Source organism: Hevea brasiliensis, chromosome 14, assembly GCF_030052815.1.
Source record: "Hevea brasiliensis isolate MT/VB/25A 57/8 chromosome 14, ASM3005281v1, whole genome shotgun sequence".
Lineage (NCBI taxonomy): Eukaryota > Viridiplantae > Streptophyta > Magnoliopsida > Malpighiales > Euphorbiaceae > Hevea > Hevea brasiliensis.
Genome location: NC_079506.1, coordinates 86,404,042 through 86,460,096, shown reverse-complemented (window position 1 = coordinate 86,460,096; position 56,055 = coordinate 86,404,042). Strand labels below are relative to the sequence as shown.

At 30.3% G+C, this 56,055-nt stretch overlaps 3 protein-coding genes and 1 long non-coding RNA gene across 4 annotated transcripts; all 4 read right to left on the bottom strand.

Annotated features, from left to right (window-relative positions):
* Window positions 1-4,956: 4,956 nt before the first annotated feature.
* LOC110668590 (uncharacterized) lies at window positions 4,957-10,583 on the bottom strand. Its single transcript, XR_002497563.2, has 2 exons — window positions 9,846-10,583; window positions 4,957-5,182 (listed from the first exon to the last, which is right to left on the bottom strand). It is a non-coding gene; the product is annotated as an uncharacterized LOC110668590 (long non-coding RNA).
* A 13,818-nt stretch (window positions 10,584-24,401) lies between these two features.
* LOC131173056 (receptor-like protein 43) lies at window positions 24,402-27,452 on the bottom strand. The gene has a single exon (XM_058134708.1). It carries the CDS (start codon window positions 27,450-27,452, stop codon window positions 24,402-24,404), a length of 3,051 nt encoding a protein of 1,016 aa, XP_057990691.1.
* A 19,654-nt stretch (window positions 27,453-47,106) lies between these two features.
* LOC110661307 (receptor-like protein 43) lies at window positions 47,107-48,469 on the bottom strand. The gene is made up of 2 exons (XM_058134707.1): window positions 47,845-48,469; window positions 47,107-47,741 (listed from the first exon to the last, which is right to left on the bottom strand). The coding sequence occupies exons 1-2, from the start codon at window positions 48,467-48,469 to the stop codon at window positions 47,107-47,109; spliced, it is 1,260 nt and encodes a 419-aa protein (XP_057990690.1).
* Window positions 48,470-51,096: 2,627 nt separating this feature from the next.
* Window positions 51,097-53,911, bottom strand: LOC131173055 (receptor-like protein Cf-9). The gene is made up of 3 exons (XM_058134706.1): window positions 53,848-53,911; window positions 51,206-53,709; window positions 51,097-51,114 (listed from the first exon to the last, which is right to left on the bottom strand). The coding sequence occupies exons 1-3, from the start codon at window positions 53,909-53,911 to the stop codon at window positions 51,097-51,099; spliced, it is 2,586 nt and encodes an 861-aa protein (XP_057990689.1).
* Between the last annotated feature and the right edge of the window lie 2,144 nt (window positions 53,912-56,055).

The window sequence follows — 56,055 nt, the reverse complement described above, 5'->3', positions numbered from 1 at the left end:
CTAGTATGCTTTCCTAGTGCACATGCTCTACATTGAAATTCATTTTCATAATTAATCTTAGGAAGACCATTAACAAGTTCCTTCTTAGACAATTTTGAGAGTGTATGCATGCTTGCATGACCTAGTCTTCTATGCCACAAATAACTAGAGTTATTAAGAGATACTAGACATGCACCATGATTAGTTTCAAAATTATTCATGTCAAGCAAGTAAACATTATTAGATCTATTTGCAATGAATAATGTGTCATTATCTAAGTTATTGATTGTACATAGAGAAGAAGTAAACTTTACCTCAAAACCTTTATCACACAGTTGGCTTACACTTGGCAAGTTGTATTGCAAACCTTCAACAAGCGATACATCTTCAATACAAGGTTTGGTTCCAATTGTGCTATTTCCAATTATTTTTCCTTTCCCTTTGTCTCCAAATTTTACATATCCTCCATCTTTCATTGCAATTTCTGAAAACTTGTCCTTTTCACCAGTCATGTGCTTTGAACAACCACTATCTATATACCATTTTTCACTTTCCTTCATCCCTTTGCAACAAACCTGAAATTTAATCATTAAGCTTTAGGTACCCAAGCAACTTTGGGTCCTTGGGGGTTAGTGACCTTAGGTAAGGTTCCCTTTGGTACCCATACCTTCTTTACCTTAAGATGACCTTTCCTAAGTGCACAAGAACTAATCATATGACCTCTTTTATTACAATAATAACATGTAACATTAGGCAAAAAGGATGTAGATGCTTTAGTGAAATAATTCTTGTACTTGTCATAGTTCATGAAACCATCAAAACCAATTCCATATTTCTCATTTGAAATTCTTTGGTTTCCAAGAAGTACATTTAGAGTCTCTTTTCCTTTTGTAAATTTAGCCAAATCATTAGTCAAGGACTCTACTTTAGCTTCAAGAACTTTATTTTTCTCAATGAGCATTTCACAAGTTTCTTTTGAGATTCTCAACTCTAAATCTAGTTCTTTAAACAAAGCAATTTGTCCTTTGTAGAATTCATTTTCTTTATGCACATTGAACATAGCAAGATTTTGAGATTTCAATGATTCAATTTCTAAATTCATTTTAGTGCACTTTCTCTTGTAATTTCTATACTCATCATATACTCTAGCAAATGCAAGCTCAAGTTCTTCTACATTTGGAGATTCATAAGAATTTACCTCATTGTCACTTTCTTCTTCCTTTTGTGAACTCTTAACTTTCTCTTCAAGTGCCATCATACAAAGAAGAGCAGCCTCTTTGTCACTTGATTCATCATTTGAAGATTCATCACTGTTGCTCCATACTACTTTCATAGCTTTCTTGCTCCTATCTTCTTTTCCTTTCTTCTTCTTGAGTAACGGACATTTGGGCTTGATATGTCCAGGTTTGTGACACTCATAATATACAATTTCTTCTTTTGACTCTTTGAAGTGTTTATCCTTGGGAGTATACTTTTTCAAGAATTTCTTGTATTTGCTTCCTCCCTTCTTGAAAGCTCTTTTAAATTTTCTTGCAAGCATAGCCATTTCATCATCATCTTCACTTGAAGCACTTGAGTTGTCACTAGAATCAGCTTTGAATGCAACTCCTTTCTTCTTATCTTCATCTATGTTTGACTTGAGAGCAATGCTTTTCTTCTTCTTTTGCTCATTTTCAACTTCACCTTTTTTATATACCATCTCATGTGCAATGAGAGAACCAATGAGTTCATCATAGGTGAATGTTTTAAAATCCTTGGTATCTTGGATAACTGTAGTCTTTGCTTCCCAAGACTTTGGAAGTGATCTAAGAATTTTCTTCACAAGTTCAGCTTCCTCAAATCTTTTACCAAGTACTTTGAGAAGATTTACAAGATCGGCAAATCTTGTACTCATATCAGCAATTGATTCTCCTGGCCTCATTTCAAACAGCTCATAATCTCGGATAAGAAGATTTGCTTTGGACTCTTTGACGACATCAGTTCCTTCATAAGTGACTTCAAGCTTATCCCAAATTTCCTTAGCAGATTGACATCCTGAAACACGATTGTATTCATTAAGGTCAAGTGAGCAATGCAGAATATTAATAGCTTTAGCATTTATAGAAATTTTCTTCCAATCATTGTCATTATATTCATCTTCAAGTTTTGGAACTTTTGTAGTTCCTGGACCATTCTTTTGAGGAACATGTGGACCATTTTTAATAATTCTCCATGCATCAATATCTACAGATTGTATGAAATTTCTCATTCTTACTTTCCAAAACGAATAATTAGTGCCATTGAAGAGTGGTGGTCTAGTGATTGAGTAGCCTTCAGCTAATGGTGCGGGTATACCGGCAGTATTACTAGATGAACTAGCCATTTTGGATCACTCTAAGGTTGTAATACCCTAAGCAAGAGAGTCAGGCTCTGATACCAATTTGTTGTCCCAAAAATAGTCCAAGAGGGGGGGTGAATTGGACTTTACCAATTTTTCGGCCCTTGCTTGTGGCCTAATGAAAAATTGTGGCTTTGTTCAACTAAGTGCTACTCTATATATAATGAAAATAATATGTGCTTCAACAATGTGTTCCTAAGTTGCAATTCAACCCTCAATCAATGTATATGGCAATATCTAACAAGGCATGTATCATACAATATACAATTAATTTCTTAGATCACTCAATATGTCCTCAAATTTATTAATTCAATCTCATTCAAACAACATTCAATATCATGTATAGCAAGTAAAATTTAAATTGCACAAAATTAAGGAGGTCAAGGTTAGAGAGATCAAACACAATGATTTTTATAGTGGTTCGGCTTAACTAGCCTACATCCACTCTCTCAAAGAACCCTCTTTGAGTTTTCTCTCCACTATTTGTTCTTTTGAAGGCAAGAGACCAAAAGCCCTTTACAATTTCTCAACACCAAGCTTTTACCAAGGTAGCTTGAAACCTTCACAAGTGCTATCACAAGCACTTTCTCTCTCAAGCTTCAATAGGTGCTTGTACAACCTCTCTTAAATGCAATTCAATATTTCAACACTCACTCTTACTCAATACAAATCAAACTATAAAGAAGAAATGAGTTGATTTGCCAATGGTAGCTCAAAATCTTTAAAGCTCTTGAATGAAAGCAATAAGTGAAAAATCAATGTTGGAGTTCAAATGTAAGCTTTCATCAAGTGTAAATGAAGTAAAGAAGGTGTATTTATAGTCCCAAATCATTTTAGACCGTTTGAAACCCTTTTGGAACGTTATACACACTGCCCAAGACAAAATGGCCGTTATTTTGTCCTTTTGTGCGAAGTTGAGCAGCTCTGATCAGTTAGCAAACTAATGAAATAATGGTAGCAGTCAGCAAACTGGTTAGTAAACTAATATTTTTGGCAAACACATTAGCAAACCGAAAATTTTAGCAAACCAGTTAGCAAACTAAGGCAACAGCTGCATGTCTCAACTTGCAATGTAAAATGATTTAGACCTTAAGAAAAATGTTTCAATAGTAGTGTCCAAGGTCATGATGAGAAAAAGTGATCAGAAAATAAAATTTTAATTTTGAGCTCCATATGACTAAATTCTCATCCATTCTTTTCACAAAAGACCTAAGACTCTAACACTATGCCTTTCATACCTTTTCTTTGAGTCTTGGCTTCCATAGTCTTTTTCTCATTTTGGATTTGTCTTGAAATGCCTTTGAGTATCTTTTCTTCTTAGATACAACTTGAAAGGTTCTTTATGCATAAGACAAAGAATCTACACAACACTTTAAAGTTAGGTTAGATAGATTCTCTTTGAGTTTTGTTATCATCAAAATCAATGCTCATTTTGAGCTACACGGGATCAACACACTCTGACGTGGTGAGTCAAAAAATGAAAATAAATTAATAAAAAGGTTATCTTATGCAGCAATAGATGCGTGCAAGAATACAAGAAGCATACATACAACCATCTCACATCTGGTCCTATACGTAAAGCATCATCAACCTTTGAATTAGGCCACAAGAATATTTGTCAAAAAGACATCAAAGAAAAATCAATTGGCACACCTTTTTTTTTTTAACAGAGGTAATAGGAATTGATATTCCAATTGGAATTTACATGCTACTCTCTCCAGGTGTTGATATAAAACCTGGTGATTCATTGAATTAGGAATTTGAGTTGAAGTAGCAAAAGACTATTGTGAGAAATTATTGCACTGTGACGGTAGGACAAGAAAACAGTGGTTATCAAGTAGTAAACGCTCCAGCACGCCAACCTAGTTTTTCGGCGTAACCGTGCTTCATAAATACAAACCCTGATAGAACCTGATCTTGAGTCTGAAAGGTCAACAAGAAGCTGGTACTCGAATGTTCATCTGCGGCAGCCTCCAGTCCACCCACCTCCATTATTTCATCATCCTTTCATCTAGGGACCCACAAGATCAAACCAATTGCAAATTTGGAGATAATCCAAAGCAATTCCAAATGCTCATTTTACCCTTAAACTTTCAGAAAATGTTAATTACAACATAATTCCAAATGCGGTCCCATACAAAAAATTGGCTAACCATCCTATTTTCCTTTCAGCATTCTCTTCGGTGGAAAGCAGGTTAATTACAAAAAGAATTACAGTATTCTTTATTTTCTTTACAACAATCATTACATTAGATAGAAGAGAGAAAATGAAGGTACCGTACAAAGTGCAGAGACTTTCGAGATATAATGCATAAGGCACCAAATGTATGTGCTGTGTTATCTTGTCTGTCAGTGATTTTGGGCCTGAAGTCCACAAACAGATGATGAAGACTCAACATTTTCATGCATTCTGTCATGACACCATTAAAATGTAGCTGACAACAAGATTTTGGGAGGCAGACCAGAGCATCATATTGTTGGGAAACAGAATAATACAAATGACCATGTAAACATGCACTGGCTCGTGAGAAGGAGAAGAAAGTGAACGTTTTAATAGATGATGACAAAAAAAAATCATAGGAGAAGAACAAAAGTAGGAATTAAAACATTGTTCGTATCAGCTAAAAATTTCAGAAACACAAAGTTTACAGTAACGGTCAAATATTATACATTTATCCTATACTACACGGAGCGATGGCTTCATTCCCTACTCCATGTCTCAATTATATCAAATCATAAATTCTGCAGACCTTAAAAGTAAGTAAATTTCATGTTCAATGTTCAGAGAGAAGATGATCTTCAACGGCATCACTACTGACTTTGAACCTAACAAAGATGAAACAAAAGAGTTATGATCTAAACCTTCAAGAATCTTTTTCCAGCAAAAACTATCAAAAGTCCAAACAATCTACACAACCAATATTTTTTATCACAAGCAACCAAATGTTACCAAAAAAAAAAAAATTAGAGCAGCAAATCCTATCTAGCAGCCATTTAGAACAGTAGACACCAACATATTTAAACACCCCAAGAAACCTTTCTAACGAAAAAATAGTACATAACGTTTCAACTGAAAACCTAATAAGATAATTTTTTTTTTTTTTTTTTAGATGCATTCTCAAGGAGGTATCCCAGGCCTTTACACATTTTGCTCAGCCCAGACTAATCCCCCTGCGCCAGCTTGTGGGTGCCTCGAAGGGCAGGATGGCTGGCCCCAGGTTTTAAAGCGCTCCATACACAACCCCTGGGTTCGAACCCGGGACGTTGCTTAAGGGAGGACGAGCCCCTACCGCTCGACCACACCCCTGGGGTTACCTAATAAGATAATTAATTCTTATGGTCATTATCAAAAAAAAAAATTTAGAACATAATATTTAACATTTGATAAATTAATCATTTAGAGTGGAGAAAGCGAATCCATATAGCTGACTCCAAATTTTTTGGATAAAGGCTTAGTTGAGTTGAATTGAATTTATAACATTTGATAGATTATCATTCAGCATCCTACAAAGACAAAGAATGTATGCAACAGACAAACAAAATGTCTTAAAAGGCACATTTCATTTAGCTTCTAATCAAATTGCCACTACCCCCACCCATCAACACAATGTAAAATAAGATAAACTTTGGGGGGGTGGAAGAGAGACAGGCTCAAGCCCCCTCCACACCCTGCCCCATATTTAGAGAATCTAGCTCTGCCACTACAGAAAATGAACTACCTATATTCACAAGGGAAGATGCTGCAAATATTTTTTTGGTTAATATTTACCCCATCGGGAGCTGGATGATATAGATGGCAACTAGCTTGTAGTTTATTTGCTCCATCAGAAATACAAGCCATGGCAGCAGGGGCTGATTACTTAAAAGTAAGGGCTTTTTACCATACAAGGGTAAGTTAAAAATAAAAATTACAAAAAATGGGTGCGGTATGAAAAATTTACGAGATCAGGGTGGGAAAAGTCAAGAGTCCTAAAAACGCTAGTGTCAGTAGCGTTTTAATGCTCAAAACGCTATCATTGATAGCGTTTTGTGCAAATTAAAAAAAAAAATAAAAAAAAAGCTGGACGCTACTATAAGTAGCGTCCAGCTTTGTTTTAATTTTTTTAATATTTTAAATAAAATATAAATATTATTTTAATAAATAATATTATAATAATTAATATTATATATTATAATATTTTTATTATAAAAAATTATTTTTTAATTTAAAATTAAATTAAATTTTAATTAAATAAAAAATATAAAATATTATTATAATAAAAAAAATTAAAAAAATTAAATGAAAACCTGGACGCTATTGTCAGTTTCTTATTTAATTTTTAATTATTTTATTTTTACATTTTAAATAAAAATATAAATATTATTTTAATAAATAATAGTATAATAATTAAAATCATATATTATAATTTTTTATTATAAAAAATTATTTTTCAATTTAAAATTAAATTAAAAAAATATAAAAAATTTGTAATGTAATTTAATTTTAATTTTTAATTTAATTTAATTTTTAATTGAAAAATAATTTTAATTTTTTATTTAATTAAAAATATTATTTTAATAAATAAAATCATAATATTTAATATTATACGTTATAATATTTTTATTATTATAAAATATTATTTTTTAATTTAAAATTAAATTAAAATTTAATAAAATAAATAATAAATAAAAAATAAATAAAAAGTTTAAGAAAAATTAGACGCTACTGTAAGTAGCGTCCAATTTTTCTTTTAATTTTTAATTATTTTATTTTATATTTTAAATAAAATATAAATATTATTTTAATAAATAAAATTATAATATTTAATAATATATATTATAATATTTTTATTATAAATATTATTTTTTAATTTAAAATTAAATTAAAATTTAATAAAATAAAAAATAAAAAAATAAATAAAAAATTTAAGAAAAATTGGACGGTACTATAGGTAGCGTCCAATTTTTCTTTTAATTTTTAATTATTTTATTTTATATTTTAAATAAAATATAAATATTATTTTAATAAATAAAATTATAATATTTAATAATATATATTATAATATTTTTATTATAAATATTATTTTTTAATTTAAAATTAAATTAAAATTTAATAAAATAAAATAATAAAATAATTAAAAATTAAAAGAAAAATTAGACGCTGCTTATAGTAGCGTCCGATTTTTCTTAAATTTTTTAATTATTTTTTTATTATTATAAAATATTTATTTTTTATTTATTTTTTTTTAATTTTTTATTTATTTTTTATTTTATTAAATTTTAATTTAATTTTAAATTAAAAAATAATATTTTATAATAATAAAAATATTATAACGTATAATATTAAATATTATGATTTTATTTATTAAAATAATATTTTTAATTAAATAAAAAATTAAAATTATTTTTCAATTAAAAATTAAATTAAATTAAAAATTAAAATTAAATTACATTACAAATTTTTTATATTTTTTTAATTTAATTTTAAATTAAAAAATAATTTTTTATAATAAAAAATTATAATATATGATTTTAATTATTATACTATTATTTATTAAAATAATATTTATATTTTTATTTAAAATGTAAAAATAAAATAATTAAAAATTAAATAAGAAACTGGACGCTACTTACAGTAGCGTCCAGGTTTTCATTTAATTTTTTTAAATTTTTTTATTATAATAATATTTTTATATTTTTTATTTAATTAAAATTTAATTTTAAATTAAAAAATAATTTTTTATAATAAAAATATTATAATATATAATATTTAATTATTATAATATTATTTATTAAAATAATATTTATATTTTATTTAAAATATTAAAAAAATTAAAACAAAGCTGGACGCTACTTATAGTAGCGTCCAGCGTTTTTTTTTTATTTTTTTTTTTAATTTGCACAAAACGCTATCAATGATAGCGTTTTGAGCATTAAAACGCTACTAACACTAGCGTTTTTAAGATTCTTGACTTTTTCCACCCTGATATCGTAAATTTTTCATATCGCACCCATTTTTTGTAATTTTTATTTTTAACTTACCCTTGTACGGTAAAAAGCCCTAAAAGTAAGCAGAATGATATAGGGTGTCACTACTCACTAGCAAAGAATCCATTTCATCAAAAGTTTGTCAAAAAAGTAAGATATTAATACAAGTTTTCTAAACAAGAAGTGCGCATTCTGTTCATGAAATCTTCAGGAAAACCTCTCAGTGAGCAATGAGCACATCAAGTTCACCCCATGCTATAATAATTATATCTGATTATATTTAAGGAAATAATATTTTGAATACTGAACAGCACCATCTTCTCAAGAAATTAGTACCACTTCACCCCATACATAAAATGCAAAAACTCCAATCACATTGGCCATGCCCAGCAAGAAGATCAATTTGACTGTAAAATGAAGTTAAGCAAGAACAAGCAGCGACTCTACTTCATCCCACCATCTTACAAATGAGGGGAACCATTTATTTTGCATTCCAAAACCATTATGATTCGCAATGCATATAACTCTCCATTCTCTAACAAAGCACGTCTGATACATTATAGATGGGGGAGAGGTTTTGGCGGGGGGTGGGGAGTATTCTTTGAGTAATTACATGTACACACATCTTTACCACTGAAGATGCTTCATTTTGTGGCTCACTATCCTTAATATTACACATACTATTGTAACAGTTGTTGCTCAATAATTGCACAACCGGCTTCAGCAAGCTGTTTTCAAAAGCTTGAACATAACCAGATTGTCATCATTTGTCCTTGTTTTCACCGCTAACCTAAACCTAAATATTGAGAATTGCATAGAAATATGTAACCCCCTGTCAAAAATCTCCCTCTGCATGGACAAAGTTTAATCTTTTTATAGAAGAAAATCATTCACTCATTGTTCGATTCTATATAATGACCTTGTAAGGGAGTTCTTCTCCCTATTCATTATAGCAGTGAATATGCAGATTACATATACCTATAATTAACTCGTACATAACTTTCTTCTCTCGATAAACAAAGCATATCTAAGACTCCTAAAATTGACAGGAATTATGCACTTAGTAGAGCCAATTTGCACAAACAAACACCAAACCTCCCCATGTCTTTTAAATGGGCCACATGGCAACTGAAAATCACCTCGTTTCTTCTATTTAATCAACTAAACTTTTACCTAAAAATAAAATTTCCCCAAAGGAAGGAAAAGAATTCGTTTAACTTCTAGAGCAGAGCAAAGAACCCAAATTACCATGAAGTATGAACAGGAAAAACAAAAACCAAACCCGTATCACATTCAAGAGTCGTCAAGCAACAGAAAGCTGTAAAATTCAAATAAAAATCAAGAGCTTCTTTTCACAAATTAAACAAACAACAAAATTTTAAATTTTGACGATAAACCAAATAATAGAAGCCCAAGAGAGAGAAACACAAAACAAGACAAAGTCAAATAACAAAATCCTAACAAAAATGTTACAAGAAGAGTCATGTATAAGTAAACGAAAACTGAAAGGAAGAGAAGCAACCTTTTTGGGAGAAACCAGCTCTCAGGGAACTGCACAAGCATCAGAGGAAGACCACGAGAAGCAATAGCTTGAAGCTGAATGAAGGCAAACATCTCTAAAAGTGTATAAACCCTAGTTCCCTAGAGTAAGAGGGAGGAACAAAGAAAGCTTCAATCTCGAAGCGAGGCGATTTGGGTTCAAGGAAAGTGAAGAGGAGGGTGGTTTTAGAGCAGAGAGAGAGTGGGGCAGGGCTTAAAAATCGCACGAAAGCGGAGGAAGCCAAGCAGTTTTGGGGACAATGGGGTGGTGGTGGGCGCTTTTTTTGCGTATCCGATGTCTTTCGTTGTCTGTTTGAATATGAAATGAACCCCCGGCCTCTCTCTTTCTTGTTATCTTCCTCTCGCGCGTCCTCCTCACGGACACCCTTTCTCCATTTTCTTCTTCTGCACAGATCATCTTTTTGACCACCACCAACTTCTTTACTCAGTTAAAAATTCTTGAACGAAAGCATGAAAAAATAAAATCTTCCAATAGAAAAAGAAAAAACTTTTTCTTTACCAAAGTTAGTAAATCTAACAGCAAGAAAACTTGTATCAAATCTAACGACAAAGAACTTGTAGCTTCACATGCATCTTACAGTTAATCAAGAATTGGGACTGAAAAAACATTGGTGAAAAAGTTGGTTATGATGCTGAGAAAATTGCATGGTTCTTCCGGCTATTTGGATTCATATTACTTTAAAGGCATAGCAGAATATTTGATGCAAGAAAGCAACCGGGAACACTGCTTTAAGGTGACAGATTAGGGGTGTCCCCTGTGTTTAACAAAAGGACATGTACGTATCTTTTTATGGGTGTCCTGTTAGTGACAAAAAGGATCCTCTTAGGGCTAATCATTTGAAAATTTGGGCCATAAGTCATAAGTATTCCTCATGCATGGATTTTTGTCAACATTTGCTAAGTGTAGTTGCAGTCATTTTGGAAGACAACTTAATTTCCATCTCGTCAAAATTTCTTGGTTTTAAACTACCATATATAGTAAGCATGAAGCAAGGAATAAAACTGCTTTCTACTTTCTACTTCTGGTACGAACATATATTTTTGTGTTTTCAATTCATGATGATTCATCCATTAAGAAAAATCCAATCAAACAATGTACAAAATCTGAACTTTAATTTGTATAGTATTAATAAATTCATTAATAATAATTAACTAAAGCTTAATTAAATTTAAAAAGCTTAAATAAATAGAAATAAATAAAAGATTGAATTTTAATTTATTTTCTATCATATTTAATTTTATTTTTATTTATAAATAATTTAATTAATTTAATTTCTGCAAATTTTAAATTCAACTAAATAGAAGGAATTTATGCACACCCAATGAATAAAAAATCACAAGTAGACTGCCCAATAAACGGCAAGAACTTTAATACAATAGAAAAAGATATATAGTCTATTTTTCATTAATGTTAAAGATGCTATTAAAAAATGCTTTTTAAAATATATTATAAGTATTAAAAATTTATTTGAAATTAAATTTAATATATTTTAATTATAAAACTTTAAAATAATTAAATAAAAATTTTAAACAATTTTTAATCATATTTAAAATAATATTTTGAAAAATAATTTTTTAATATTTGAATCACAATTCGAAATGAAATTTAATTTACTAATATTTAATTATTAAACTAAAAGTAAAGTATTAGAAAGGTTATAAAATACTCTCGGTATAGTACAAACGCAATTGTGAACTGTCCCACAAACTCAAAGTTTGCATTTAAATTGGACTCATATAAAAAATAATTTTATTATTATTAAAATAAAATTTATTAATTTGATGCAATTATTATCATTGTAATATCATCTATTTTTTAGTTATTTAATTTATATAAATATTTAAATTTAAAATTCAGCTAAAATTCATTGATTTTCCCATCATCTCATAACACAATAATAATAAAAAAAAAATAATTAAGGTCTATAGAATTCAAGGAATAAAAATTCAATAAAAATTAAATCTCCATTAGAATTTAAAAAAAAAAAAGTTTTTCTAATGGTGCAAATATACATCCATGAAAGTTCATTTAATACACACTATTTGTATAAAAAATTATAATTTGCAATTTATTAAATACTACCTCCCGTCTATTTTTATCTGTCATAATTGGATTTTACACAATAATTAAAAAATTATTGTATAACCTCATTTTTATAAAAATATACTAGTAATTGACTAAATTACCTTTTATTTCACACAATTATTTTTTTTACATAAATATTTATTATATTTAATAAAAATAAAGAATAAAATTAAAAAAAAATTAATACTTATAAATAAATTTTAAACAAAAAATTTAAAATAGCACAAATAAAAATGGACAAAGAGTATAATTTATATTTATTTAGCATATTTATTTAGCAAACAAAGAGCTAAAAAAGGCAGTTAATCAAGTAAGAGCGTAGGCTTTTGAAAAGTTATATAAAAAACTTGAAACTAAAGAAGGGGAAAAAGATATTTATAGATTAGCAAGGAGGAGAGAAAAGAAATGTCAAGATCTTAAACAAGTTAGGTGCATTAAGAATAAAGAAGGAAAAATATTGATGAAAGATGAAGACATTAAAGAAAGATTGAGAAATTATTTTGATGATCTCTTTAACAATAGTCAAAGTAGTAATAGCATGAATATAAACTACAGAGTAATAGAAAAGAATGTGAATTATACTAGAATGATTAGATCTTCAGAAGTAAAGAAAACACTTAAGAGAATGAAAGTGAATAAAGCATGTAGACACGATGGAATACCAATTGAAGTGTGGAAGTGTCTGGGAGATATGGGAGTGGCATGGTTAATTAAATTGTTTAATAAGATTATAAACTCAAAGAAAATGCTTGATGATTGGAGAATGAGTATTTTAGTACCTATTTTTAAAAATAAGGGAGACATACAGAGTTGCTCAAACTATAGAGGAATTAAACTCATGAGCCATACTATGAAGTTGTGGGAGAGAGTTGTGGAACATCGACTACATCACGACACTTCTATCTCTCCCAATCAATTTTGCTTCATGCCCGGTCGTTCAACTATAAAAGCGATCTTTCTCATTAGAAGCTTGATGGAGAAATATAGAGATGTAAAAAAAGATTTACATATGATTTTTATCGATTTGGAGAAGGTTTATGATAGTGTTCTAAGAGATATCTTATGGAAAGTATTAGAGTAAAAAAAGGTACTTATTAGTACATACAAGTATTAAAAGATATGTATGAAAAAGTAACTACTATTGTGCACACAGTGGGAGGAAACACAAGAGATTTTTCTATCTCAGTTGGATTACGCCAAGATTCAGCTGTAAGCCCTTACCTTTTTACATTAGTTCTAGATGAATTGACAAAATATATACAAGAAAGTATCCCTTGGTACATGATGTTTTCGGATGATATAGTTCTGATAGATGAGACGCGAGAAGGAGTCAATAGCTAGAGTTTTGGAGAAGGACTCTAGAGTTAAAGGACTTTAAGTTAAGTAGAACGAAGACAGAATACATGCATTGTAAGTTCAGTGAAGGCCAAACTAGTGATAGGAAAGGAGTTAGTTTGGATGGAGTGGTATTGTCTCAAAGTAATCACTTTAATTATATCGGCTCAATCCTTCAAGTAGATGGAGGATGTGAGGATGATGGTAGTCATAAGATTAAAGCCGAATGGTTGAAGTGGATATGTACTACAAGAGTTTTATGTGATCACAAGATTCTCAATAAGTTGAAAGGAAAATTTTACCATACAGCCATACGACCGGCCCTGTTATATGGTAGTGAATGTTGGGCAATGAAGGAGTTGTATATGTCTAAGATAAGAGTTGCATATGTCTAAAATAAGAGTTGCGAAAATGAGAATGTTAAGGTGGATGAGTGGCTATACAAGACTATATAAAGTCCGTAATGAGAGTATTAGAGAAAAGGTAGGAGTGGTACCAATTGAGGATAAGTTGAGAGAATGGAGATTGAGATAGTTTGGTTATGTGAAGCGTAGACATATGGAGACTCCAATTAGACAAGTAGAATACATTAGATTAGAGGATAGAAAGAAAAGAAATGATAGACCTAAACTGACTTGGAGGAAAGTAGTACAACATGATCTAGCAGCATTACACATTTATGAGGATTTAGCCCAAAATCATTTAGAGTAGAGAAAGATAATTCATATAACCGACTCTAATAAATTTTTGAGATAAATGTTGAGTTGAGTTAACATATTTTTCATATAATTTATTATTAAAATTGTAATTTTTCATATAAATGAAATATATTAACTAAATTTTAATGAATGTGCATTTGTATTCATTAGAAAATCTGGAAGAAAAAAAAAAACTGTATGATGTGATGAAGTAGAGAGTTAATAAGTTATTCTGCTACCCACCATAACCAGCATTAAAGAATAATTAAATATTGTTGAGTTCATAACATTACAACGCCATGGCCCATGGATTTTGGAACGTTGTAAAGTTGGCGTGGCGACAGAAAGCTTGAGTCCAAGTAGTCGGGCCTAAGAGGGGAAAATCCAAAGGCCGGTTCACGACGCTGGTTAATGCTATGCTTTGGTAGCTATTTAATTTAAATTAATTATTAAGTATTATAGAAAGAAATTATATTAAATTCAAACCAATTTGTGAATGGTGGATTATTTTAAATTCAAAAATTATTTTTATAAATTTAATTTTTTTATCAAAATTAAATTAATTGAATCAATTCAAGTGAATTAATTTCAAATTATATCATTTAAGTTGTTGAATTGACCTTCAATTAAACACCAATTTTACGAGTTATTTAAATTTAAATTATTTTAATTTTTATAAATTAAAAATCAATTATTTATCATTAAATTTAATTGATAGATCGAATTGAAATTTACCACCACTAATATCAATGCTTCTAATAAGTTTTTCCCAATTTAAATTGGCATGTGATGAAAGTATGATGGTGTATGTTCATTTTATCATATGCACATTCATACCAAAGCCCAACATAATGGCATATAATAAAAAATTAAAGGAGTAGAAATTCGAACTTAACTCTATCAAATGAAGTCTCATTTGACTTTTGATAATATAAAGAGGAGTAATATCTAATATGATTAATAATTTATTAATTATATTTATACTCAATATGGCCTAGATCGATTATTAAGCTTTAATGGCATAAATTTATAAATTGTACAAAACTTGTAAGTTTTTCATAGGGAGAAAAGTGCATGCATGAATCAAAAAGTGCAGAACATATTAGAAAGTGGGGGTAAAGTAAGGACCTTAGCCCATTTGGAAAGCAAGTGAAACAATGGCACATGAATGAGAATTCAGAACTCAATGCCCACTTTGTTTTTCCATATCCTCAAATAGAATCCTTTTCTTCTTTCTCCTTCTTCTTTTTTTTATTATTTAATTCCCTTTTCTATTAAGAGATCTATATGGCCTTTGACAACAATAGGATAACTCACCATTTTTATACGCTGATAAAATCAATTAAAAATAAAAATTATCATTTTTTTTCTTTTTCTTTTTTAGAGATATATTCACTGTAAATCACTTTTCAAAATAATATAAATTTTAAATTTCTCAAATTACATAATTTTTTATGAGGGTATTATTATTATTATTATTATTATTATTAAAAAAATAAATTTAATATTATAAATATAAATATTGATATTCAAAATTTGAAAGTGATTAACCAATCTCTCATAGAAAAACCACCTAATAAAAAAGTAATTACATGCTATAGAAGTAATAAATCATTAAAATTTAGGGCAAAGTATAAAATGTAAATTATATTTTAAACCATTTTTATGTAAGTAGATCAATCATAAATTTTAATAAATTAATTGTTGGATTATATAGTCCAAGAAAATAGAAAAATTAAAGAGTGAATATAAGTGGATTGATTGTAACATTAATTTAACTAGTTATTTTTATATATAAAACAATTAAATTATTTGTATAAACTCAAATTAAAAATAAACTAATGCAGTAAGTTTCTTAAAAAAAAAAAAATCCAATATCACTTTAATAGCCCCTTTAGCAAATATTAAAATTGTTAGGATATTTTGAATTTTTTTTTTAACTAAAAAACTTATTTACAGAATATTGATTTATCAAATGCTAAATTATAAGACATTAAGTGAAAATTACCAAAACTATAGGACACTTGTTTTTTTTTACACTTTAAATTTGACTAATTTTTATAGTTCATCTCTGAGTTTTACCTTGTGTTTTACTTTTATCTCTTAATATTAATTTATTATTAAAAAATCCTTAAACTTTAATCTTATTTAACAAAAAAATCCCTCTAAACAATAATAACAAGTTTCGATATTAAAAAATTCCTTTAAATTATGGTGTGACATTTACAAATGCAGTTTCAACACTTTCTAATAAATGATAAATCTTTTTTTTTTTCAAGAAGAATATATAAAAACAGAAATGGAACATGAAACAAATTAAATATGGTGATTAAAATAACTTATTTTGAATTGTGAATAATTTGAATTTTTTTTATCGTTTGTTTAAAATATACCTTCAAGGCTTTTGGCTTATATTTTAGAGAGTTTTGATTGAGTCATTTGGATTAACTTATTGAGTCATTACATATATTGATAAATAAAAAAGATTTTAAGATAATTTTGGATTGATCAAATTAACTTAAACGTATCAATTTCAATTCGAATAATTTAAATCATGAAATTGACTCTTGATTCAATATTCATTTTTAAGCATCATTTCAAATTTTATGCAAATTAAAATGAATTGCAAGTAACTTTATGTCTAGCAAATTAAAACTAAATTGATAAATCAAATGATGTTCAGTAAAAATTTTATATATTTTGTAGTCTTTATTATGATAGTTCTCACAATGTGAAAAGATCAATCGCCATTAAGCATTTACAAAATAAGTCAAGCCAATTATATGACTATAAGATTGTTTGGCTTAACTTATAAATATTAACATAGAGCATAAAAGCTAATATAAGTTTATAAGTTTTTAAAATAAAAAAAAAATAATGTGTTTGATTAAAATGCTTATAAGTAGACGATAAATAATTGACAAATTAAATAAAAATAATTTATAAATATATTTATTATTAAAATTATTAAAAATAATATTAAATAAAATATATGATGGAAATTAAAAAAAATTAAATAAAAATAATATGATAAATATTTAATCAAATTGACTTATAAACATATAAACTGTAAGTATCAAAATAAAAAATTGATCTTCTAGTGTATTATTTTTTTAGTTTATAAATGTAAATAATGTTATAAATAAATAAGTAAATCCATTTATAGAGTTTATAAATTAATATAATCACTCTTTATATTTCACTTTAAATTTAACAAAAAATTCAATCAAAATTATCTAATAGGTTAGAAGATAAAGATAGTAGTTTTGTATTAATTAAAGTTTAATTTTACAGAAAAAAAATCATTAAGAGTAATGATTATCAAGTTGATATAAAAGAAGCGTATTCTTAAGATTATTTAAGTTTGTGTAAAATAACGTAAAAAATATTTATGTTATAAATAAATAAACCAAAATTTGAATGTTCAAATTTTTTAACCAAAATATAACCAAAAGCCTTGACATTTCAAAAGGTCGCATCGCATGCATAGAAAACCTCAAAAACGGCGTCATATAATCCTAAACGGCTATGCCGCCCAAATATATAAGGTAAATTATAATAAAATTTGTAATTTAGAGTCTATTTATTTGAAAAATATTTTTTTAAAATATTTTTTATATTTTATAACGTTTTAGGTGTTAGAAAAATGAATTAATAAAAAATATTTTACTATCCAATTAAGTTTTTTTTTTTTTTTATAACGAAAGATATTTCTCAAATTTTGATAATTTTATTAAAATTAAAAATATTTTTATATAAAATAAATATATATTATTAATTTAATATTACAATTAAATAATAAAAAATATTTTCATAAATTTTTTTTTCAAAGAATAATTTTTATAGAAAATATTTTTCATGTATATATTATTTTTGATAAAACAAACAAAATCTTAGCCTTTATATTTTTAAAATAAAGAAATTATCTCTAAAATTTGACAAACCCTATAATTTAGCCAATTCATTAATTTTTCATCTAATTAACCGTTAACTAAATTAAAATAATTAAAATACTTTTAACTCTTTATATTTTTCAATTGAACGATTTATTTTTTTAGATTTTATATTATAAATAAAATAATCAATTAATTTAAACTTTATAAACAAATTAAATAGTATCTTGATTTAAACTACTTTGTGTATGATACAAAATCTCATGGATTAAATTTTTTAAGTTAAAAAATATATAAAATTAAGGGTATTTTAATTATTTTTATTATAATTAATAATAAATTAAATTAAAAAAATTAGACAAAGAGACTAGAATATAGATTTTACTAAAATTTATAAATTAAATTATTTAATTTTAAAAATATAAAAATTAAGTTGTAAATCTAAATTTATATTATTCAAATCCATGGACAAATACCATGTCACCCTTGCATGCTAAATTTAACATAATTACAAATTCTAAGGTTAGTAATAAAAAAAATATTTCGTCAAAAAAATATTAAATTTGGAAATTATTATTATTATTATTATTATTATCATTATTATTATTATTATATAAAAGCTTATTTTACTGGGAATTAGAGCAAGTAGAGTCTCCATTTTGGGTCCAATTAAAAATAATTATATTCTAAATTGTCTAGTATTAATTATATAATAATAATGAAAATGATATCTTTTTAAATTGGACCAAACAATTATTCCTTCAAAGAAAGGCTTGTGACCAACTAATAGACTTTAAAGTCATTAAAAAAATTTAAAAAATAATAATAAACACATAGCCTTTGTAAGCAGCAATAATAATTTCATTCATCATTGTGGGTCACAAGTTCATATATATATATATATATATATATATATATATATATATATATATATATATATATATATATATAAACTGATTTAATTAAAAAACCCAACAATAATAAAATAATATTTGGGACCTCTTAATTTTCACTATCTCAATATAGCTTTTGACTATTTTCTCTTAGGTAGCAATTAGACACTTTTAAATTAAATTAAAAGTACCAAAAATAAGAATTTCCAAATAAACTTTTAAAGTTTATTTTTTAAAACTAAAAAATTTTTTATGTCCATTTTATGCTTTACAGAAAATTAATTTTTTTAAAGTTCATGATTATTTTTTTTAATAATATCTTTTTTAATTATCGAACCTAAATTTTCTCCTTAGAAACGCAGTGGACTTACCACTGCACTCAATATTTATTAATAAACTTCTAAAATTAATTAATTGGATGTAAAGAGCAATTTATACAAATTCAAGACAAGAAATCAACCCATCTTGAATTTCTTTCCCAAATTCAACCTAACTCACCTGCTTCATCAAATTTCTATTTTTGATCTAAGTTTTTTAGGTGAGCAAATAATTGTTGAATAATTGCAACTATATTTATATCCAATAAATACATGCTAAGCTGCATAATTTGTGGGGCTACGTTAAAGCTTAATAATTTATTGCTAACATACAAAAATATGTTAGATCACCACTTGTAGCTCAGGAATTCAAATGCTAGTTACTATTAATTTAATATTTGTGTTTCAATTGAAATTCTTAAACTTATTTCATATTTATTTAAAATATTGCTTTAACTATTAATTAGAGATTTAATTTTTTTTTGATATATTGAATATTTTTTATGTTCATTCTACAATTCACAAAAGACTAAATATTACCACTTTATGATTTTATTAAAATACATAAATTTATGAAAAAAAAAATTTAATCATGTTCAATTAAATTATTTCAAAATAAAATAAAAAAAACATAAATAATGCATCATTTATTTTTTGGATAAGATGGAATAAGTTATGTTTAAATTATAAATTGCCTAAATATGAGTGAAAAAAAAGGGTGTGATTACTATAATCTTAATTTTACACAAGAATGAATTTAAAAATTTTTAAATTATTTATTTATATTTAAATTTATTTACTTAAATTTATTTAAATTATAAAGTATCGAAGTTCTAATTCTCAAATGTCCTGCTACTCTAGTTGTCGAAACAATAATTTTCCACAACCAAACCTGAGAATTTCCAAAATTCCCACTCTGAGTTTGCAGTAATTCTTCATTTCCAAAAACAGTCAAACCCATCTCCAATTGCTCCAAAACTTGCTCAAAACATGCCAGCACATACCCATCATGTTCATAATCTCAATTTAACCCACAAAAGTCACATGCATCTTCAAAACATATAAAATTTACAATTTTCTCAAAACTTCCTCCAAACACAAAACTATTGAAAAACAATTTCCTAATCATAGAGATTTAAAACCACTAATTTTTGAAAATTATTAATATCAAGTTTGTGACTCAGAAAACCCATTCTATTATGCATGAATGTCCAAATTAGAACCATCCCATGTTACATTCAAACATTTATCACTTAACATTAACCCTTAACCTGTAAAATTTTTCTCATTTGTTAAAGAACTTTACCAGTTTTTCGCTTGCCTTGGCCTATTTATACTCACCTCAGCCGCATATCTCCCTCCTCCTTCATTCCTCGACGCTATCGCATACTCATCCTTCATTCCTCCATGCCCACTGCATGCCATTGCACACCCATCCTTTAATCCCTCTCATTCAAAACACAGAGTTATTTAGTGGAAGTACTCAGATTACATCTTCAGTCCCTGTTTCTCGTTATTCTTCTTCTTCTTCTTTCATTTGGTTTGTTCGATTCGTTTGATTGTTGGGTTTGTTCGATTTGTTTGATTGTTGGATTGTCAAAATCTAGGTTTTTTTGGGTTCATTTGATTGTTGGATTTTTTCTTTTGGTTAATATGGAATTTTTTTTTTTTTGAATTGAATGTTGAATGGGAGATGGATTTTGAACTCTGTAAAGATGGGAAAGAAAGAAATGAAATCTAGCAGAAGCGAATCGATTTAGTTCTTTAAAAAATATAATTTGGTAGTTCGATTTAGTTCAGAACCGAATCGATCGATTGCTCACTCCTACTCCATTCTAACCTTTCCAACACTACATGTAACAGCGTAAAACTCTTTTCACATCGACCTCTCATCCCCAAAACCCTAGGTTTTTACCAATATTCCAATGCACGATAGGAATTTCGACAACAGAAACTTAGCGATGTTACAATATCACTCTAAAATAAAAACTATATCCTCATTAGGGCTCAAAAATTGGTCCTTGAGCTTTCTTAGTACTTTTATTAAGCAAACTATAATAAGAGTTAAAATCATCAAGGCAAATGTACTTGATTTATTAGACATTTTTTTTTTAAAATATTTGCAATTAGGGTATTCTCAAGATAGTTTTTGCATAATGACATTAAGTCTTTTCAGGAAATTTTAAGGGCATACTGCCTTCATAGTTGCTAGATTTGTTACATCACCTTTAGTTTCGCAATCCGATTCGTGTGTCCCAATTCGTGGGACGTTTGTATTCCAATTCATTGGGGAACACGATCTAATTCGCCAAAATGAGCGAACCATAAACCAACAAAAAATTATAGGGAAAGATGGCGAGGATTTAAGGAGGATGAGAATAGAAAGAAGAGGGAAGAGGAGGTGGAGCCGAGAAGAAGATGAAGCAACAGCAAATCAGAAAAATTACAGATAAAATGGCGAGATCAAAGTAGGAGGAGAAACCCAGAAAAAGAACAGAGTAGTTGAACCAGACGATGTCGAAACCAAGAAAAAGTAAAAATGTAAAGAGAGAAAGGAACCAACCTTTCAATTGCCCCTTTTAATTATTAAACTATAACTGTAATTACTTAAAATGCTACTTTAATATTTATAATTAATAAGGATATATATTTCTATAGTTCTTTAATCACTGTAGAATGTTAATTTCTTTTTAATTTTTATTTTACTTTTCTAAAATTAATTTTTTTTACCATTTTATTTTTTAAGAATGAAATTTATTATTAAATTTCATTTTTTTTGTCAAATTTAATCATTAAACTAACTTATTTAGCTATTGAACTTTTAAAATTATTAAAATTAATTAAAAAATATACAAAGTATGAGATTGTAAATAATAAAAATAAAAAAATAAAAAAATTATTAATTTTCACTCAAAGACATTATTTAAAATTTAAATGTACTATGTCCTAAAAGAGGGAACCAATTATACCTACCCCAAAGTACCTAAAATATTACCAAGGACCATGTTGCGTTCTCATTCTTGTACCACGACCCGGTGCACACCGGGTTCCAAGTAATTACAACTTCCTCACATTAATTGTGGTGCTTTCAAGGTAAATAATCCCAAAGTGCTCAACAATAAAGTAAACCTTCCCCTCATATCTGTTATGTGTGGTTAAATCTTGCTCCTCTGAAGGTTGCACTATTAACTTGGCTAGCTTGCGGGCAACATCTCCCTGTTAGGGATTGGCTATTCAGTATTGGATTGGCAAGTATAGCGCATAATTTTTGCCCCTTCTGTGGGACTTTTGGTGAAACCGCTAATCATGTGCTCCTTCATTGTTCTTTTTCCATGAAAATTTGGAACTTCTTCATTTCTTGGTGGGGTGTAAATTTTTGCATGCCTAAAAATGTCTCTTCACTTTTTGTTCAATGGAAAGCTCTAGCATCTGGGAAATTTTAGATGAACTTTTGGGTCTATCTTTTTTTTGCAACACTATGGTCTATCTGGCTACTTAGAAATGATGTTATTTTTAATAGATCACATCCTTGTCACATTTCTCTTTGTTGCACAATATTTTTTTGGGTATCAATTTGGATGCAAAATCTGAAAGGAGACTTTTTACTTGGGCCTCCAATTAGTTCATGGAGTTGAAGGTATCAAGAAATGGGTGAACAAGAAAACTCAAGACCTCCTCTATTTTGGTCTGCCCCTCCAAACAATTCCTACAAATGGAATACAGGTGGTTCTGCTATTGGGAATCCAGGCCAAGGAGAGATAGGTGGAGTCCTCCAGGATTCTGATGGAAACAGTAAGTGTTTATTCTCTTGTCCCATTGGTTCTATCAATTCAAGTGAATCTGAACTACTTGCTATTCATAAAGCTTTGTCAATTTCGGCTAAGAACCTCCCTTATTTGCTGCACTCCGATCAAGTGATTTTGGTAACGGATTCAAAGATCGTTCTTTCATGGATTTCAGGTTCCTCTGTGGGCTCTTGGTGCTTGAACAAAAGGTAAATTGAAATGGTTAATTTCAGGTCTTCTCTGCCCAATGTCTCTTTTATTCACACTCTTCGGGAAGCAAATCATCTCGTTGATCACTTACCAAAGGAGGGTAATTCAAGGTCTCAGGATTTTGTCGCTTTCCTCTAATGGCTCTTTGTTGGCTCTGTGGTCTGATTTTCCTTTGGGTTTTTTTTCTTTTTAATGTAATTGTATGCTTTTGGGTGTTTCTTGCCTCTGAAGTACACTTTTGTTCTTGATTGTGGTCTGTGTGATTATTTTAGCTTGGTTTTGTCATGGTTTGGGCAATTTTATTGTTCTTACTTTAGGCCTTAGTTGTCCTGTTGTTGAATTTTGTGTTCTTTTATGTGTATCGTTCCTCCAGGTTTTTTCAATTAGCTTGTATCATTCAAGGTTGGGTGTACCTAGGTAGGTTTGCTGATCTGGATCTAGCTAGACGTTTCAAGCTAAATTTTTCCTCGATTTTATTTTATTAATAAAAATTTGGCTTATAAAAAAAATAATAAATAATAAAGTAAAGCTTGATTGATAAGGTAGTTGATTTCTCATCCTTACAAACTTGACTAACTTGATAATAAATTAATTATTTTTTGATGTACTTGGAGATTATTGAAAAAAAAAAACGTAATATAAAAATAACCATCAAACATTAAAGCATCAAATTGTAAAGATATCTACAGAATTTCCACTCCAATTCCCAACCAATATACTTGTAAAACCGTACTTATTTCCAAAACAAGAGAAAGAAAGAAGCATAACGTTAATATATAAATGATAGAAAAAGCGCGATAGATTTCTCCCTTATTCAGATATAATATTCCAATGCCTGCTATGGACAGACTTCCAGCACAATTCATCTCAGACAACATCTCCGTTTGGCAGTAATTACAAGGTAAACAAATTTACCTCAAAAAAAAAAAAATTGTAAAAGATATATGCGAAATGGATACTTCTTACAATTATAATGATTCAAGCTCATAGTTCTACTTTATAGCAAAAAGTAAGGTAAAGGATAATGCCTATTAACAATCAGTAAGAATAATTGAAAAAAAAAAAGTATTTAGATATATGAATTCTTACCTGGAAACACCAACTACATTTATAAGTTTCTCTTGTATGCACAATCTTCACATTTGAATATTTTTTTGTTTCTGATACCCTTCGACCATCCTCAAAAACCATGCAGGTTTTCTTTTTTAAATACAACACATCCCATTGCAATACCAAATATTACTCCACATCCATACCCTATCAATACAACTTTCCATCCAAATCCATTTTTAGACTTTGAATCATCTTCTTTTGACGTTGGTTGTTGCCCCTTCCCATTGCCACAAATTTTTAGTGGAAATTACTTCAGGTATAGGTCCATCAAGTCTATTATGTGAAACCCGAAATACTTGTAGAAATGTCAAATCTACCAATTGCACAGGAATCCTACCAACAAGAAGATTCGAAGAGAGGTCTAGTGATTCCAAATTGCTCAAATCCCCCAAGGAAGGTTGAATATTGCCTGTAAGTTGATTGTGTGACAAGTTGAGCAATATAAGTGATTTAAGCTTTCCAATCGACGGTGGGATCTTCCCTTTGAATTTATTGCTTGACAAATCAATGGTTGTGAGAAGTGTTTGGATTTTCATCAACTCAATCTTCCATCCTTTGTATGTCAACCTCACAGAATAATCATAAGCACTATTTGGATCTCTCATGTATTCCATTTTCACACCAGTGTTTATCATTGCTTTGAAATTATTAAAATACTCTATGGGTAAAGGTCCGCTAAACATGTTATTGGAAAGGTCAAAAATTCGTAGCTTTGAGAAAGAATAATTGGCAGAGGACCCTTTCACCAAACCATGGAGTTTATTGGATTGTAGCACTAGAACTTGCAACTCCGGAAGAGTTTCCACAAAGTAGGGGAATGTATCATTTATATTATTGTTGCCAAGATCTAAAATTTCCAAATGTTTACAATTGGAGATTGACAGCGGGATTCTCCTTTGCAATTGATTGCCATTGAAGTTCACATATCTCAAGTAGTTGCCTACAGAAAATGTATCAGGGATGGTTCCATAGAAATTGCTCATGCCCAAATGCAAGACTGAAAGGGTGTCGCTGAAATTTCCCAAACATTGTGGAATGAAGCCGCTCAAACTATTGTTTGATAAGTCAAGAATTTGGAGGGACTTTAGCTTGCAAACTGCAGAAGAGACTTCTCCTATCAATTTATTGGATGAAAGGATGAGAATACCTAGGTCCACAAGTTTGAAAATTGAACTTGGAATTTGACCACTGAGATTGTTGTTTTGGATTTTCAAATAATAAAGTTGTTTAAGGTTTTGAAATGAGGAGGGAATTTGACCATTGAGATTGTTAAAGGAGATATCCAGCGTAGAGAGTTGCTTAAAACTGCCTAGTGATGATGAAATTTGACCACTAAAATTATTATAACAGAGGTACAAAGAAGAGAGCTCCTTAAGATTTCCAAGTGAAGATGGAATTTGGCCATTGAAATTGTTATGAGAGAGGTCCAATACAGAGAGTTTCTTAAGATTTCCAAGTAAAGATGGAACTTGATCACTGAAATTGTTAGCAGAGAGATACAATGAAGAGAGCTCCTGAAGGTTTTCAAGTGAAGATGGAATTTGACCAATGAAATTGTTATGAGAGAGGTCCAATACAGAGAGTTTCTTAAGATTTCCAAGTAAGGATGGAACTTGACCACTGAAATTGTTAGCAGAGAGATACAATGAAGAGAGCTCCTGAAGGTTTTCAAGTGAAGATGGAATTTGACCATTGAAATTGTTATGAGAGAGGTCCAATACAGAGAGTTTCTTGAGATTTCCAAGTAAGGATGGAACTTGACCACTGAAATTGTTAGCAGAGAGAAACAATGAAGAGAGCTCCTGAGGGTTTTCAAGGGAAGATGGAATTTGACCACTGAAATTGTTATGAGAGAGGTCCAATACAGAGAGTTTCTTAAGATTTCCAAGTAAGGATGGAACTTGACCACTGAAATTGTTAGCAGAGAGATACAATGAAGAGAGCTCCTGAAGGTTTTCAAGTGAAGATGGAATTTGACCACTGAAATTGTTATGAGAGAGGTCCAATAGAGAGAGTTTCTTGAGATTTCCAAGTAAAGATGGAACTTGACCACTGAAATTGTTAGCAGAGAGATACAATGAAGAGAGCTCCTGAAGGTTTTCAAGTGAAGATGGAATTTGACCACTGAAATTGTTATGAGAGAGGTCCAATAGAGAGAGTTTCTTGAGATTTCCAAGTAAAGATGGAACTTGACCACTGAAATTGTTAGCAGAGAGATACAATGAAGAGAGCTCCTGAAGATTTTCAAGTGAAGATGGAATTTGGCCATTGAAATTATTATGAGAGAGGTCCAATAGAGAGAGTTTCTTAAGATTTCCAAATAAGGAGGGAACTTGACCACTGAAATTGTTAGCAGAGAGATACAATGAAGAGAGCTCCTGAAGATTTTCAAGTGAAGATGGAATTTGACTGCAAAAATTGTTATGAGAGAGATCCAATAGAGAGAGTTTCTTAAGATCTCCAAGAAAAAATGGAACTTGACCGCTAAAATTGTTAGTAGAGAGATAAAATGAAGAGAGTTCCTGAAGATTTTCAAGTGAAGATGAAATGCCGATAAAATTGTTATGAGAAAGGTCCAATAGAGAGAGTTTCCTAATATTTCCAAGGAAAGATGGAACTTGACCACTAAAATTGTTAGCAGAAAGGTACAACGATGAGAGATTTTGAAGATTTTGAAGTGAAGAGGGAATTTGACCATTGAAATTATTATGAGAGAGGTCCAATAGAGAGAGCTTCTTAAGATTTCCGAGTAAAGATGGAACTTGACCACTGAAATTGTTAGCAGAGAGGTACAATGAAGAGAGCTCCTGAAGATTTTCAAACGATGATGGAATTTGACCGCTGAAATTGTTATGAGAGAGGTCCAACAAAGAGAGTTTCTTAAGATTTCCAAGGAAAGATGGAACTTGACAATTGAAATTGTTATTAGAGAGGTATAACGAAGAAAGCTCCTTAAGATTTCTAATTGAAGATGAGATTTGATCACTGAAATTATTCAAAGAGAAGTACAACTGAGATACAATTTTGGAGTTGCTAAAATCATTGTAAGAAAGGTTAAGGCCAATTACATTACCCGTTTCTATATTGCAAAAGACACCATCCCACTTGCAGCAATCTGTGCCTTCTTTCCAAGAATTTGTCTTAGGATAACGAGAATTGCTGGTAGTGGCCGCACTTATCATGGAAAAGGCTATCTTCAATTGAAGCAAAGCAAAACTCTGGTCATGTTGGCACAACATTGCTGCAGAGGAAGAATTGAAAGAAAAACATAGTGAAGAAGAAGCTTGAAAATGAAAGTGAAGCAAAAGGAAGCAAAGAAAGTGAGCAAGGAATGATAGATGCCCCATTCTCTTGAAGAAATTTCAGCCGGGTCTATTTTCCCTGATCCAATAATTAATAATTCAAAAGAAAATCCTTAATATATCCAACAAAATACATGTCTCCTTAGAATTTTATTAATCATCAAGGAAAGTCAAGGTCTACCACTTATTTTCTTCGAAGAACATAATTATCAAGAAAGACAATTAAGACCGAATATTTTTGTTCACCAAATATCAAATATGGTATTAAACTACGGAATGAAAATAGTGGTTTGTAGATTCTGCAAATAATTTAATTATTTATTTGAGATTTTATTTATTATATAATAATAAATACATTCAAATTTAAAATCTCTACATTATGATTAATACAAGCTTTTAATGTCCTATGTGATGATGTGGATTTTTTTTCTTATATTTTTTATATTAATATGATTAATGAACAAAAAATATTTATAAGGAAAATATATCTAATTATGCTTTATAATAGTGTAAAATATTATACTTACATTTTATAAATAAAATTATTATCTATTAATAATTATTAAAATTATTTAATCAATTCAGTTTAAAATAAAATTTTAATTATTCACTATATTATATATTAATTTTTTTATATAATTTAATTTAAAATCAATTAATATTAATAACATAATATTTATTATTTACTCGTTAAAATTAATACATCGAATAAAATATAATTAAATAATAAATTAAAACCAAGTAATAGCGTTAAATTAATGATAGATTAAATAATAAAATGTAAAACTAAGAACATGTATAAATTATGATATTACATCACATGATCACACATTTTAACTTTTGTTCCTTTTGATGTAATATAATAAAAGAGAAGATAAATAGAAAAGATGGCAAAATGGTACTTTCACTGTTTTTAGAAGTAATGAAAGTGCTTTCTCTTTTAGTTAGTATATTAATAATAGAATGACGATGGTGGCAAATTCAATTAAATTGTTAATTTCTTTATTTTATTAGTGTTAGCAAAATTAGCAATGACTTTATTTTTATACTTTTTATTACTTATATCAACAAACTCATGCTTATTTCAATTGAATACATATTTAATGGGTTATATGTTTCTTTAAAGTAAAATAATATAATAAATATAAAAAATTTGAATTTATTATGAAAATTTTAAATTTTTTAAATATTTATTATATAAAATACATTGATATTGAGCTTGAAATTAGAATTTAAAAGTATTAATTTGATTCAAATTCAATCTTTATAGCATCACGTAATATTTTAATATTAATTTTGTCATTTGAACCGATTCTATGAAAATGAGTCAACGCATTTTAATAGTGCTCCATAATTGACACTTATTATAAAATAGTTTAAATTAGAGATATTAATTTACTTTAAAATTAAATAGATCATAACTATGACTGACACTTTTAAAACAGATTACAATTTATAAATCATATAAAAAAGAAAATATTTTTTTATTAAATTAACAAAATTAAAAATTACCATTATAACAAATAATGATGATGACGACTACGACGACAATCAAATCATACCATTTTAAATAGTGTTTGCAGAAGAAAATACAAATAAAAAAAATACAAGCTAAAAATATTACTAAAATAGATTAATGATTGGTTATTATTATATTTTTTTTATAATTAGATGAAATCGTGATATTTCATTAATATAATATTATGTATAAAATAAAATTCATTTTATTATAAAGTAAAACCATAAAAAATTTGGTATATGAAAGATAATAATTAATACATATTTAGCAATTAAAATGGCAACAACGTGAAAATAAAAATGGTAAAAAAATTTAAATTCATTTTGAATACTTAAGTGGTTTAAATATTAAAATAAATAAATTAAAATTTAAAAATTCAATTCATAAAAAAAAATGCTTAAATAAATTTTTAAATAGGGCTTAAACATTCCTTTTAATTCATAAAATTCAGCTTATAGAAAAGGAAAGAAAAAAACTGAAATAGAATGTTAAAAATTTTCACGATATATCATATAAAATTAATAAAAAATGTTTTTTTTAGTAATAAAATAAAAAAATTAGAAAAAAAAACAGACACTACAAATAAAGAAACGTAATAGGGTAAAATGATCACAATTAATGTTGTCTTTATTATAAATAAACTTATTCTAAAATAAATTTAATGGTCAAATTAATATATCTTTTGCAATAAAAAATTAAAATTAATAATAATAATATTTTTATTATACTAAATATTTTTATTAAATAGTCAGTAATAGGACTTAACCGGACTTAACACTTCCTTCATTCACTCCCTCTCTCTCCCTCTCTCTCTCTCTCTCTCAATTTCAAGACTGATATTGCCTCCCTATAATTAAGGTAATAAAAGCGTATGACATAAAATTAAAGAAATTTTGTATTATATAACTTAATAAATATATTGGTGACTTTACTCTTCACTCTAAAAACTTTTTCTTTTCTTTCAACTTTTTCATTTTTTTTCCTCCTTTCAATCTTCTCATTGAGTGGCTGTCGGTGAGTTTTTTTTTTTTATCAATGACGACCTCTCTTTTTTTTTTTTTTCATTTTTTCTAATAATTTCTAGATCTACTCTATTTAAATAGGCTTTAGGAATATTTCTTTAAATTTATCATTATTAATAAATTTTAAGTAAATAAATCATCATATTTTTGTTGGTAGATATTAAATTTTTTTGATTTTTTTTCTCTTCTTAAATGAAGGTTTCATGTGTTTTTGTAGTTGAGATCTTTTTTTTTTTGGATAAAATCATTTTACAACGTGCATATTTTTCTTTCAATAGAAGATCTAAATTTAAAAGTTATTTGATGAGGATCATAATAAGACTATGGAGTCAAAGAGTAAAGCATTAATACTATCAGATTTTTTAAATTTTTTATATTATTTTTTATATGAGTAATTAATTATGTTTATCCAAAAATATAATACATTAATTTATACTTTTATGTGGTACTCTATTTCTATTGAATGAAAATTTTTTTTTATAAAAGAAAAACTTATATCAATGTCTTTTATATTCCTCCAATTTATATATATTTCAGATTATTATAAAAATATATCTCCTCTTAGTTATGAATTTGAGCTGCTCACATACTCACATTATATATATATATATATATATATGGGTACAAATTGGGGGAGTCATGCTCGTGAATGGGAAACCAAAATTGTTATAATAGACATGAAAATTTAAGGCACACACATAAATCTCATAATCACACAATATAGAAAAAAAAAAAAAAAAAAAGAACAACACAGGATTTAACGTAATTCGACTATAAAGCCTACGTCTACAGACAAAATAAGAAAAAAAGTTTCACTATAATGAAAAAGAGCAAAATACAATCACTTAAAACTCTCATACCTTAATCACAAATCTCACTTTTTATTCCAATCAAATATTAATGCGAAACTTTCAGATTATGTCACAATTCAGATCCATGAAGATATATTCAAATTTCAGGCCACATAAAAATAACAAATATCTTGAAGGTAACTTGCACTGGCCAATCTTAATTCGTGAAAAATTCTGAAGAAGCTTTTTATAAGTATTTGATTTCATTTTTTATTAAATCCCAACAAATTCAAGTTATCTGAATTGGATATATTTTCAAATATTAATAGAACTACTTTTGGTTTAAGAAAATAAAAATTCAACTATCAATAATTCAATAGGTTATTAATCCAACACTACCAGTGGGCTTATAGTGTGGAAAGTGGCCTAAAAGTCGAAAGAACCCCAAAGTTTCTTAAAGATGAAATTCTTCAAATATTTTATAGTTTAGAGGGAGACTTTAATAAGCTGTAGATTAAATGATAACCCAACAAATTAAAAACGTTTCTCCTTAGAATTTTATGAACCATCAAGGAAAGTCAAGTCTACCACTCATTTTTATTCCAAGAACATAATCGTCAGGAAAGATGGAAAATTGGTCTGTTACCGATTAAGTCAAAAGTCAAGTCTACCTCTTTATTTTTCTTCATGGAACATAATTGTGAAGAAAGATGGAAAATTATTCTGCCATCATCAATCAAGCGACATGCATCATTTTCGTTTAGAGGTAAACGGGTGCGTTTACATGGGATCAATTTTTTTTTTTTTAATTTTATTAAATTACTATATAAAAAATATCTCAAATTAATATATATGTTATTTTCAGGTTAAAATAGTTGTTTTTAAAAAATATATTTTTTTTCTTTAATTTAACTTTAGACTAAAATTAAATTTAATTAGGTCAATTTAGACGACTCGGTGTCAAATCATATAAATAATTAGACAAGACCCAACCCAAGGCACACGCCCCTTGTTTATGATCCTCTTCTTTTCTTTCTTTCCCTCTTGAAGACAAGACAATTACTTGATTCGTTTAGAAAATTCCAATATCAAAAAGACTTTCCTTTGTGTAAAACGAAAATTATGTGGGGTTTAAATAAGATTATATTAAAGAAACAAATTCAAAAGTATTCGGTTAGACAATTAAAAGTTGTATTCACATTAAAACTTTCATAATGCGTTACATTACACTTATGTAATAAGTACTTATATGATTTACGTCAAGATGATGAAAAAATTGTGTTCATCATTTTGTGTGTATATATATATTTTAGTAGGTAATTTATTTTAAAATTTTTATTTTTTATTTTTTTCTTAATATTACTGGTAAAAAATAAATTCGTAAAAAATAAATTCGTTAGTAATTATTGGTAAAATATTTCCACAAGTAAATTTTTTAAAAATTTTAAAATTTTTTTATTTTCTTCTTATTATTATCGACTAAATATGATTTATTGATAATTATCAATGATAAATTTTCGTAGGTAAACTTTTTAAATTTTTTTTTCTTCTTAATATTACTGATCAAATATAGTTCGTTGGTAATTACTGACAACAAATTTTTATAGATAATTTATTTTAAAAATTTTATTTCTATTTCTTTTTTAATATTATCGGTAAAAAATGAGCTTGTTGGTAATTACTAACAAAGCCTTTTTGTAGGTAATTTTTTTTAATATTTTATTTTTTAAAATTTTTTTTAATATTATCGACCAAATATGAATTAGTCAATAATTGCCAATAAATCTTTTTGTCAGTTTTTTTTTATTTGGTCACTAATTTAATTGTCAATATTAGATGCTACTTTCATTTATGAAATTGCGTTGTTGGTAAATAGTTTGTCGGTAATCGGTCGTTAGTATAAATTATTTTAAATTTTATATTTTTTTATCAATAAAGCCGTCAATAAATTTCCAACAAAATTTGGTGATTGGTAATTTTCGTAATTATTTGTAAAATTTCTTATAATGTAGTATTCTTTTGACCAAAAAGTAAAAATTGTGTTCTCATTAAGCCCAATAATATTCCTAATTAGATATTAAAAAAAAATTAAGAAGTGAAATGATTTTAATTAGTGAAAATGTTAAAAAAATAGTTTAAATCATTACTACTTTGCTAGATAATTTCCAGAATGTAATGAATATAATATTTAGGAGTATCACTATCAAAAGGTTCAAAAAAATAAAATAGTCGATTACTTTTGTCAAGGCATGTATCTCATCAGAAAATTGCATATTATCAATTGTTTGCTGAACTCTTTAGCAATTTCTAGGTAATTTACTTAATTATCTTTCAAATAATTTCAAATATAGAAGATTGTATATTGGTAATAATTGTGCGTTCAAACTTCTAATCAATAAATTGACGCATGAGCATGAGGTAAGGATTGGCTAAGCTAAAATCTGAATCTGCTATGAAAAAAGAAGAAAAAAATCTGCATTTTTTCAGCTACCAGTTTTTCTCTTCCAAATATGAAGGGGACTTTATATCAAGAAATAGTTTCTGACTTTCTGTTTCAATCCAAGCATGGCCGTGAACACCAAGGCAAGAAAAGTATGGCCGTGAATACTAAGGCATGGATTTTAATGGCTTCAATACTCTAAAGATATATAAAGGCAGTGACTTGACTTGTCCTTTTCAATCAATTCATCTCCTCTCTTAATCATTGAAGCCTTTGTATATTTTCAAAAGTTATTTCCCTAAAATTCTATGGGTGTGTAATTGAAATTATTGAGGATTTGAATTTATGTTTTAAATAAAAATTTATAAAATTTTAGCATCAAATTTAAATACCTTATCATTTGATATTTACACCATTCAAATTAAAAAATTAAAAAAAAATCCATTCACGCACCTACATAGAAATTATTTCCTTTGAAAAAAAAAAACTTAACACACATGATTTTATAAAGGAACGGTATTATTTTTGTCACGACCCAACCTATGGGCCAGACCGGTACTAGAACCTGGACCAGTCTAAAGCCTCCGAGGCCCGTAGTAAGCTTAACTATTCATCAACCCAACTCTAAGGCCCATTTGGGCCCAATTTCAAGAATTCAACCGAACAGAGTCCGGCCATAAAATGTACCATTTAACGGGGAGTTTTTTACTCGCCCGACCTATAAACACAATATAATAAATTGGGGAGCTCAGCTCACCCTTCACATAATCAAAATGATATAACTCAAATGGGAGTTCAGCTCCCTCATCCAATCTCATTATGCATACAGTTAATAATTTTACAGGTCCAACATAACTTTTATAATACAGGTCCAAAATAAAATAAGTGCTTCTAACACATGCGGAGTCTCAAAATTTAACTCAACGGTACAAAACACATTAAATACTATCAATGGACGAAGAAGAAGAGCAGGTTAGCCACAACAAATAATCATCCTGTAGCCTGAAAAAATAAATGAACAGGAGTAAGCGTTTGACTCAGAGAGCAAAATATCAATTTTAATCATAATATCTATAGCTATCTAAAGTTAATGCACCCTGTGGAGTAAAATACAACATCGTCATAAATTTCATATCATAACAGCAAAAAGGCAATTCGGAGCACTCACACACCCAACACTGTCAAACAATACATATATGGGAGCTGATCCCCTATACAGCCCTCTTAATCCAACCTCTGCCAGCGAGTGTCTCTCAAGCTGGACTTTTGCTTAATAAACCAAATATGGGGTCCCAGCGAGTGTCTCTCAAGCCGTGTCTGCCTATCCTATCCATATCCAATACTATACCACATACACGCCACGCACACACACTGCTCCAAATTATCACAAACAATATCCATGGCACTTCAACAATTATGAATGCAATATAAAACTTGCCTAGTGTTTAATTACATAGATACATATTTAAAAGTGATGCATGGGCATGCTTGAATATATAATAATATCGAAATTACAATTAAAATTAATATTTTACTCACAGACTCAACCGAAGTCACTGTGGCGGCCGGGCGAAGGAGGAAGGCTGTCCCGGCTCACCTGATAATTTTATTACAATTATTTAATATATTTGACTCAATACAAACTAAGAAAAGATCAAAGATATCCTAAGTCGTGCCGAAAATCTGGCAGAATCTCTCCTATATCTAGGACTTATCCAACTTACAAAAGGGCTTAAAACGCACTTCTATATCCACAAACCATACACCCACAACTCATTCACATTACATAGCCCCTTCTGGGCCCATCCAAACAATCAACAATTATAATATGAAAAATTACAATTTAGTCCTTACAATTAATCCTTTTGCAAAAACTACCCAAATAAGCTCTAAAAATTCTAAAACTTTGCCCCATGGTCCTTAGCAATATTACTAAGCTAATGCAAAAGAAATTATAATTTTCTAAGCTACCATGAATATTCTATGGATTTTTAATCCAATTCAAGCACTAGATAATTAAGAAAAAGTAAGGTCCGGGTTTACCTATGCTGATTCCGACTCCTGAAACGCACTCGAGACGTCTGAAAACAGTGGGGTAGCCAAAATCCTGACCCAATTCCAAGATTTTTTTGGTAGCCTGTCTGTCCGGCCCGAAATTTACAAACCTGGGCAACTGTTGAATTTCCACGAATTGAAGATACCGACACGAAGCCCACAACACGGGGGTTAGTATATAATTTTTACAAAATTTTCTAAGCTCATTTAGTACTCGGAAAAACACTACGAAGTTTCATGAGACCCACCGAAAAATAGTGTTGGAGAATTTTGAAATTGGTATTGCCACGAAACTCTCGACGAGTGGAGCACTCCGGTACTCTCGATTTTCTCATAGGGTTCACGGTTTGCGAGAAATTTGGTCAAAAATCGAAATGGGCTAAAATTTTTTTGGACAAAAATTGGGCAAACTGCTCAATGAATTTTGGTGTTCTTGGTGTCTATGGAAAGCTCTCGAGCTGTAGATAAGGTTTGACACAAGACCCGATTCGATCGGTGGCCGGATTGGCCGGATTTTGGCCGGTAAGGCGAAACGACGTGCTGCACGTTGGGGCATCTTCGGGTGTGTTTTTTCGGCTCCTCAGGCGATGGCCAGCGAGGGGGTTGGGCTGGGCGGCGCACCGGCTAGTGGGGAAGGCTGGGGTGGCAGCAGCGGGCGAGAGGAGGAGAGAGGAGAGAGAAAATGGGAGAGAGAAAGGAAGCGTCAGGCGCGCGCGCAAGGGAGGAAGAAGAAAAAGAAATAGCCAGTCCAATTCTACTTGTCCGATCCGGTCCAGTTCGATTCGGCCAGTCCGATTCATGATACAAAATTTTGAATTTTTACTTTGCCTTGGGACCGAAAAACGAGGCCCAAAAATTCCGAAAAAAATTTTAGAAAATTCAGAAAAATTGGTAGAATCCAAATATATTTTTAGTTTTGCTACGTGGTCTTTAAATTAACTTTTAAAAATCATCAAAGTTTTATATTTTCGAAAAATCGAACCCAATTTCTAAAATTTGAAAAATTTCAAATAATTTTCTTAAATTTAAATAAAATAAAATATTAATATTTACCCACAAAATAATAAATTTAAAAATTAGGGGTGTTACAATTTTTCTTTTTTTTCAAGGAAAGGAAGGGTATTTTGCATCATTTTCATTTGTTTCTAAGGCAGGCTTAGAAGCTTTTTTTTTTTTTTTTCCTAATAAAGACAAATAATTGCTTGATTCACCCTTTTTATTCACCCAATTTTTAAATAGGTTATAAAGAATATATCAGGCTGTACATTTTTTCTTTTTTGCATTATGGTTAGCATATTATCGAGTTGGCTTTCACACATTAATATTTAGTTTCCTCCTTGAGAAAATTTTAGGGGCAAATTCTTTCATAACATATTAATAATTTTAGAATACTCCATAGAAAAATCAAATCCTATTGGTAAGAAAAGGAGCTTCTATTCTTAACAAATGGATTACCCAAATTGAATATATTAGGTTATACAATGAAAATAGTTTTTGTATGTTCTATAAAATATATAATCTTAAGTTATAATTAAATTATATATTTGAGATTTTATTTATTTATTTATATGATGATAAAAGACATTCAAATTGAAACTCTTAACTATAGTTAAAGTATACCTACTTTTAATGAGAGAAATATCTCCATCAAGATGTAGCCTCCACTAAGACTAATAAATAACATACAAGTCTTTGTTGGTATGTGGCAATGGTATCCCAAATTCTTTGGCATCTATAAATTAAAGTTAAACACGTTTTTTTACTTTACTTTCCTTTTCTTTAACTGTTAGACATATCATTTAATTTTTGATTTGACTAATTACTTAATTATATATTTTACCATCTTTTATAACATTGTTTACGCATAACAAGTGGAAGTTAATTTCTATGACATTTATTTCTACGAGCATTTAATTAGATAGATTCTCATGTCATTACTTATCTTCTTAATTGTAAATATTGATATTATACTGACACAAGTCATTGCTAAATAGATTACTCAATCAACTATTTCTAATATTGTCATACAAAATCTCTCCAATTTTACACAAATTTTTAATAAAAATCCTTCAACTTTTTATTTCATTGATTAAGTATCCTTGAACTTCTTAAAATACTTAAATATGCAAAATATGCAAAATATCCCTTAGACAAATGGAAGTGAGATGTTGACCAAGTAGCTGAAAGAGAAAATGTCTTCACCATCCAATCAACATTGAGCTAAGTTCAAGTGTTCCTAAAAATTCATGACCCATGACAATGGCTTTAACCAATTAATGCAATATGTCACAAGGTAGTGATTTTCTTTTTCTTTTCAAAGGAGATGTCATCATTGTGTAATATTCGGTGGATTATATGGCAAGAAATAGTGTTTTCTATGAAATAACTTTCACCGTCACAATTAACAGTTAGGTAGAGTTATACTTGAGAAATTCTCATTCCTTATACATTTAAACATACTAATTAGTTGATTTAGATAATTAATGCAATCATTTATGCATATGCTATAACAATTTCAAGTTTAGGGATTTTGATTTTAAGAATTTGGAGTTGGGGATTATTTTTTTTTTTTTTTTAGGAAATATTTTCTTTTTCATTTGTGATTAAGTGAAACTTCATAATTTTGTAAATTGTAATGTTTAAAACGTTTGTTATTTCAAATATGTAAATATTTTTTATTATGTAAAAGTATAAAATTTTTTTCATATCAATTTCGGTTAATGGTGTTATAGTGACTCCAGAATAAAAATTTTATCCTCATTAGGAGGAATCCATCAATGTATGAAGTAAAATCCTAGCTACTAATATTTTTAATTATGGATTAGTGACAAATCTAGCAATTGAAAACCACCTAGACAAAATTAAAGAAATACAGAATGTTAGAAGAAAGAATACAAGTAATGAAGGAAAGGATTGTGTATTTATCTATATCTTATTTACAGAGATATTACATCTATTTATACATGAGAATATGAGCTAATTTAGACAATAATAATAATTGCTGTAATTATGCTACACAAATCTCCTATAATCATGCTAATTACTGTAATTATGCTAACACCCTCCCTCAATCTCAAGGTGGTAGCACAGGTGCCAACTTGAGTTTGCTTAAGAGATCTTGAAAGCGAGCGGGAGGATGCGTTTTGGTGAATATATCAGCAGTTTGGCTGATAGAGGAGACCGGAATCAAACATATGGTGTCATGAGCAACATGATGACGTACAAAATGATAATCAATTTCGATGTCTTTGGTACGCTCATGAAATACATCATTATGAGGAATTTGTATGGCACTTCTATTATCGCAATGAAGCATTGTGGTAGAAGAATGAGTGACACCCAAATCAGTTAATAACCATCGTAACCAAAGTAATTCAGATGTAGCATCAGCAAAAGCACGATATTCAGATTCTGTGCTAGAACGTGCAACAACAGTTTGCTTTTTACTACGCCAAGAGATAAGAGAAGTACCCAAGAAGAAACAATAACCAGTTGTAGAGCGACGATCTGTCAGATCACCAGCCCAATTAGCATCAGAGTAGCCAGATAATACTAGGGAGGAGTTAGCGGAAAAGTGCAAACCATGAAAAAGAGTGCCTTTGATATAACAAAGGATTCGAAGTACTGCAGAGAAATGAGTTGAGCGAGGAGCAGACATAAACTGGCTGACCAGATGAACAGCATATGAAATATCAGGTCGAGTAACTGTGAGATAAACAAGACTTCTGACAAGCTATCGATATAAAGTAGGATCATCTAGAGGAATGCCATCAAGAGGTGTAAGTTTGCAATTGAGTTCTATCGGGGTTGATACTGTTTTGCTATCAGTGATGCCTGCTTGAGAAAGTAAGTCGGATGCATACTTGGCTTGAGATAGATAATAGCCATCAGAATTTTGAGAAACTTCAAGACCCAAAAAATAGCTGAGAGAACCCAGGTCTTTCATTTCAAAATGCTGATTGAGATAATGTTATAACTCTGAAATACCAGATGAATCATCTCTTGTTATTATCATATCATCAACATAAAGCAATAGAAGAACAATACCACTGTCAGTTCAGCAAGTGAATAATGCAGAATCATGTGAACTAGAGAGAAAACCAAGTTGAGCAAGAGTGGAACTAAATTTGGCAAACCAGGCCCTGGGAGCTTGTTTTAATCCATATAAGGCTCGCCGAAGTTTGCAAACCTTATGAGGAGAATGATAACCAGGAGGAGGATGCATATAAACCTCTTCTGTTAAATCACCATGAAGAAAAGCATTTTTGACATCCATCTGGAAAAGTTTCCATTTACGAACTGCAACAATAGCTAAGAGACTGTGAATAGATGTTAATCGGGCCACTGGAGCAAAAGTTTCTTCCTAGTCAATACCATACTCTTGAGTGTACCCTTTAGCTACTAAGAGAGCTTTGTAACGTTCAATAGTTCCATCAGAATGGGTCTTGATTTTGTATATCCATTTGCAACCAATAGGGGCCTTGTTTGGTGGAAGATCAACTAAATCTCAAGTATGAGTTTTCTCTAAAGCTTGAAGTTCATCAGTCATAGCTTGCTGCCAAAGAGGGTCAGTACTTGCCTCACGATAAGAACGAGGCTCATGAAGGGTTGCAATAGTAGAGTAACTGTGAAAATTAGAAAGATAATGAGGAGTTTCTCTTACACGAGTAGAACGACGAAGAGTAGTGCTAGGAGGAGATGCAGGCGCAGGTACTGGATCAACAACTAGTGCAGATTCAACAGGGGCAGGTGTAGTTGGGCTAATATTCAGTACATCACAATCACCTAGATCAAGACTTGGAAACAGCTCTTTGGAGGAGTCAATGAAAATAGAGAGTCAGTATTGACAGAGTGATGAAATTTGGAAAGAGAAGAGAACATAGTATTATCCCAAAAGGTAACATGACGAGAGATGCGTAACTTATTAGAAACAGGATCTTAACAACGATACCCTTTGTGTTCAATGCCATAGCCAAGAAAACAACATAGACGAGCATGGGGTTCTAATTTGGTATGTTCATGAGGTTGTAAAAGAACAAAAGAAACACATCCAAAAGGTTTAAGGATGGAATAGTCAGGAGGTTGTCCAAATAACTTTTCAAAAGGAGATAAATTATGAAGAACCAAGGTAGGAAGACGGTTAATAATATAAACAGCATGAAGAGCTGCTTCTCCCCAAAATTTTTCTGGACATGAGGCAGAAAGAAGAAGAGTACGTAGAGAATCAAGAATATGGCGATGCTTGCGTTCGGCTCGCCCATTCTGTTGAGAGGTGTGAGGATAAGAACGTTGAATAACGGTGCCTTGTTGACTAAGAAACTGAAGTAAAGAAGAATCCCGATATTCCATGGCATTGTTTGTTTGGAGAATTTTAATATCACAAGAGAACTGAGTTTTAATCATTTTTGTAAATGTGATGTAAATTTGTGATAACTCAGATCGATGTTTTAAAAAATATATCCAAGTAAACCGAGAATAATCATCAATAAATATCACAAAATAACGAAAACCATTTATTGAAGAAATAGGAGAAGGACCCCAAATGTCAGAATGAATTAAACCAAAAGGAGTGTCTGAAGTAGTATTATTATGAGAAAAAGATAATGCAGGTTGTTTTGCAAACTAACAATTTAAATAATTAAATGACTCAAACTTAGTAGATCCCAATAATCCACGAGAAATTAAAGGTTGAATTTTACTGGCAGAAGCATGACCAAGATGAAGATGCCATTGGTGAATGGAGGAATTAGGGATTGTAGCTGCAGACACAAATCTCTGAGGAAGATGTAAAGATGCAAGCTCAAATAATCAACCCACTCTATGACCCTCCCCAAGAATCTGTCTCGTTTGTGGATCTTGTACCTGGACACCATGGGGAGAAAAAATAATATTTAGTCCTTTTTCACACAACTGACCAACAAAATAAGATTGAGTGCCAAATTAGGGATATAATAGGTGTCAAGGAGATGAAGATTTGAGGTAAACACGTGACTAGTATGTGTGATGTTCATTTTAATACCATTTGCAGTATGGATTGGTGGTAAGGAAGATACAGGTTTTGCAGAAGATAAGAATTTAAGATTAGTGGTCATATGATTACAATATGCAGAGTCAAAAAGCCAATAAGAATTACCTGGAGTGGCAGACATGGCAGCAGGAGAATTAGAAGAGATAACCTGTTTGAATAGTGCCTCAATATCACTCATGGTGATGGCAGTAGAACCCTCAGTAGCAGCAATAGCAGTGACAGAGAAAGATCCAGGCTTTGAGACATTCTTGAATTTAGAATGCCCTCCTTTTGTTCTTGGAGGGCGTGTGGGACAATGTTCAAGAATATGACCGTAACCATGACAATATTTGCATTCTATAGTAGGACAATATGCAAAAGCATGACCAATTTGATTACAATTCTTACAGAGTTGATGGCCAGATTTCTAATGTGAGAATCGAGTAGTTGCAAGAGCAGTTTCAAATTGAGGAGTTTTATCCAAACTGAGATGAGTCTCTTAAAAAATAATCTCTTGAATAGCAGTATCCGATGATGGGAGTGGATTTCGATGTAGCAAGGATGCTCGAACGGCCTCATATTCTGATCGAAGAGCCATTAGAACTTGAATAAGATGAAGATGATCTTCACTGATTTTGGCTTGAGATATTTGATTCCAAATGGGTTGGACCTGGGCAAAAAAATTATTCGCAGATTGACCTGCTTCTTGTTTCAGATTATGAAGAGTAGTCCACAACTGATAATAGTGGACAAGTCCAGTGGTCTGATATCGATTAGTAAAAAAATCCTAGATTTCTTTTGCAGAGTCATAATTAGCAAATTGGATGTGGATGGACGAGATAGAGGTATTGCGAAACCAGGTGATAATCTGATGATTTTTACTATCCCAATCCTCAAGACAGTCAGTAAATTTTGCATCAGTTTCATCGTTCTCTCTTGTCGGCGTAGTGATATCTCCGGTAACAATACGTCAAAGCTTGCGACCTATCAAAAAACTTTTCATTCCTTGAACCCAAAGATTATAGTTGGAACCAGTCAGAACTGTTGCAATAGGTTTTGAAATATCAGATTTCTTCATTGATAACAAGATGAGGAGAAAAAAAAAATAAATGGTATAATAACAGGAATGAAAAAATGAACCAAAACAGGTTGTAAAGAGAGAAGAGAGACCCCAGAAACTAGAAATAAAAGCTTTACGGCTCTGATACCATGTTAGAAGAAAAAATACAAGTAATGAAGGAAAGGATTGTGTATTTGTCTATATCTTATTTACAGAGATATTACATCTATTTATACATGAAAATATGAGTTAATTTTGATAAGAATAATAATTGTTGTAATTATGCTATATAAATCTCCTATAATCATACTAATTACTGTAATTATGCTACACAAATCTCCTATAATAATACTAATTACTATAATTATACTAACACAAAATTTAATAAATTTAACATAAATCTACTCTATTAAATAAATTCACTAATAAAAAATAATAATTATATACACTAATTATTTTTCTCCCTCACAAATCAGTCATGCAATTCTCTCAAAATATAACTCACAAATTAAGTATACAAGTACATGGTAATAATTGGCTGCTTCTGTCAAGACAAGTATGGTCTTGAATGCTAAGGCATAGATTTTAATGGCTTCAACACTCTATTTTCCCTTGTCCATTTTGCAGAGACAAAAGCCAATGATTTGATTTGTGTTTTTCAATCAATTCGCCTCCCTTCTTAATCCATTGAACACTTCTTATACATTTACCACAGACATTTTTTCAAATGGTCCCTAAACATCCAAAAGCTTGATAAGATAGAAATTGGGGAAGTATCTCAAGTGGGATTGTGTTTGAGACCTTCAAAAGTAAAATAAAATTAAATTTGAATTTCAAATCAATTTAAGTGTTTGTTTGACATAAATAAATTTTATAAAATTTTATAAAATTAATTTATATAATTATTTATTAGAATTTCCAGTTAATTTTTAAATATAGCGAATCATTTATGTTAAAATATTTCTTTAAAAAAATTAAATCAAAATTTATATGGTTAGGTTAATTAAACAGATCGGAATTAAACCTATTATTACGAGTCTTTTTAAGTTTTGCATAGATTAAAATAAGTTAGGAATTACTTTAATAAGTCTTTTTCTTTTTCTAATGAAGATTGAATAATATCTTGAATCACCATTTTTATTAACCAATTTGTATTTTGCAAATAATAAAATTATTTATTTGAGATTTTATTTATTTATATAATAATAATAATTAAATTTAAATTTAAAATCTATAAATTATTTTTTTATATAAATATTTTTTAATTTTAATTAACTGCGTGAGTATCTCCATCACAATAGAGCCACTGTGACTTTGATTAACAATAGAATATGTCTTAATGTCATTGGCATCCCAAAGTCTTTGGCGTATATCAATTAAACACGTTTTCTTATTTTTCCTTTCTTTGATTATTAGATGTTATGACAAGCTACATTAATTTAAATTACATGCAATATTACTATAGAGAAATTCTACCCAAAAAACAAGTATAGAGAAAAAAATATATATATAAATGAAGCATTTTATTTTGAGAAAAAAAAATTAAATAAAATATAGAAAATATTTTTTTAAAAAATATTTTTAATAAAAATATTTTTTTATTATTTAGTAGTAATGTTAAAATAATAGCATGTATTTATGTCATATATGTATGGTGTTGTTATATTTTAATAAGATTATTAAAATTTAAAAATAAAAATAGTTTTTTATTTTTTAAAAAATATTTTTTTAAAAAAAATAGTTTAATTTTTTTGACCTGAAAATTTTGTCAACTTTTTTTTTTTAAGCGCCTTAAATACTAAAAAATATTAAAAAAATTTTTAAGAAAAATATTTTACATAAAGCAAATGAAGTTCAAGATATAAAATATATGAGTTTTTACTATAAAATTTGTACCCACAAACAAAACACAAAGCAAAAAATTTTCAATATGATAAAATGTATATATTATAATTTCTTTGCAATCTCTAAGTTTTAATTTTTGTGTTTTTTTTTTTTTTAAATCTTACACTACACTAAAACAGATAAAAGTTACAAGATTTATATTAGATCTCTCTATTACCACTACAGATCTTAATAAATATGCAACTTAGGTTGTGAATTAATTTAAATTACTTTTTATTAAATTTTGAATTAAATTGAGTAAATTTGTGAGTTATAAATTATATCAAATTAAAAAAAATAATTTTAATAAATTATACTTTAAGTTAAAATTTCAAGTTCACTTCATTTCAAATTTTTTAACGAATCAAAATAGACTATGAATCATTTTATGTTGATGAATTATAATTTAATTAGTGGATGGAATTAAAATTTTACCAAATCCAGGAATATTATCACCGGGCTTGATTGTTGATTTGATAACGTTAAAATGCCATGGCCCATGGCTTTTGGAACATCGTAATGTTGGCGTGGAGACAGGAAGCTTAAGTCTTGGTAGTGGGGCCTAAGAGAGGGAAATACAAAGGCCGGGCCACAACGCTGGTCCATGCTATGCTTAGGTGGTGAGTTAATTTAAGTTATTTATTAAGTATTATAAAAAAAAGAAATTATATTAAATTCAAATCAATTTGTGAATGGTGGATTATTTCAAATTAAAAACTTATTTTTATAAATTTAATTGTTTTATCAAAATAAAATTAATTAAATCAATTAAAATGTAATAAATAATTTCAAATTGGATCATTTAAGTTGTTGGATTAACATGTAATTGAATCACCAATTTATGAGTTATTTTTTATAAGCTAACCGAATTTCATCACTGTAACTTTATTTTTAAGTTACTTTATCTTCAACATCATTTTTCACAAAGAACAAGCTTTCCGACCTCATTTTTCAAGAAAGCTGTGACAAGCAAAAGTAATCAAGTGAAACATACATATGAATATCAAAAAAGGCAAAGAATCTTAGCACAGTTCTCGTTCATCATGATCCATCTGTTATAAACTCGATCATAATCATATAGGAACACATTGTATTTGCAACTTGAGAATTTGAATAAACTAAATCAACTAGATAGGAACACATTGTATTGGCAACTTGAGAAATTGAATAAACTAAATCAACTAGTGCACCTTTTATCATGTGATGCTAAAGGCAAAAATTGCATAACCACCTATAAACCACCTCCCCCTGCCTAGGTGTGAGTTGTGAATTTCATTATCAGCATAGGTAAAGCCACAAAGATGAACACCAATTATCTCCCATTATTAAGCAGTGACAAATTTTGAAGTGTGAAAGTGTTTGGGAGATATGGGAGTGGCACGATTAACTAAATTGTTCAATAAGATTCTAAACTAAAAAAAAATGCATGATGAATAGAGGATGAGTATTTTAGTACCTATTTTTAAAAATAAGGAAGACATACAGAGTTACTCAAACTATAGGGGAATTAAACTCATGAATCATATTATGAAGTTGTGGGAGAGAGTTGTGGAACATCGACTACGTTATGATACTTCTATCTCTCTCAATCAATTTGACTTCATGCCTGGTCGTTCAACTATGAAAGTGATCTTTCTCATTAGAAGCTTGATGGAGAAATATAAAGATGTGAAAAAGGATCTACATATGGTTTTTATCGATTTGGAGAAGACTTATGATAGTGTTCTAAGAGATGTCTTATGGAGAGTGTTAGAATAAAAAAGGGTATCTATTAGGTATATACAAGTGTTGAAAGATATATATGAAGGAGCAACTACTATTGTGCGTACAGTGGGAGGAGACACAAGAGATTTCCTATCTTAGTTAGATTACACCGAGATTCAACTGTAAGCCCTTACCTTTTTATATTAGTTCTAGATAAATTGATGAAACATATACAAGAGAGTATCCCTTGGTTCATGATGTTTGCGGATAATATAGTTCTGATATATGATACACGAGGAGTTAATAGAAAGTTAGAGCTTTGAAAAAGTATTCTAGAGTCAAATGGCTTTAAGTTAAGTAGAACGAAGACAAAATACTTGCATTGCAAGTTCAATGAAGGCGAACTGGTGATAGGGAAGGAGTTAGTTTGGAAAGAGCGGTATTGCCCAAAAGTAATCACTTTAAATATCTCAGCTCAATTCTTCAAGTAGATGGGGGATATGAGGAGGATGTTAGTTATAGGATTAAAGCCGGATGGTTAAAGTGGAGACGTGCCACGAGAGTTTTATGTGATTACAAGATTCTCAATAAATTGAAAGGAAAATTAAATTGTACAACCATATGACCGGCCATGTTATATGACAGTGAGTATTGGGCAATGAAGAAGTCATATGTGTCTAAGATAAGAGTTGCGGAGATGGGAATGTTAAGGTGGATGAGTGACCATACTAGAATAGATAAAGTCCATAATAAGAGTATTAGAGAAAAGGTAGGAGTAGTGTTAATTGAGGATAAGTTGAGAGAAAAGAGATTGGGGTGGTTTGGTCATGTGAAGCGCAAATATACGGAAGCTCCAGTTAGATAAGTAGAACACATTGGGTTAGAGGATATAAAGAAAAGAAGGGGTAGACCTAAATTGATTTGGAGAAGAGTAGTACAACATGACCTAGAAGCATTACACATTTCCAAGGATTTAATCCAAAATCATCTAGAGTGGAGAAAGAGAATTCATATAGCCGACCGCAATAAATTTTTAGAATAAAGACTTAGTTGAGTTGAGCTGAATTGAGTATTAAGCAGTAACAAAATAGTTAAATCCATTTCATATTTTATCGTAGTTTGTTTCTTGACAAATCAATGGTTGTGGGAAGTGTTTGAATTTTCACCAATTCAATCTTCAATCCTTTGAGCGTCAGACTCGCTGAATAATCATAATTATAATTTGGTGAACCCATGTATTTCATTTTCACATCAACATTCATCATTGCTTTGAAATTATTGAAATACTCTGCAGGTAAAGGCCCACTAAGCATGTTATTGGAGAGGTCAAAATTTTGTAGCTTTGAGAACGAGTAATTGGTAGAGGATCCTTTCACCATGCCATGGAGTTCATTGGATTGGAGCACTAGAACTTGCAACTCAGGAAGAGTTTCCAGAAAATGAGGACATGTGCCATCTATACGATTGTTGCCAAGATCTAAGATTTCCCAAATTTTACAATTGGAGATGGACAGTGGGACTCTCTTTCGCAATTGACTGCCATTGAAATTCAAATATCTCAAGCTGCAGCCCACTGAAAATGGTTCAGGAATGGTTCCTTGGAAATTGTTCATGCCCAAATGCAACATCGAAAAGGCGTTGCTAAAATTTCCCAAACATTGTGGGATGATGCCATTCAAACAATTGCTTGACAAGCCAAGAATATGGAGAGATTTCAGCTTGCATGTTGTAGAAGGGACTTCTCCTACCAATTTATTGGATGAAAGAATGAGAAAACTCAAGTACACAAGTTTGGAAGTTGAACTTGGAATTGGGCCATGCAACTTGTTATTGCCTAAATCAATAACCCAATTGATTATCCTTGAATGGACCAAAATTACAGGTGAGTTGGTTACTGTTGAGGACTATGGTGTACAGTCGAGGTAGGGTAACCAGAGAGGCTGGTATTGTTGCATTTAACAAGTTATTGGATAAATCAAGGTAGTATAGACTTAAAAGCCTGTCTACTTGGAACATGGGGCCAGTAAACAGATTATTTGATAAAGAGAAAAGAGAAAGTTGTGTGAAGTTTGTAAAGTAAGTAGGAATTTGACCACTGAGATTGTTATTTTGGAGGTACAAAACATGAAGTTGTTGGAGGTTTTCAAATGAGGAGGGAATCTGACCATTGAAATTGTTATGAGAGAGGTCTAATTCCAAGAGTTTCTTAAGATTTTCAACTGAAGATGGAATTTGACCACTGAAATTATTATGAGAGAGGCGCAACTCAATGAGTTGGGTCAACTTATCAAACAATTCCAAATTTGAACCTTCAAAGTTGCAGGCACTGAGATCCAAAGTTTCCAGAGACTTTAAATTACTGATAAAGTCATGTTCTAAATGTATTTGAATCTTTGTTCTAGAAAGAGACAAGGACTGGAGAGAATTATTCCAATCATGCCTAGGTAAGGAACTAGGTGCGACCAAAGACATGTTTACAAACCTCAAGTCCAACTCCTGTAACTGGGTTATGTTTTGAACAAGCTTTTTAAAAGAAGTGGTTTCTAATATCAAATCATAGTTCCCAAAAAGATCAAGAAATACCAGTTTAGACAGATAAGAAATTTCTAAAGGAATACGGCCCACGAAATCTGAGAAACTTAGGCTAAGATATGTTAAATTTGAAAGATGCCCAAATTGAGATACAATTTGAGAGTTGTTAAAATCATTGAAAGAGAGTTCAAGCTTTTGGAGATGACGAAGGGAGAAAAGACTATTATTAGAATGGATGGTACCATAGAGCAAGCTGGCAGAAAGGTTAAGGCCAATTAAATTACCTGTACCTACGTCACAAATGACCCCACTCACCAACAGCAATCTGTGCCCTCTTTCCAAGATTTTGTTTTGGTATAAAGGGAATTCCAATTGGAAAAGGTTTTCTTGAACTGGAGTAAGGCGAGACTCTGGTTATGTTGGCGCAACATTGAAGCAGTGGAATTGGAAGAAAAAGATAGTGAAGAAGAAGCTTGAAAATGCAAGTGAAACCAAAGGAACCAGAGAAAGTGAGCAAGCCATGGCAGACTCCCCATTTTCGTGGAGAAATTTAGAAGTGGAAGTGGAAAGCTAAATTTGAAAGTTGACATAAGAAAGATGTGTTTGAGTATTGCTATTTATAATCCCATGAATGAATTTGCAAATTATCAGATGTTAGTTTCTAGTCTTTCTTTTCCTTTAAACAATTTCTTGACTCGTCTATTCTAATAACAATGACTTAACTCATTTATACTGGTTATTATATAGTTTAAGCAATTGATTATTTCATGTCATACAGCCATGTATTGGCTGTTTTGTAATAAAGTCATGTTTTTGAAGAGAAATAATGTTTAATTTAATAAAGTAATTAATTGGTATTATACTATTGCTTAAACCTTTGTAATACATAAAGAAATGTGTATAGACTTCGTACTACTTAGAATTCTTTAATCTTCTCCATAACTATAACAAATAAAGAAAACTAAGGGTTTACTACAGCATGGTATTAAAATTAATATATTGATCTTAATTGAGGGAATTGAGAATTAGTAAAATATTAACAAATTACACAAGTAACAAAGTATTTTGGGCTCCAATTGATGAAAAATATGTCCTTTTATAGTGCTGTCCCCTAACCAAAACATGGTCTGGGCTCTCTCAATTTTGAATTGAAGCCTTCAATTTAAACTACACAGGCTGTCAAGAACATGCCAAGCCCAACAAACTCAAGACACTTGCTAATGCTCTGTAGCCTCACTATGTGTAAATCTAAAAAGAAATGTATAAAAATAACCAACAACATATAATTAAGGCCAATGGGAAATGGAACTCAGCCCAGACATGAGTGTAATGTTTGGGAATATCACTTCCCGAAGGGTTCGCAAAAACAACCAAATGTATACAAGCACATAATATAGTTTATTGCTTCTGTAAAGACAAGTGGTTGAGGCAAAAATCTTGGGATGGTTTCGTTTTGATTCGAACCTATCCACCCAAGTGGTGAAAGAAAGAAAAGATAATTATTAGATAAATGAAATGATAATTAATTTCTAATTTTTAAGTTATGCCATGTTTAATTATTATTTAAATAGAAAAGATTACTGATAAACTTCCATACATTAGGCCAATTTTGAAAGGAACTCAGTCTAAACATTACAACATCAGATTATACAGAGTTTCCACACCAATTCCCAAGGAATATAATTGTGGAAAATCTTTATTTATCACGAAAACAACAGAAACTTTAATCTATAATTCTGACTCCAGATTTGTCCCTCACTCCAGAGCTGCTATTCTGATCCAGCTATTGCTATGCATAGACTTCCTGCACATTACATCTCAGACTGCATCTCTGTTTGGCTGTAATGTAGCTAACAAAGTAAGAATTTACCACAAAAGAGATAAAAACTGCATAAATTTTATGCCAAATGGATAATTACTTGCAATTATAATGACACAAGCTCATAGTTCTACTTCTTAACAGAAAAATAAGGTCAAGTATAGTGCCGATTAACAATTAATATGAATAATTAAAAAAAAAATTATGTTGATATATGAAGCAGAGATTATGAAACAAGAAATATCATGAAATATTACCTGAAAAGGCTAACTCCATTAGTAAGTTTTTCTTGTATGAACTATCTTAGTTTTTGAACCTTTTTGGCTTTTGAAATCCTTCAACCATCCTCACAAACCATGCAGGATTTCTTGTTTTAAACACAACATATCCCATTGCTATACCAAATATTAACCCACATCCATACCCCGCCAATACAGCTTTCCACCCAAATCCAATTTTAGACTCAGAATCATCTTCTTTTGATGCTGCTGATTGTTGGCTCTCCCTGCTGTTACATTTTTCTAGCGGAAATCCACATAATCCCAAATTTTCCTCGTATGAAGTGTTGTCGAATGTGTTGAATTGATTTCCTTCAGGTATGGGTCCTTCAAGTCGATTGTGTGAAACGCGAAATACCTGTAGAAAAGTCAAATCTACCAATTGCTCAAATTCCCCAGTGAGGGTTGAATATTGCCTGTGAGTTGATTGTGAGATAAGTTGAGTTGCTTAAGTGCTTTAAGCTTTCCAATCAACTGTGGGATTTTTCCTGTGAATTTATTACCAGACAAATCAATGGTTGTAAGAAGCGTTTGGATTTTCACCAACTCAATCTCCAATCCTTTGAGTGTCAGACTCACAGAATAATCATAAGAATTATTTGGGTCCCGCATGTATTCCATTTTCACATCAGAGTTCACCATTGCTTTGAAATTATCGAAATACTCTGCAGGTAAAGGTCCGCTAAACATGTTACGGGAGAGATCAAAAATTCGTAGCTTTGAGAACGAATAATTGGCAGTAGGCCCTTTCACCAAACCATGGAGTTTATTGGATTTTAGAATTAGAATTTGCAGCTTCGAAAGAGTTCCTAGAAAATGCGGGAATGAGTCATCTATATTATTGTTTCCAAGATCTAATATTTCCAAATTTCTACAATTGGAGATGGACAGTGGGATTTTCCTCTGTAATTGATTGCCATTGAAGTTCAAATATCTCAAGCTGCTGCCTACTGAAAATGTTTCAGGGATGGTTCCATGAAACTTGTTCATGCCCAAATGCAACACTGAAAGACTTTTGCTAAAATTTCCCAAACACTGTGGGATGAAGCCGTTCAAACTATTGTTTGACAAGTCAAGAATTTGAAGAGATTTTAGCTTGCAAGCTGCAGAAGAGGCTTCTCCTGTCAAGTTATTGGATGAAAGAATGAGAACAGTCAAGTCCACAAGTTTGAAAATTGAATTTGGAATTGGGCCATGCAACTTGTTACGGGAGAGATCAAAAATTCGTAGCTTTGAGAACGAATAATTGGCAGTAGGCCCTTTCACCAAACCATGGAGTTTATTGGATTTTAGAATTAGAATTTGCAGCTTCGAAAGAGTTCCTAGAAAATGCGGGAATGAGTCATCTATATTATTGTTTCCAAGATCTAATATTTCCAAATTTCTACAATTGGAGATGGACAGTGGGATTTTCCTCTGTAATTGATTGCCATTGAAGTTCAAATATCTCAAGCTGCTGCCTACTGAAAATGTTTCAGGGATGGTTCCATGAAACTTGTTCATGCCCAAATGCAACACTGAAAGATTGTTGCTAAAATTTCCCAAACACTGTGGGATGAAGCCGTTCAAACTATTGTTTGACAAGTCAAGAATTTGAAGAGATTTTAGCTTGCAAGTTGCAGGAGAGGCTTCTCCTGTCAAGTTATTGGATGAAAGAATGAGAACAGTCAAGTCCACAAGTTTGAAAATTGAATTTGGAATTGGGCCATGCAACTTGTTATTGGACAAATCCAGGTAATCTAGACATGAAAGTCTGCCTAATTGGACAGGGATGGGGCCTGTAAACCGATTATTTGATAAAGATAAAAAAGAAAGTTGTGTGAAGTTCGTAAAATAATTAGGAATCTGACCATTGAAATTGTTATAGGAGAGGACCAGTGAGGAGAGTTGCTTAAGGCTTCCAAATGAGGATGAAATTTGACCAGTGAAATTATTATCGGAAAGGGACAGCTGAGTGAGTTGAGTCAACTCACCTAGCAGTTCCAAATTTGAAACTCTAAAGTTGCAGCCGCTGAGACCCAAAGTTTCTAAAGACTTTAAATTTCCGATAAAATCATAGTCTAAATATACTGGAATTTTTGTCCATGAAAGAACCAAGTAGCGGAGCGAGTTAGTCCAATTATGCCGAGGTAAGGAACCAGTGAGATGTTCATTGTCCGTTAAATAGAGCAATTGGAGGTTTGGTCGTTGAATTATGTTGTCTGGGAATTTCCCTTGCAATTCACATAATATAAGTGCAAGTGATGATAAAGAAGAAGAGAGATTCATCAAAGAACTAGGTGCCACCATCGACATGTTTACACCACGTAAACGAAAGTCTCTTATCTTGGTAAGATTTCTAACAAGCCTGTCAAAGGTCATTGGTTTTATTTCTATCATCGAACGACCATAGGAATAAACAAATGACAGATGAAGTGTAACCAATTTGGATAGATGACTGATATCTGGGATTTTTCCGTGCAATCCACAATACCTAAGTTTGAGATATGTCAAAGAAGAAGACAAATTCATCAAGGAACTAGGTGCGACCAAAGACATGTTTACAAAAGACAAGTCCAATTCTTGCAATTGGGTTAGGTTTTGAGCAAGCTTGTTGAAAATAGTGGTTTCTAGTATCAAAAAATCGTTCAAAGAAAGATCAAGAGACACCAAACCTGACAAATAAGAAATTTCGGAAGGGAATTCGCCCCCAAAATTAGAAGAGCTAAGGTTAAGATACGTTAAATTAAAAAACTGGCCAAACTGAGGTGAAAGGTGAGAATTGTTGAAATCATTGTAGGAGAGGTCGAGGCTTTGGAGATGAAGAAGGAAGAAAAGAGGATTGTTAGAATAGATGGTACCAAAAAGCAAGCTATTAGAAAGGTGAAGGCCAATTACATTACCTGTTTCTAAGTCACAGGTGATCCCATCCCACGAGCAGCAATCTGTGCTCTCTTTCCAAGACTCTGTCTTGGGATAAGGCTTGGGGTATGGGAAATACGATTCCCAGGGAGAGTGTAAATATGTAACTTTTGTAGTGTAGTTGCGGGAATCAATTGTAAATAGAGAAATGCTTTTGGTATAAGCTGGAATGAGCTGTGAGTCTGTTAGGAGGTAAATAGAGAAATGTTTTTGGTATAAGCTGGAATGAGCTGTGAGTCTGTTAGGAGATTTTTTTTTTTTTTTTTTCTGCCCAACACGTCAGCTTGCATGCTGTTAGCGTGTGTAGATATTTCTCTTACTTTTTTGTATATAAACGTCATTCTTGACAGATATGAAATAAGGTCTCTTCCCATTTCCTCTCATTTCTAGCTATGTTTTACTTTGCAATTCTTCCTCAGTTTCTACATGGTATCAGAGCCTGAAGGCTGTGATTCTTTGTTTTTGTTACTTTGCCTGTTTTTCTACTTGAAAGCTGTGATTCTTTGTTCTTGTTACTTTGCTGCTTGAAAGCTGTGATTCTTTGTTCTTGTTACTTTGCCTGTTTTTCTGTAAATTCCTTTGTATACTCTGCAATATGAGTTTGATAGATGAGACATCAGGGGTGAAAAGTGAGATAGGAGTTGAAGGTCAAAATAGCCTTACCAGCGATCCGTTGTATTTGCAAAACTCAGATCATCCTAGTCTCATTCTGGTAAGCACACTATTGACTGGTCATAATTACCTTTCATGGAGTAGATCTATGGTGATAGCTCTTAGAGCTAAAGATAAGTTGAGTTTTATTAATGGGAAATGTGTTAAGCCTGCTGCTGACTCACCTTCCTTTGAGAGATGGTTAAGGGTAGATAGTATGGTTGTTTCTTGGATTTTGAATGCTATATCAAAAGAAATTGTTGAAGCCTTTTTGTATACTAATTCTGCTCAAGAACTTTGGGAAGAATTACAACAGCGTTTTGGGCAAAGTAATGGTCCATTGTTGTTTCAAATCAAAAGAGATATATGTGGATTTACTCAAAACAATTTACCTGTGAGTGTCTATTTTACTAAGCTGAAGAAAATGTGGGATGAACTAACCTGTTTACGTCCTTTTCCTGCATGCACATGTGGTATTTGTAAATGTGGTTCAACAAAAGCTATTGCAGATATAGACAATGAAGATAGACTTATACAATTCTTGATGGGACTTAATGAAAATTATGAACATGTAAAGAATCAAATACTGTTGATGGATCCACTTCCTAATGTTCAAAAGGCTTACTCTATGATACAAAAGGTTGAGAAAAATAGAGAGGTGCAGAATACTACTGTTGAATCCAGTGAGAATACTGCTATTATGTTAGCTAAAATGCAGAACTATAAGAAGGTTTTTTCTAAGGATGGTGGACCAAGTGGTGGATATAAACCTTCATTCAAAAAAAAGGATTATGGAAAGAAAGATGATAGATTCTGTACTCATTGTAATGTTGGGGGTCATGTTAAAGAATCATGTTTCAGATTATTTGGCTATCCAGAATGGTACAAGGATTTTAAGCAGAGGAAGGGTAGGCAGCAATTCAGTGTCACAGCTAATATGGTTGATACCCCCATGAGTGATACCTCTCAGAAAGCACATGAGGACTGGAATGCTGATGTTAATATCTCTGCACTGGCAAGTGAAGTCATGAAACTGATTAAGGGAAAGACTGTGGAAAATGAGCCAATCAGTGTCAACACAGCTGATTTTGCAGGTGAAATATTTAATAGTTGTCATGTTAGTATGAATTCTAAGCACAACAGTACTTGGATTATAGATACAGGTGCAACTAACCATATGTGTTCCACTATTCACTCTTTTGACTATACCACCTTATTGTCACACCCAAAAACTGTTAACCTACCTGATGGTTCATCCCAATATGTCACATACATTGGCACTATTACCTTAACTCCAAAGTTGATACTCACTAATGTTTTATTTTTACCAAATTTTAAATGTAATCTTTTATCTGTTAGTACACTTGCTAGAACATCAAATATCTCAGTAACCTTTCTCCATGATAAGTGCCTATTGCAGGATATGCAGAGTGATGAAGTCATTGCTATGGGGCAAGCTAGAGCTGGACTATATTATCTTGATGTCAATTCCAACTCTGGTCAAGTTTATGCTACTACTTGTAATAAATCTTCTGCTATTGAGTCATCTGTCATGCTTTGGCACTCTCGACTAGGTCATGTCTCTTGTTCCAAGTTGAGCCACATTACGGTATTAAATATGAGTTCCAACAAAATACCTATTTGTACTGTTTGTCCTTTGTCCAAACAGCAACGAAAACCTTTTCCCATTAGTAATATCAGTACTTCTGCTGTTTTTGAGCTCATTCATCTTGATGTTTGGGGTCCCTATAGGGTACCTTCTTTGACTGGAGCAATTTTTATGGTGACTATAGTAGATGATTTCAGCAGATATACATGGACTTACATGATTGCAGCTAAGACTCAAGTACCATCTGTCATTCTTAATTTTTTGCATA

Excerpts from the sequence above, each read along its gene's own strand:
- LOC131173055 (XM_058134706.1), bottom strand. The coding sequence starts at position 53,911 with ATGAGAGGAAATGGGAAGAGACCTTATTTCATATCTGTCAAGAATGAC. Across the intron at positions 53,710-53,847 it reads TGACGTTTATATACAAAAAA|ACTCACAGCTCATTCCAGCT; the intron begins GTAAGAGAAATA and ends ACCTCCTAACAG.
- LOC131173056 (XM_058134708.1), bottom strand. The coding sequence starts at position 27,452 with ATGTTGTGCCAACATGACCAGAGTTTTGCTTTGCTTCAATTGAAGATA.
- LOC110661307 (XM_058134707.1), bottom strand. The coding sequence starts at position 48,469 with ATGTCTTTGGTCGCACCTAGTTCCTTACCTAGGCATGATTGGAATAAT. Across the intron at positions 47,742-47,844 it reads ATTCAAGGATAATCAATTGG|GAGAAGTCCCTTCTACAACA; the intron begins GTTATTGATTTA and ends ATAAATTGGTAG.